Genomic DNA, 72,089 nt, shown 5'->3' with positions numbered 1-72,089 from the left:
TGAAGCCAGACTACTATGGACTGAAACATCTACAAACTATGAGACAGAATAAACGTTCCTTCCTTTAAAGTTGTGGGTGTCTCCTCACCCCAGAAAGAGTGGCTGCTATCAAGAAATCAACCAATAACAAATGCTGGCGGGGGTGCGGGGAGAAAGGAACCCTTCTCCATTGCTGGTGGGAAGGCAGACTGGTGCAACCACTGTGGAAATCAGTATGGAGAAACCTCAAAGAACTAGGGCTAGAGGTCCCATTGGACCCAGCTATTTCCCTGCTGGGTATCTCCCCCAAAGAATTAAAAGAATCATACCACAGCCATATATGTGCACCCATATTTATAGCGGCACAGTTTGTAATAGCTAAAACTTGGAAACAGCCCAAGTGCCCATCAACTGGAAACTGGATAAAGAAGACATGTTTTTTTAATAAAATGGAGTACTACTCAGCCATAAAGAACAAGAAACTAGAGTCATTTATACTTAAATGGATGCATATTGAGGCCATATTCTTAAGTGAAATAAATAGGACACACATGTGTAAATACCAAATAGTTTCTCTAGGATAGTGTAAACAAAGGTTAAAATGATTAAAATGAATAAATGAAAATTTGAAATAGGAAAAATGTCCAAAGATGAAGGGGTGAAATGAGGGGAAGGGGAAAGGAAAGAAGGGAAAGGAAAAGCTATGAGAAAAGAAAAAAAAAAAAGGAAATGAAGTCTATGTAAATAGCGAAGGGTGGAGGAGGTGAAGGGTGCACAAGGAATGGGGATAAAATAAGAGCCAAGATACATCATGTACAGGTACAAACACCCAATGATAAATGTAAATGTATTGTATACCTAAAATGTACCAATAAAAGAATTAAAAAAAAAATTAAAAAAAGTTGTGGGTGTCTGGCATTGTGTCTCAGCAACAAAGAAAATAACTAAGACATATGTACTTATGAAAATGTTATGAGAATTATGATAAAAATGAAAAAGAGAGATTGAGAGTTGTATCCATTTATAATATTACTTGAAACAAATCTCTTAAACTGTTTCTTAGAAATATCTCAGTATCATTTCTAAGGCAATTGTAATTCTATTCACAGATAAGAGTTATCTATAAATATCCTCTAGTATTCCTTTACATAGCTATTGCTTAGGTAAAAGCACACTTTTTAAAAAAAATCTCTGTACAGCTATGTAGAAAGAACATTTTGTGGTGAAAGTTAATGGCATTATATAGATATTCCTCTGACCAGAACTAAAATTCAACTGGATATTTTGAGAACAGTTACTGCCTTGCTTTTATCAGTGAAAACAAAATTGGTTTCCTCTTTGCTCTCTATTAGATGGTATCACCTGCCTCTTCTCTTCTTTAACTTTTGTCACTAAGTTCTGCAGTTATTCACCCAGTTCTCTGAAGCAGAAGAGTGCTACACTGATAGTTTTCCAATGAACATAAAACCTGGACTCTTACCAGCTGGGACTCCTTAGCAAATTAATCTCTGCTTATTTTCTTTTTCTTTAAATTTTTTTCTCTGCTTATTTTCCACAGAATCAAATTCCTATAGAGTTCATGGCATAGTTTATAAATTTTTTCATATCCATCTATTGTAATAATAACAGATGCCTAACTATATCTATATTTTAAGCATTGGGCAATAAATACCTACATTTTAAGCTAAAATTGTCATTTTTTTTTAACTTTGTCCACTCACTTTAAAAATGTATTTTTGGGTGCCAGGGATTTAGCCCAGTGGTTCCGCTGCCTGCCTCACAAGTGCAAGGTCCTGAGTTGGATCCCCAGTACCAAAAAAAATGTATTTTTCAAAATGTATACCTTTAATGTTTTGGAGTTGCTATTTTTTATTTTCATTTTCTTTTCCTTTTTTTAAAATTAAGCTTTGGTAGGTAAATGATAAACTTAATAGGTCATATTTGAAATAACAAAGTCAGTCTCATTTTCAAAATCCCAATGAAAACTCTCTTTAAAATAATTCTACAGTTTCCATTTACATCAAATAATTTTTATTGTCACCTAAGATATTAAAAGGAGAAATTATATTATACAAATTGATAGATTCATAGTTGAAAGATGTAGCACAATTCATAGGCAGCATTAGTCAAAGGAAACCTCTGAATAGCTGATCAAACACTCATCTTCTCCTTAAAGACAATGACATCATTAAAATAGGTTGGATTTACAGCACAGATTTATCCCTTAGTATCTGAGTTCTCACTAAAATAACTTTAAAATTATAAGAAGTGTCTGAATTTAGGATTAGAAAGGAGTAGACTGTTGCAGGTTTATGAAAATCATAAATATTAAACATATTCAGATATTATTCAATTTCACAGAAGAAATAAGGAAGTTTTACTTTATCCTAAAACATATAGTTTTTTACTCTACTTTTGTCCTTCCTATTTTGATAAAACTATATATATGTATGTATGTATGCCATTCTAAACTCCATAATAAGAAAGGTGGTCGAATGTCTGTTAGGTCTGTGGCAAAGAGTTATAGTTATCTATGCCCAAAGTTCATCATTGAAAAAACAATTAAAGAGATCTCTAAATAGTAATAAAATCTTTAGACTATAAGCATCCACAAACCTCAGCACAAAGCAAAACAAAAAAATAAAAACATGAGAGGAAAAGGCAACAAAATGCCTCCCCAGACCCCCAACTCCAATGAAGCCAATCTAGGGGGTATCAAAGGGTAGAATAGTATAAGCCAGACCTGAATTACTTGAAAACACAACAGAGGAGGTTAGAAAACAGCTCAAAGAGATGCTTAATGGGATTAGAGAAGATATAACTAAACAGATAATGGAAATAATAACCAAAAAGATGCAGGAGCTCTCAGAATACACTAGTAGAAAACAAGATGAGCTAAATGAAATTATATAAAACAAGAATGACCAATGTACCAAAGAATTACAATCCATAAAAAGGTTTCAACCACAAATCCAGGAGATTAAAAATTATATTAAAATTATAGGCAGAAGGATGGTCCAATGCAGGAATAGACTCTCAGAACTAGAAGACAATGATACCTTCAAAGACAAACTACTCAAGACATCTTAAAAATAACAAGAGAAAAATTTAAAAATTATCCAACAACTACTAGGTGATACAAAGAAGACTAATTTAAGAATAATTGGAAAAAGTGAAAAATTAGAACACAAGTGGCATAAAAAACCCGTTCCCAGAAATAATGGCAAAAAACTTCCCAAATATAGGAAAAAAACTAAACATACAAATAAGTAAGGCATATAGAATACCAAATAGCCATAACCAAAAAGAGTACCTCTCCACACCACATTATACTCAAAATTCCAAAAGTCCACCACAAGGACAAAATCTTAAAAGCTATTAGAGAAAGCAATAAATCACATACAAAGTTAAACGCACTAGAATTGCAGCAAGCTTCTCTACACAAACCTTAAAGGCCAGGATGACTTGGAGTAAAGTGGTTTAAGCCTAAATGATAACAACTTCTAATTTATATATCCTGCAAGACTTTCCTTTAAAGTTGAAATAAGGTATTTTCACAACAAGAAATTCATGACCACCAAACCAGCATTATAGAAATTCTCAAAAAATCCTAGAGAAAAACAATGAAGCCAACCATGTAAAGAAGTCAAAAAGAATGAATACACCTTGGGAAAAAAAAAAGAGGAAATCAGCAACAGGAAATTGATGCTATGACAAAAATAAGTCAATACCTCTTGGAAATAGCTCTCAATGTGAATGATCTCAAGTCTCCAATCAAAAGACACAGATTTGCAGAGTGGATCAAGAAACAAAACCCCAAATATGCAGCATAAAAAAAACACATTTAATTGAAAAAAGATACTCGCAGATTAAAAACAAAAGAATAAAAAACAGTATTCCATGCAACAGGAATCCAGAAAAAAGCAGAAGTTGCTATTGTAATTTGAGACAAAGTGGATTTCAAGGTAAGACTGATCAGATGTGACAAAGAAGGTCACTACATATTAGTCAAGGGAACAGTTCAAAAGGAAGAGCTAACAATTATAAACATATCCACAGCAAACATTGGGGAACCAAACTTCATAAAACAAACACTAATGGACATGAAAAATCAGATAAACAGCAATGCAATTCTAATGGGGGACCACAATACCCCACTATCACAAATAGATAAACTAGACAAAAAAATAACAAAGAAACCTTCAAACAAATGGACTTAAAAGATATCTACAGTGTTCCATTCAGCAACAACAGAGTACACATTCTTCTCAGCAGCACATGGGACTTTGTCCAAAATAGACCACATACTAGCCAATGAAGCATGCTTAAGTAAATGCAAAAAAATCAAAATTATCTCATGAATATTATCAGATCATAGTGCAATGAAACTAGAAGTCAATGGCAAAAGAAACCACATAAACCATGCAAGCACATGGAAATTAAACAATAACCTCTTGAATAATCAATGAGTTACAGATGAAGTTAGTTTCTACAATCAAACAACAAATACCAGTATAACACACTGAAATCTATAGGACCCAATAAGAGCAGTCCTAAGCAGGAAGTTCATAGTAGTAAATTCCAAAATAAGAAATACAGAACAAGCTCAAATAAATAACCTTATGTAGCACCTCAAGGTTCTAGAAAAACAAGAACCATCCAAGCCCAAAGCTAATAAAAGGAAAAAAATTGTAAAGACTGAGGAAGAAATTACTGAAATTGAGACTAAAAAAAGCAATACAAAGAAATAACGAATTGAAGTGTGAGTTTTTTGAAAGATTAAACAAAATGGACATATCCTTAGCTAATCTTACCAAAATGAAGACAAAAAGACCCAAATCCATGCAAATAGAAATAAAAAAGGTGAAATAACAACAGATTCTGCTGAAATTCAGATTACTGGTAACTACTTTGAGAACCTGTGCTCTAATGAATTGAAAAATTTAGAGAAAATGGATGAATTCCTAGATACACATAACCTATCAAAGGTGAATCAAGAAGATACAAAGATCCTGAATAAACCAGTATTAGTGAAACTGAAGAAGTCATTTGAAAACTATCAACTAAGAAAAGCCTAGGTTCCAAAGCATTCACTGCCAAATTCTGCAAGAACTTTAGAGGAGTTCTAATGCCAGTACTACTCAAACTCTTTAATGAAAATTAAAGGGAAGCAGTACTCTCAAAGTCATTCCTGGAAGCAAGCATTATCCTGATTTCAAAACTGTAGACAGACTCAAACATAAAAGAGAAGTACAGACCAATCTCTTTAATGAACACAGATGTAATTCTCAATAATTCTCAATATTAGCAAACAGAATGCAGCAAATCATCAAAAAGATCATACATCATGACCAAGAAGGATTTAGTCCAGGGATTCAGAGGTGGTTCAACATATGCAAATCAATAAATTTAATATACCACACAAGCAGAAGCAAGGACAAAAATTGCACTATCATCTCAATAGACACAGAAAAAGCATTTGACAAAGCTACTGTGATAAAAACAGCATGGTATTGACAAAAATCAGACTCAAATATCAGTGTAACAGAATAGGGAAGATACAGAAACAACTCCAGGCACATTCGGCTATGTTATTTTTGACAAAGGGGCTAAATCTGTTGGCTGGAGGAAAGATAACCCCTTTAAAAAATGTCACTATGGAACAGGGATTTAGCTGAGTGGTTTTGCTGCCTGCTGTGGAAGTGCAAGGACCCGAGTTCGATCCCTGGCACCAAAAAAAAAAAAAAAAAGTCACTATGAAAACTAGCAATCAACATGCCAAAGGTTGAACTTAGACTCATATCTCTCACCATGCACTAAACTAAACTAAAATCATGCACTAAACTAAAATCAAAATACATTAAAAATCTAAGCATTATAACAGAAACAGTTAATGTGCTAAAAGACAAAATAGATAAAACTCTTGAAGACACAGGTGTAGGGAAAGACTTTCTGAACAAAACCTTGGTTGCACAAGAAATAATTCCCCAACAATTAACAAACGGCATCACATCAAATTAAAAAGCTTCTGCATAGCAAAAGAAACCACTAACAGAGATAAGAGACAACCTACAAAATGAGAAAAAGGTTTGCCAGCTACCCTCAGACAAAGGATTAATATCTAAAATATATAAAGAACTCAAAATATTAGAGACCCAAATTTAAAGACCCAATTAAAATGGGTACCTGAAATGAATAGACATTTCTCAGATGAAGAAATATAAATGGCCAATAAATACATGAAAAATATACATCATTGGCCATTCAAGAAATGCAAATTAAAACAACACTCATATTCGATCTCACTCCAGAAAGAAATGGCTACCATCAAGAAATCAACCAATAAGAAATGCTGGCAAGGCTGCGGCGAGAAAGGAACCCTTCCCTATTGTTGGTGGGAGTATAAATGATACAACCACTATGGAAATAAGTATGGAGATTCCTCAAAAAACTAAAACTAGAAATTCCATTTGACCCAAGTATTCCCCTATCTTCTCAAAAGAGTTAAGACATCATACCACACTGATATATGCATACCCATGTTTATAACAGTGCAATTCATAAAAACTAAATCTTGGAAATAGCCCATATATCCACCAACAGATGAATGGATAAAAAATGTGGTATTTATACACAATGGAGTACTACTTTGCCATAAAAATGATAAACTTGAGTCATTTGTAGAAAAATGAATGCACTTTGAGACCATAATGCTAAGTGAATTAATTCAGAAACACAAGTTTAGTGTTGTGTGGTTTCTCTTATATGAAAACCTCAATACATATATAAAGTATGAAATAAAAGATAGATAATAGAAAAAAGAAAAAGAACAAAAGGTATCAAATCCAGCACAAATAATGTGTCTAAAAGTACATCTTAACAACTTTCTTACATATTTTATATGTTCCTTGGCCTATTGTCTATACATATGATACTTAACTTTATAAGGTCTTTTTGTATTGGTGCACTTTAGATATACGTAATGCTGACATTCATCATGGGAAGTTTGTACCCATACATAGTATAACTTGCTTCTTCCTTTTTTCCCATTTCCCTCCCCTTCCTTCTACCCTTCTTCCCCTCCTTATTTACAAAAGCTTTATTTTCATTTTTTTCCTTCTATGTTCACTTTTTTCTTGTCCCTTTCTTCCTCTCTCCCCCCTAGTTTCCCTTTCGATTTGATCATTTTCTTCCCATTTTACAATATCTATTATACAATTTACTCCTATTTACTCCTGGAAAAACAAAAGGGTGTGGAGGAAAGGGGAAAAGGAAGAGAATTGAGAGAATTGAAATGTGTTATGAATATGTACCAATCCCCTACCATGAATGTGATCACTGTGTACCACAAACATGTACTAATAGAAGTTAAAAAGAATCAAAGATGGATAATATTAAAACAGAAAGTTATATATTTTCTAATAAAATTTCTAGAAAGAATGCATAGAGGAATGTGAGAGGAAACATTTTTTCAAGAAATAATAGAAAATAATTTTCAAAGCTGAAATGAGTCTTTAATTAAAAGCTTCACAAAATGCTGAGCAATATAAATTTTCAAAAAGAGTAGATCATTAGCCAAAACACATCATTTAGATATTTCAGAGCACAAGAATAAAGAGAAATATCCTAAAAGTTCCTCAGTAATGAAAAATCTACCCAATATAAGAATAAAAATAAGACAGCAAATTTATCAGCAAAGCAGAATGCTCAAATGCAGCTGCTTTATGCTTTAAAGTCTTGAGGAAAAATTATGTTGAACTTCAATTTCTATGCCTCCTTTGCCTTCTGTATTCTCTTCCCAAACAGCACAAAGAGTGAGTCTTAGAAATTGAAAGTCAGATAATGTCATTTTCTGTCCAAATCCTCCCATACCTCTCCAGCTCACACAAAACTTTATCATGGCCAGGGAATACAATCATGTGGCCAGCAGCTACTTTTCTACTCCAGCCACACTGACCTGGCTGCTCCTCATTCAAGTCAAGCATGTTGTGGATTCAGAACCATCACCGCAGGAGATACTTCTGTTTCAAAAGCCTTCCAAATGTCAAATACTCATATTATTCCCCCCAAAAAGTCACACGGCCATGCATAATTTCCAGTAAGGAAAACTGAATACTACCATGTAAACAGTAGAGAAACTTAAATATTAAAATGATCCTAATTTTCCAATACAGATATAAACAACAACAGTCCAAAATTAAGTGTAAGGTAGTGGTCTTCAGGAAGAATGTCTGCAAAAAAGAAAGGCATAATACACTTCCAGAAATAAATTTGTAAGAAACTGAATTATATGAGGGATATATAGAAAAAAGCAAGTCTTTTATCTCATTAAGAAAAATAAAAGCAAATAAAACTCTAGGAATGCATTAAATACTTAAAAAGTCCATATGCATACACATATATGAATCAAATTTGATTTTAAATAATATAAACAATTTTTTAAATTATAGGAATATAAACAATTTAAACAATCAATAGAATATAACAAAAACATTCCATTTGAACATAATTGTAAAAATATTCTCCCTTGAGGAATACCAAAATTGACAAATGAAAAATCCTAAGAAGGAAATACAAATTGTATTTTGCCAACACAATTAACTAAATTTACATTGTCTAATATACATATGTGTGTGTGTGTGTATACACATATACACTATATATGGATATGAATACACACATATATATAAAGGCTCAGCTAGTTTATTGATTTTCAACTTTAAAGTGACTCTATAGGTAAAATATATAGGATTAGATTTAGATTGCAAAAACTGAACACAAATATTATCAATCTAATAGTATAAAATTTAATGTAGCTTGAGTGGAAGATAGAAAAGAGAAGGAAGGAAAGAATAATCCCAGAAAAAATAAGGGTAATAATATATTTGTTTTACAAATTAAGGACTTAGTCTTATATGATAGACCAGAAAATAAGTTTGTATAATTGTTAAAATTTAGAGAAGTAATAATAACACTAAAATGACTACTAAATAGGAAAAAGTTAGAGAAGATAGAAGATTGGATATGCAATGTGAGTCAACTTTAAAAGAGAAAATCAGTAAAAATTTTAAAGTATCATATAGTTGTAGGAATATAACCATAAAAACCACTAATGTGTATAAAATAGCTGTCCCTGAGGAGCTGTACAGCACTAAGACTAATACATAGGAAAGGCAAAGTACTGGTTTCTATTGTAAGATCTTCTGTAACATTCTAATGTAACACTTGCTTATATTGCTCTCTTAAGAAAAACTTTAAAAATAAAATTCATAAATTAACTGGGTATCACAACACCTTGTTTCTTTTTGGATTTATTTATTTCTTTATTCATTCATTTATCCACTGACAGGGTCTTTCTCTATAGCTCAGGTTGGCTTTGAACTCATTATACAGCCCATGCTGGCCTCGAACTACAAAGAAATAAAACAGAAACTTGTAAATATGATTCAATGATTATTTTGCTTTTTTTCAATGTAATCTCATTCATCTTTACTGATGCCTTTAAATTTAGCCTAATACTTTGAAATAAAACTTTCTTAAATGCTGGGACACAATTTTTATGCACAGAATATGACAAATTTAAGTAGTGTGTTAATTAATGCTTAATTCTAGAATTTTTTAGTTGTTTAACCTCACATTGTTGCTTGAATAGAAATGATTAACCTGAAACTTAAAAAATTATTTGTCAAATAAAGTCATAAAGACTACAATGGTTTTATAATTTTTGAGATTCTCTTTAAATGACTACTCCACTTGGTTACTGTTTTGCACTCACACAGAATTCACCAGCAGCGAGTCCACCATTTTAATACCGACAGCTGTGTATAGCCACTTGGAAATAGTAATGGTGTGAGTCTGAGAATTCTTCTCTGGGGATTTTCAAGTTAAAATATGACTTATGAATTACCTGTTTGACTTAAAATGTGCTTTTTTCTGGAGACAGTGCTTGGATAATCTCTTAGGGTCTTATAAATCTATGTCTTATTTCTGAGACATTTATGAGCTTTGTAGTGCATACAGAAGACTAAGAATTCCCCACTGGTAAGGAATTCTCAGAATAGCCAGTTTCCATGAGCAATTGACTGCCCAAAGATGCCTCTGGTGTATAATAACCTTTACTACCTCTTGTTAATACTCAATTGCTTTTTTTAAGCCACATTTTCATTTGGCAAAGTCATTGTATACAGCAGAGTTAATTGAATGCCTCTTTCGGTGCAAGGCAATAATCAGTGTGTCCAGAACAACAGAAGACAACCATGTCTACAACCTGAAAGAGACTGTAACTGAGAGGCCCATAGAGAAAATGTGATCAATATCTTAAAAGGATGCTTTAAAAACCTCTAGCAGGAATGGAACTTCCCATCTTGACATAGGCTGCCTATAAAAAATACTGAATTAGTTTTTATTTCTTTGGGAATTTTTGCCCCCAGACAAATGCTTTCCAAACTGGATTGTTCATCAAAATCACCTGTGGAGGATTTTGAAGCTTGAGTTGAAAGATTCCCAAGTCTTACCTCCAAAGATTTTTATTTGGTAAATCACCATGCAATTCTGATAAGTAGCCAAGCCTCGGAGTAAGTGCTGGAGATAATATGAATATTTACAGAAACAAACTTGTTTGACCTGAAGTAAAAAGTAACACTGAAAAGTTTTGAAAATTGTATAAAACAAAGTTGAGAACACCTCATCTTCTTAATTCCGTCAAAATAGATAAAATTTCTGGATCCCTTAACTTGAAATTAAGTAGTTCTTATTTTTAAAAATCTAATTTTTCTACCTTCATTACATTGTTGCTTCCCATGTTCTTTTTATAATGTTATTGTGGATATTTACAAATATTCCTCCCCAAGGACTTTTAAAACACTGACACTGAACTCACACGGGAAAATAGTGCTCTGTAAGCTCTTCCATAACCTGCTCATTTAATATGTGCTTATATTGTTCATATGGGACTAAAATGAGGTTTTAAGTAAGTTGGAAAACATTAAAATATATAGAGAAGTAAAGGTTGGTTTTAGGCAAGTTGGAAAATATTAAAATATATGTTCCTCTATATTTATAGACCTACAAAAGTGAAACTATGTAATATTACAGCAGTTTTGGGAAGTAGCAATCTATTCCAAGTCTATTTATAGTTAATAAAATTTTAAGTCCATTATTCCCTAACTTCAAACAGTCCAGCACTGATATTGAGAAGGAATTAAGGGACAGACAACAAACAATGTGCAAAAAGGAAAAAGAAAAAAGTCGAAGGAGTGAAGAAAGTGATATTACTAAAAGATCATTATATGTTGCTTAAAAAAGGAGTAAAATCAACTTAAACCTAGAAAATAGTGGTATCCATTATGCACCTATGTTAATATCTCCAATTTTAAATGCCATGATATGAAGTTTTCCCACCCCACAAAAATATAAAGTGTGTTTCTATGGTATGAATATGCAGTAAGTTGGAGGGTTTCCAAATAGGTAGTTGTTGGCATACTGACCACTTTCTCAGACCCTCTGCCCTTATATTCCCTTTATTTTTTTTTTACCCTCAACACTTTTATGCTTCTCAGGAAATAGCTTTAGGAAGAACACTGATATGGTTAAGCTTAATTTTCTACTTGACTGACATGTAAGCCACTCAGGGGATTACCAAGCACAATTCTGGGTGTGTTTGGGAGGCCACAAAAGTGTCATTTTGGGGTTTATATTTGGTTCCTTGCCGTGTCTTTTTTTACTGGCTGTTCTGTGCTCTGCTTCCACCACCACAAAGTGAACAGAATTTCTCCACCAAGCCCTTCCACAATGATGTTCCTGCTTTGGAACCAACCAACCATGGAAGAAACCCTCTGAAACCATGAACAAAAACAAACTTCTCCTCCCTTAAATTGTGTATGTGTCTGGTATTTGGTCCCAGTTATAAAAAGCTGACCAATACACAGATATAGTGCTCTTTAAAACCTCTTCCAAGGTAATCACCACACGATAAATTTCAGCTTGGTTTTCCTCTTTAAATATTGACCTTTGAATTCAGCATGTGTACATGCAAAAATAATTGAAATGCACAACCAGAATAAAGTCTTAGTAGGTTAGCATTATGCAAGGAACTTTGATAAAGTTTTTATGCAATGTCCTTTATGAATTGATAATTTTATAATTGATAATTTTGTAAAGTATCATACAAATGAGCTTCTAAAAATGTAAATTATAATAAAACACAAGCCCAAATTAACATTTGATTCAGCAGATGTAAAAGTACTCATTCAGATTACTATGAAATTTCTAATCAGTTATTCTCTATTTCTGTACTCACCCTGTGAAGAACCAGCAGGTCTGCAAACCATACACTGAGAAGAGTGGATTTACCCAGCACATGTATCAGATTGCCGAATGTGGCCATCAATGAGAGTTTTTACATTCAAATATCTTATTAAACAATGATGAAGGAGTTACACTGCATTTAACTTAGAATTTTATTATCGCACAAAACCATCATGAATATTTTACCTCCCAATGGACATAAATGTTTACCCCCAAATCATTTATTGGGATCCAAGTCAGATTCTTTTTTTCTTCAAATTCTGTTCTTTTTGCCCCATCCGTATCGATTTCTCACATTCCCTATTTGAGTATTTGTCTGTTTAAAATGTCTTTTATTCTTTGAAGATTGTTTTAGTATAATTCTTAAAACAGCTTTAAATTAAATTTATATCTGTTGATTTCTGTGGAAGCAAAATAGTGACTGGCAGTTATAGTCCTATACATCTATACTTAATATTATCAGACAAATTTGATACAAAGTAACAACATCAGGAAGGCAACTTTATAAAATAACAGACAAACAGTATTTGCTAGGAGGCAAGCCAACCCCAGGGTATCTTCTTCTGTAACCTAAGAATTCTATGTCTTTGCTTTCTGTACTTCTATTTCCTGATATTAAAAAATCTTCCTCTTGGGAGGAGTTAATTCATGGTTGAGATTCAAACTGAAAAATGCCTTTCCTGCTCCCATGTCCCTGTTGTTTAATATAAATTCAATGTTAGTTTTTGTCAAACACTGCTAAGCATGCTACAGGGCACACAGTTGGTACTTCAGGAAGTGAGTGTGTGGTTTAATGATGTTATGCCCAGTATGAGACAGCTGAAACTCAATTAAATGGAGGGAAATAATTGTAGAGAATGAAGAGGAAACTCTAAGAATACATATACTATGGATATCTTAAAGATGACTACAAGAAAATACCTTGAATTTGAGAAATTTTTCATATATTTATAAGGTTTAAAAAAACCAAGTCATTTCCTCCCTGTATTACTTTATATATGCCCTGCCTAGTGAGATTTTTCAAAATGCTTATTTTTAAAGCATTTCATTTCAGCTATAGCTCATTAAAATCCCATCATTATTTAGCACAGGGCGCATTTCAGGAAAAACATTTGTCTTTCTTCCATCTGTTAACCCAGACCGCCCTTTCAGGCACGCCCTTGTTGGAGCATGCGTGACGCAGACCCAGCTCCCAGAACAACTGCTGAGCTGGGTTCTCCACGGAATCGTCCATCTTTTGTGACACCGACTCACAGTAGTTGCTTTTCTAGTCTCAGCCAGGCCTCTGCAGAAGGAGGGTGTGATTACAGTAGGAAGTGTCACACGGGAGTAATTCAATCAGAGCTTGGCATGTCCCTCGTTTCTTTCTGGCAATCAGTTCATGGACGGTTTCAGCATTCTGGATCCCTTACTCCACTCGGGCCAACGGCGTTTATAGTCACTTTTGAGATATACTTGGCAGCTGCAGAACCGAGCACCAAGCTGTGAAATGTGCGCGGCCAGCAGCAACTGTGGCTGTCTGGCACTGAGAGCCAACATTTTCCTCTCATGATTTTCCCTTGCTGCTTGAAAGCTTTTATTTTATTTTGTATGTTGGAAAAAGGAGATAGACTAGAGAGAAGGGATGTCTGGGTGTTCTTCATTTGGTGCCAAGTCTTGTGCCCAGAGGTAGCATTGTATGAAAATGTGTTACTTTCTTCATTAACTATGTTGAGTCATAGCATGTTTGATGAAATCATTGTGTTGCTTTATATTCACATTCCTGACCTCCCTCTGTTCTTTCCTTCATGTGCCTTGATGTTATAAAGGTTGTTTTCTAGTTGTTTATTTTTCCCTCAGTACCTGGAAAGCTTTACATTTGGCCTTTGCTTCTAGATATAAGTCCACAAGAAAAAATATCTTGCTAATTTTTAAAATCATGTCTACAACTTACACAAATAACACAGCCTAGTCATGGTCTATCCTTTCTACCCACATTTCTATAAATCTTCCTCTTGGCATCAGCAACAGCAACCAGAAAAAAAGGGTTTAAGAAGTAAGCAAAGAAAGCCACTCCCCTCTTCTACCTTGATTCAGCCAAACACTTATCAACATTCATTCCAACTCTAGCTGCCTAATACTTCATTCTATTTTCCGATACACTCATTCTCTCATCCAAATTGCTGATGATGTATTTTAACTTTGATCTCTCTGAGACCACTTCTTAAGTACTGAAAGCCACGTCACTTCTAGTATCTTTGTCCTCTATCACGTGTATCCAAAAGAGCCTTTTCATGTTCAGTGCCAGCTAATGAACAGATAGCACTGTGGAAGTAAGTCTTCCTTGAGTCCCCTGCATCATATATTCCTAACACTTAATAAGTATTATATATTACCTAATCATACAAAAGCATTTTTAACATGGACCAAAATGAAGATTTGTAATAGAAAGAAATGAGCTCTAGAATCTGTGATTCTATTACTAATAAGGCATTGATCTTCTTAGTCTCTTATGTGCTCTCAAACTCCTAAAGCTCAGCTATACAAGATAGTTATTATTCATAGAAAGATGTGAGACAAACACAAGAATGATGGTTTTGAGTTCTACCAAATTCCATAGAGTATTTATTACTCATGATTATTCTGATCCTGCTCATATATGCTGGATTGCTTTGCAAAACTATCAGCAACCTAGCAACGGAAGAGAGGGGCCTAAGAAGTAAGCAAAGAAAACCACTCACCTCTTCTACCTCGATTTCTCCAACCACTCATCAATGTCTTCCAATTCTAGCTGCCTAAGTTTCCCTTCTTTTTTCTGATATTCTCATTCTCTCTTTCAAATTGCTAATAATGTATTTTAACTTTGATCTCTGTAACTCACAACTGTCCAGTGTAGAAAGGCACATCATTTCTATTACCTTTACATTTTCAGTTACTTCAACTTGCATTTAGGTCTGCATATCTATCCTTCTTGTCCTTTTTCATGGTACTATTTGTCTCATGACAGTATCTTGTCTTGCTACTTTATCTTCCTCCTACCAAGTTCTTGTGTTACATACAGGAAAGGAGCTATAAGAAGCCCAGTTATGCTCAGCATCCTGCTGTGTAAGCATAAATTAGGACCACTTCAACAGACTTACAATGCCAAGATAATAATAATCTTCTGAGAGAGAGAGAGAGAGAGAGAGAGAGAGAGAGAGAGATTCTCCTTAAAAGCAACTTAGGTTGTATGGCAAAGCAGTCCTGATTAAAATAGGTCCAAATGAATCGAGCTAGACATCACCTTTAGATCTGGCCTTTTGAAATAAAGCATTTGCATGTGGTATGGGAAAGTGACATTTTATGCTATCAAAGAAAGCATAAAATTCTCCTCTTATTCAGCGTAAAAAGATAAGACATATATTGTATCTAGGATGTAATAAAGTCATTCTTGAAATATTTCAGCTATAAAAGTCTGGATACTTGGATTTATGCAATTTATTCAATCAGCATGCTGAATGCATAATAAAATTCTTTGAAGAAATTTTAGCCTTACAATTAATATTTATTAACCGTTTTCTACATGTTAGCTTTAAATCATTTGCATGTGTTAAATAATTATGATTCTCAATCGAGGATGCTGACCAAAGAAATGTTAATTAATTTACCTAAAGTGCTATAATTAACAATGGGCAATATTTTTATTTTTACTTGTATCTATGTAAAATACACAAGACAATTTGCTACACTTGATTTTTAATCCAAGGACCCAGCTCCAGAGTACACCCTCTTTGAGGCCACATTTATGTGAAATCCTAAAGATGGAAATGGCAATGTTATCCTGAAACTTACAAATCATATCCTCTTAAACCATCTATTTAATTCTTTGCACATCAGTTTATTCATATTTGAAAAGGAAATAAGAACAGTACCTATCTCAAGATACTGCATTGTAAATTAAAAGGGACAATAGGAAAGCTTTCTAGATTTGGTTTCCTGATTACAGCAACTTACTAAATTATGCACTTTGCCTGTTCTTATTCATAAAATTCTCTGGACAAGAGGAAATAGCAACAACAACAAAAACATAGCAGAAAAGTTCCCTAAAATTACTTCTCCCAAAACATCTTTAGTTCCAAAACATCCACAGAAGTAATTTGCGTCACGATCAACCATAAAGACAGAGTCCACTAAGCAAATTATTCCCATGTCCAGCTTCTTGAATCACTGTCTATTGTAAGCCATGCCCCCTCTGTGACCCAGCATTGCATGTTCTGGTTTAAATAAAACTATCTGTGTGGCATTGATACTCCTCATGATCTTGACTTCTTCTATCAACCATCAGTCACATTTTATATACACAAAGAAAAAAAGTGACAATATGTATTAAGGCAAAGCAAATTTACCTACACAAAATGTGCAAAGAAAAAAACTGGGAGCAGTTTAATGATAGCATATTGGACATATTTACATTTATTTATTCTAAAATGAAATCATTCTTGATAGTTACTGTAGCAAGAGGTAATGGTAATGCCATTGACTTTGACAGTTTGGCAGACCTAATCTCTTCTTTGTTAAGGAATTTTATCATCAAAGCATTAAAGGCTTTGTCTGCTTTCTATACAAGATCTCTTCATATATCATCCTTCTCCTTCACTTTCCTCAAAAAACAATCTTTCCATTCCTGCACATGTCCTCAAATTCTATAATAAAATGATTTAACCAGAAACAGGCCTGGAGATGTAGCTCAGAAATAACTTTGTCTGTTAGGAAATTATACGACCATATTATAATTTATGTCAATTAGCTATACTCTATGAAATTAGACAGCTATGAATAGACAGCTCATAAGGAAAACGTGTTAAATAGAACAAGAGTAAATAGAATTTAAAGTTACTTTCTAATATAGTGACCCATACAACTAACTAATGAACAGATTGAAAAATATTATTTTGTAGTAATTATGAAAGTAAAATATGAAAAACAATTATACTTAATCATCTTATTGATCTCTTTTTCTAAAGTGATTTCTACTGATTCATAAAATAGAAATAAATACACCCTAAAGCAATGATATCTGAACAGAGTTAGGAGGATAAAGAACATCAAAACTCCTTAGTTATTTTATCTAACAATTTGAGATAAAAGCAGTAAAAAATTACCATTAGCCTGGCATGGTGGCACATATTTGTCATCCCAGCACTAGGGAGGCTGAGACAGGAGGATAACTGTGAGTTCTAGGCCAGCCTGAATTACATAGCAAGACCTTGTCTTGAAAAAAAAAAAAAATTACAAGCAAAATAATCCTGGTAACAAATTTTAAAATTTAAGCTAAAATTAAAATTAAAATTTTTAAATTAAGCTAAAACAGCTCCTAAAGGACTCAAAAAGGAAAATAGGAAGGTTATTCCAATCTGGGCTACTCAAGTATTTTTTATAATGCATATCATACTTGAGAATCATCTCTAGATGTTATTTCTTCTAACACTTTTGTAATTTTTTTTGTTTTATAGTACAAATATGTACTGGTTCGTTTTCCCCACTTTGTGAGAAAGCTCCCTGGATGCAGGAGGGTGCGGTGCGGGTCCATGTGTGCCTGTGTGGCCTAAGGAGGGACAGAACACCTTGCAGACCAGTCAGTGCCTGGCAGACTTCCCTGGCCTCACAGGGGAGGAAACATGTGAACTGAGAATATTCTTGGTTTTAAAAATACATAAAACAATTTTAGGGTGTGCAATAGTAATAAAATATTCATCTGGTATAATAATCACCTCTGTTTATCAGAAATCATCATGTAGCTTAAAAGAGTAGACATAATATATGCTTGTTTCAGGTAGCAGCGGTGATAGAATAGGTTGCACACAGAAAGAACACTTCAAAATCTATATAAGGCATTTTTAAATGACCAATTAAGGGGTACAATTTTACTCTGTAGTAAAAATCACAGATTTGATATCTAGCCATTGCCCTTATGAGGACCCAAGGACCAGCCTTTTATTTCATTAGGTAGTACTTCGGATTAGATATGGCTTTCCAAATGAAACTCAACCCTTCACAAAACATTCTTGGTTTCAGATATCACTAGGAACCACCACACTGTAGGAAGGGTCACTGAGAGGTTTCCTGGGGTTCAGAGACCTTTAAGCAAACTCAAGATGAATTTTTTTCCAAGGACATATGCCAAGTTTTTAGCTAGCCCTTGTTAAGTTTTTCGTGAACTTTACTGGCATGCCAAACCTAGACCGATTAATAATTCTGAAGAAACACTGGGCAAAGCTTAGGGCTTTCAACTGGAGTGCTACTATTCTCCATAGCTCAAATTATAAATATCATGCAGATGGCTTAAAGTTTACTACAGTCACCAGAAAAACTGAAAGACCAAATTTGCATTTTTCATTGTGTAATTGGCAATATTTTTGTCAACGCTTTCAAGATATCACTAAAAATTCACTCGTAAAATTTCTATTGGCATATAAGCTGATTAAATATAATACTTTTTCATTTACTCTTCCAAAACTTGTCTTTGCCTTATAGTTTTCATAGATCCCACAGACTGAAGGCTTGGTCCTAGGTAGGTTCATGAAGCCTCCACGATCAGGTTCTGGGATCCAGTTGCTCAGTCAGGCAGGGAGAAGGCCACAAGTGCCTACATATCTTTGCCTCAAAATTGCAACTTTCTCCAGAAGAAATTCATCAGCAGTTCTTGCTGGTCAGTTGAAATTCTTAGGAATGAAAATACAGACTGACATGCTTAAAAGCCCAAGAATATGTGGTGACTGTTTTAATTTTTTAAAGTACTGATTATAGCAAAAAACACATTGTAATTAATACCCCCCAAAATACTTCCCCTCATTTTGAAAATACTTACCTATGGCTCTTGTTACTTTCTGGAAATTCTCTTCCATGATTGTCTTTATGAACTATGATCAAAAATTGGGTGAATGATGCTGCCAAGTGCCATCCAATGGAAAGGCAGGCTTGTAAAAACATTACACTGTCTCCTCATCCACCTTATCCACTGCATCTGGCATCCTGCTACTTCTGACTTCCTCAATAGGACCACAGTAGCACAAGGAGAAATAGGAAGAATCAGTAAGTGGGAATACATAAAATTTAAAAGTTTCTGCATAACAAAGGAAATAACCAATACAGTGAAGAGACAACAAGAATGGGAGAAGTCTTTTCCAGCTACTTTTAAATATATCACCATGAAAACAAATAGCCCAGTATATAAATGGACAAATGAACTAAACACAAACTTCTCAAAAGAAGAAGTATAAATGATCAATAAGTACAGGTATATGACCAATTTTTCAAAATCTTTAGCTATGAGGGAAATAACTCGATTGAGATTTAATCTCATCTCACTCAGAATAGCTATCATCAAGAATACAGAAAATATTAAATGCTGGTAAAGAATGTAGAGGAAAAAGGAACCCTATTACACTGCTTGTGGAAACGTAAATTAGACAAGCACTTTGGGAATCAGTGTGGAGGTTCCTCAGAAAACTAAAATGAGTAGTACCATTTGATTCAACTATTGCACTCCTTGGTGTATACCTGAAGGAATTAAAATCACCATACTACACACCCATGTTTATTGAGGTACAATTCGCAATAGTGAAGATATGGAACCAACCTACATGCCCATCAATATATCAATGGTTACAGAAAATGTAGTACATATATACATGGAATATCACTCAGCCATAAAGAAGAATAAAATTATGTCATTTTCAGGAAAATAGAGATCAACTAAAAAAAAAAGCCCATAACTAAAAATAAAATTTCAGGTAGTTTTCCAAATGTTACCATGTATTTGTTTGTATATATGCATTTCCCTAAAAATAAATAACTTTATTTAGTGTTTTATTTATTGCTTATTTATTGTTTTCAATAATAAAAAACACACACCTATTATAAAATATTTATCTTTTTTATTGAAATAAAATAAGACAGGAAGTTATAAAAAACCATTAAAACTTTTCAACAATTCCATCACTCAACAGTAATCACAGACATAGAAAACACAATTTTTTAACAAGTCAATAAATGATTTTTAAAAGTGATGATTCTTAAGAATAACAATAAAATTTTTCAACACATCCCATAACCATGATTTATCTTTTTACTTAAAACAAAGTCACATTTTTCAAATATTCTTCCTTCTTTCCTCAAATATAAAATTTTTCATATCAATATTTTTCATTGAACCTGTAGTAAATTATTTCAGAGTCAAACTTCTCAGACCATCTTTTACATTGTTTTGGTTGATAAGAAACCTACTCTTAAGGTTTCTAATATTCAGTGCAATCTTTCTTTTCTGTTAAGAGAACATCACTCATTTTACTGCAGTTCATTACCACTTATCCTTAATTCTCAGACAAAGGCCTCAAATACTTACAGTTCCCATCCACTTATAATTTTCACAGATAATGTAACACAATAACCAAGTTCCTATTGAAGTCTCTTATTAGGACTCACTCTATCAATAAATTCTTATAATATGATGTCTATAAATTGTTGGTTGCATAGAGTTGCATACATCTGTATTTTAGTAAAAAACCAATCTGCCGGGCTGGGGATTTAGCTCAGTGATTCCAGCGCCTGCCTCACAAGTGCAAGGTCCTGAGTTCGATCCCTGGTACCAAAAAAAAAAAAAAAACCCAACCTGCCTTCCAAAATTCTCTATTTTTGTAAGTTATTCCAGATGCATATTTAGAGTTTTGAGGTAGTGAAGATACTAGCATGCATTTGATCTTGCTGCTCCATTTCCCTTTTTGTGATGACACCAGTAACAACAATAACAAATATCATGAACTACTGGGGTTCTTTATAAAACATGAATCAAATTTTCCTATATAAAAACATGATTAAATCCTGAAAGAATCAGAGAAAAGCTCCTCTAGAGACAGTAGAGACACTGAGATAAGAGTGTCTTAGTTTTATAGTTTGCATTAGAGTTTTCTAAAAAATATATCACCTTAGATATATTTTAGATATATATCAAGTCACCTAGAAATTGAAATATATGTCCATGGGACTATGTAGTAAGACAAGGCAATATAGATTCAGTTGCAATTTTCTAAATAGATTTGAAGTATGACTAAAAGCCAAGTTGACTAAAGGGAATGTCTATACTTACTGTATCACTCTCTTTGAAAGCCTCCTCTATATCAAATCCCTCTTGGAATCTCTCTCTTCTTGTTTTAAGTTTAGTTTTGTTCCTGCTATTTCTATATCAACCATTTGGCTCCAGACATGTTTAACATTCCAGCAAATTTTTACCACTCATGTACATATGTGTGTGATTAAAATAAATATTTAAATCTTTTTGGGGGTCAGCTACTTGTAGTGTTGTTTAATTTCATTTATTTCTAAAAAACAGGTTTTTTACTGAAACACACTTAACTCCCCAGAAAAGACGGCTCTAACTTTTTCTGACGTTTTCATCACCAACATAACAAAAGAGCTTCCAGTGCTGTAATTTCCAAGCCAAACTCCAGGAGGTGATTCCTGAAAAAGTGTTTATGAAATCTATGCTGTGAACTTCAAAATAATCAAATTGTGAAGAGTACAGGGGTTTAAAGTCCAACATGACTTAGCTCAACTCCCTACTCCTCACCTTACTCATTCTATGGCTTCAAAGTCTCAGTTTCATTATGGTAAAACGTGGTAACAACTTTTCTACAGGATGTTGGTAAAATCAAATGAGTTACTATGCATAAAGCAATATAGTGACAACAAAATAATATTTACTATACTTGTTCCTCTTACTTTCAAATGGTTATTTTCTGAAAATAGGCTCTTCCAAGAATATTTGAAAAAAAAATACTTGATTTAACTTTGGCAATTAACAGTTCCATTCCCATTTGATGCCTCAGCTGTTGGCACCCTCACAGAGTAAAAGCTGCCCTGAAAAAGATAAGTCTGAATGTTAGTGTATTAGTTTCCTTGGGTAGCCATAACAAAATGCCACAAAATGGGTTGTTTTGAATGACAAGAAATTTAATTTTTTACAGATCTGGAGCCTGGGAATCTAAAATCAAGGTACCCAGGATTTGTTTCCTCTGAAGCCTCCCCCTTGGCTTGCAAATGGCCATGCCCTGCTGTCCCTTCCCTTCCCTTCCCATGGCCTGCGTTGTGCACAAGTACCTCATTGTCTTGCCCTTTTATGAGCACATGAGTCAATCGCATAGGATTAGAGTCTCGCCCAAACTTTTTAACTCAATCACCTCTTTATAGACCCTTTCCTCCAATGTGGTTTCATTCAGAGGTACAGGGAATTGGGACTTAAATTGTATATTTGGGGTGCTGAAGAATTCAGCCTGTAATGATTAATTTAATTAATTTTCCAATTTAAATTTTATTGGGGCCATTTCACTTTACTTAAGGAAAAATATTTGACACACCCTGATCACTGGTATTAATAACATTGCAACAGGCTTGCTTTATCCTGAGCTCATGCTCTGTGATTTGCATGTGCCCTTTCCATGATGTCTCACTAATCATTTGTTTCACAGTGGTGTGGGCCTTCGGCAAGGTTCAGCAACAGAAAGGCCTAGAGTCACATACAACACTGTCATTGCTTATCTGTTTAACCTGCAATGAAATATTTAACTTCTAGTCTTATTTTTATGTACCTTTAGTATTAAACTGATGCTTAGAGAAGTTAAATATTCCACGTAAGGTTATACAGAAAATAAATGGCAGATTTGCAAGTGAATCTGGTTCTCTGTTCCCTAACCCTTACTGGGTGCTGCACCATTGTGACACTCAACTCTGTAAAAAACAATTTGTGATCACTTGTGTTTTCTTTTTATCTGTACCTTGCTTCACATCAATCCACTGATTGGCAAAATTGCCTAATTTATATTTAAATCTTGTCTTTTAACAGCAAAAGTTGAAATGTCAGATGAAACTTCTCAGAATTAACTTTGAGGATTTAAATCCATTTGAAGTAAAATTTAATTAAACATTTCTTTAATGTAACAAATATTTAACACTTAATAACGTAAAATAGATTTGTTCACATGATTTCATATAATCCTCAGAAAATTCCCGCAAATATCTCTTATATTTCTGTATTTGAGACAAGAAAAGTCACAGAACTATTGACTTTTACAGTGCTCCATATCTCTTAAGAGCCAGAACCCAGCATACCCTGTATAGAGAATACTTATAATGATATATTCTTTTTCATGCATTGGAATACATCAATCCTTGATGAAAAGTATGCTCAACAAATGAAAAGATTGCAACAGGGTTGGAGCAAACCCCACTTGAAGCAAAAGAAATTTTTTGATATGGCAAACAGTGAGGAACACAGATGATAGATGATAGATGATAGATTATGTTCAGAGGTATGTAGAAGAGTTTGACTTTGAAGATATTAATCCTCAGCAAAGAAATCCACATACCAGGCCTTCTTGTAAGTGGGTAGTGATAGCCCAAGTTCTGGCTAAGTTTTTCCTGGCCCTCTTGTTAGTCCCCATTTACTTGACTGATTTTCTTATAATCACATGGGCTCAGACCAAAAACAAGCAAACGAGCCATGTGCTGGATGCTAACTGAAAGAAGGACAATACTTCCTGTGCAGGTGTTGGTGCCTGAGGGGTCAGTGACAGGTATGTGGTGATCAGTGATACCAAAGGAAATGCTATTTTTAAAATATTTTTTTCAAACCATTCTTTCTTAGAGATTTCATTTTCAACACCAGGATACAACATAAACTAGCCATAGAAAATAATTGATTTTCCTTATAAATGCAACCTCACTACGATACTTGTCATAACTCCTTATATCATCAAAGTATTAGTAAAATATTACATATTATAGGCCTTACAAAGCTGATATATAAAAATGTTATATAAGCATATCAAATGATTTGCATTTTAATGTGATTTTACAAAGCTGATAAAGATGGATAACCGATAATAGCTTTTATAAGGAGAACACAGGACTCTTCCTGGTGATGGTGAAGTAGTTTATTATTATGTTAAACAGTCATGAGCTCTGGATAAAATATTTTAAATATGTGTTTGGAGGAAGCCCAGAAGGGCAAACAAAATAGATAGAAGCAGGAGAAAATTCATATTTTGAAACAAAAATGCATTGATACAATTCACATTTATATCCATTTTCCCCATGGACACAGCATTGTCCCCAAGTATCACAAGGGATGGAATTCAAACTAAAAGCAGCAGTCGCACGGGGCTAATGCCAAAGGTCAGTGTTTAGGACAGTGAGTCTGTCTGGAAATTGAGTGGAGAAACCTAGGCGTCTCAAATCTACATAAAATGCCCCCGAGATCATTGGCTGACACTTGACTATACATGTTTGTGACAAGAAACTAAATGTACTGAGAGGAAAAAAGCAGGACAAAGTTTGAAAAAAATTCAAATAGACCCTAAAAGCTCCCCACTGCTGGAGAAATAGTATTGGAAACATCAAGCACCAAGTGAGAGAATGGTAAGGAAACAGGATTTGAATTATAACCTGACAAGAGCCAAGCCCTAGGAATAAGCATCGCATTCTAGGATGGGGAGAAACTGAAATAAATATATGTATATCATGTACATCTATATGTACATTGTAAATGGGAGTGAATAATAAGAATGATACTGGCTGTTATCTCATTAGAAACAATGAGGAGAGAATAAAATAAAGTACTGTGAGGGACTCTATTAGTCAAAATATTTCTTAAACTTGAAAATGAAATCAAGATGTTTTTTGGATAAAGAAAAGCTGATACTTCTTGATCCATAAATAAATTCATCCTACAAAATATTTTGAAGGAATTTAAGAAATTAAATGGTAGCACAAGCAGGTGGAAATTCAGATCTACAAGAGAAAATAAAGAGCACTAAAAATGCCAATGATGTTGGTAAAGAAGAAATATTATTTTTCTTGTTTTCTGAACATTTAAAAGTCACTTTAAAAAAGAAAACAAAAAGATCAGTTAATTCTTCAAGTAAAAAGAACAAAATGTTCAAAACCCAGGCTTGGTGATACGTGCTGTAATCCCAGCATTCAGGAGGTGAGGCAAGAGAATCATAAATTAGAGGCTACAAAATGAGACCCTGTCTCAAAAATATATCATATTTATAGAAATCAAATGTAGAGAAGGAGACGTTTCACAATGTTAAAACCATCAATTCATCAAGTACATACAGTAATTCTAAATGTGTATGCAGAGATAGAAATACATGAAGAAAAGCTTGATAGAATTAAAGTCAAAAGGTAAACAGTAAATAAATCCACAGTTCTAATTGGAGATTCTGTCACCTCTTTCTCAATAATTAATAAAAAATTAGGCAAACATGAGAACAATACTATTAACAACGCAAAACACTACATTCAATAACTGCAAAATGTACATTAATTTTAAAATGCTTCACCATGTTCTCTAAGAGGTAGACCATATGTTGAGCTATAAGAACAGTTACTGATGTGCTTTTTAGTTGTAATCATTAGCAGAAATGCCAGACGCTTTTCTTCATAATTCTCTGATTAAATATACACTGGTTGCTAAACTTTTCTTTTGGTTTTCTGGACTTCTCAATAAATACTTATATAAAAATTACAATACTCAAATAGAAAGTAAATACTTCTATTATTTCTACCAAAGAACATGAAATCTATATTCTTTGATTTTTTTTCTACCCATTGAGAAGAGTGATAACATATGATATTCTTGAGAATTTGTGTTTGGCAGAGGAGGATATTTACTTTTGGCAAGCATGGTACCATGTAATAAAAGAGAAAAAGACTATCAACAATTTCTAGGAATCAGAGAATGTTAAATGCAGATATAAAACTAAAAAAAGTAATTATACATTAATGAGAAATAGGCGAGTTCCATGAAAATAACATAGTAGTGATATATATCCACTTTTACCATTGGTGCTGCCTAGGGAAATCCATTTTAAAAGATTTCTGCTCCAATATTTCATTTGAAAAACATATCCTTCAAGAAATATATAAAGAACACATAGCCAAGGATCAAATTTTAAGAATATTTATTAAAAACTTCTACTGAAAATTAGGCCATTCCAGTCATTTCTTGACTTTATTCATTTTTGCAACAACAGTTTCTTTTTTGAAAAAATCCACTCACCATATGTTGAAGACACTTAAGGTTGTCAGTTAGTAAGAAAATAAAACAAAATCACCTACCTAATGATCCAGTTTTTCTTTATGAAATCTCTAAGGGTCCTGTGGAACATGCTAAATCAGCCCACTGCTGACAGGCAGGTCTGCACATGCCCTACCAAGGTCATGAGTTGCATGGAACACACAGAATCAGCCCACTCCCTGGCAACAATCCACTGGACACACACCTCACCACACCCCCACTCCTCTGTACAACCACCTGGTTCCACGCTACAAAGACGCAGAGGACACCAGACCACCAGACCATGGTACTGAGTCCCGCTGCTCCCAGCCCAGAGGTAAGGGCTTCTGAGCTGCTGTCCCACTGCTCCTGGTCCAGAGAAAGGGGCTTCTGGGACACCATCCCTCCCACCACTCTCGGCCCAGAGGTAGGGGCTTCTGAGCTGCCATCCCACTCCTCCTGATCCATAGGAAGGGGCTTCCCAGCCACCATCCCTCCCACTGCTCCCAGCCCACAGGAAAGGGCTTTTGGGCCACCATCCTTACCACTGCTCCCAGCCCACAGGAAAGGGCTTTTGGGCCACCATCCCTACCACTGCTCCCAGCCCACAGGAAAGGGTTTTTGGGCCACCATCCCTACCACTGCTCCCAGCCCCTGTCCCACCTCACCCAGCTCAAAGGAGGTAATCCATGCAGGCACCAACAGCCCCCCACCAGTCAAAATGAGAAAACACATAAGTAAGTCTCAAAACAGACTTCCAGATCACCTAGAGCAACCCCAAAGGGAAATGAGATGGAACACTCTGATACTCAACCACCTGGACTCACTGAACTAGCAACAAAAGGGGATATGGAAAAAATGAAAGCAGAAATAATTTCTCAGATAACAGGAAAAATTGTGCTCCTAGTGCGAGACATGATTAATAAATCTAGAGAGGAGCTCAGGAACATGATGGAATCCCAATACAGGAAACAAATGGAATCCATAAAACAGATCCAAATAGATTTCCAAAAGATGAAAAACTCCATTGAAAGCCTACACAGAAAAATGAGCCAATGTGATGACAGAATTTCAGATATAGAAGATAAGATTGCAATTAGTGACCAGGAAAAGAAAAATTGCTTCAAAATTATAAGGGAATATGAGAAATCAATCCAGCAGCTGCTAGACAATGCAAAGAAGAATAACATAAGACTGATTGGAGTCAATGAAGAAACAGGAGAGAGTGCAGATGACATAAAAAATCTCTTCACAGAAGTAAAGGCAGAAAACTTACCAAGCAGGGGAAAAGACCTTGACATACAGATAAGTGAGGCATATTGCACTCCAAATAGCCTTGATCAAAACAAATCTACACATTGGTATATAATTGTTAAGATTCCAGAAACTCAACAGAAGAACAAAGTTCTACAAGCAGTTAGAGAAAAGAAACAAATCATATACAAAGGAAAGCCCATCAGAATCACAGCAGACTTCTCAACACAAACCATCAAGGCAAGAAGAGCTTGGAGTGACATATTCCAAGCCCTAAAAGAAAACAGTCTCCAACCCAGGTTGATGTACCCTGCAAAACTATCTTTCAAAATGGATGGAGAAATAAGATACTTTCATGACAAAGAGCACCTTAGGAACTTCGTGAATACCAAACCAGCACTCCAAAGAATTTTACACAATAGCCTAGGAACAGACATTGAGGATCACAACCCCAGGAAGCAAAGCAGAATGAACCCATCTGGCATGACAAGAAATTAAATGTAAAGGAGGAGAGCCCAACAAAAAGAAAAACTCATGGCAATGACAAGTCAATACGTTTCAGTTATAACCATCAATGTTAATGGTCTCAATTCACCAATCAAAAGAAATAGACTGGCAGAATGGGTCAAGAAGCAAAATCCAACAATATGCTGCATACAAGAAACACACTTAATTCTAAAGGAAACTCATAGACTGAAAGTTAAAGGGTGGAAAACAATACTCTATGTGACAGGAAACTGAATAAAAGCAGGAGTAGCTATCCTCTTTGCAGATCAAGTAGATTTCAAACCAACACTGATTAAAAGAGACAAAGAAGGACACTACATCCTTGCAAAGGGAAGAATCCAAGAGGAAGAGATGACAATCACAAATATCTATGCACCAAACACTTGTGCACCCAACTATATAAAACAAATACTAACGGACATGAAAAGCCATATATGCACTAATACAATTGTAGTGGGAGACCTCAACACCCCACTGTCACAAATAGATAGATCAACTAGACTAAAAATAAGTAATGAAATACTAGAACTCAATCGAACTCTTGAACAAATGAACTTAAGAGATGTTCACAGAGTCTTCCACCCCACAAAATCAGAATACACATTCTTCTCAGCTGCACATGGGTCATTCTCCAAAATAGACCACATACTCACACATAGAACATGTTTCAGTAAGTGAAAAGGAATTGAAGTTATCCCCTGTATATTATCAGACCATAGTGTGATGAAATTGGAGATTCATAGCAAAAGATACTTAAAAAATTTCATAAACACATGGAAATTGACCAACACACTTCTGAATAACCAGTGGGGTACAGAGGAAATTAAAGAAGAAATCAGACAGTTCCTTCAATTAAATGACAATCACAATACAACATATTGGAATCCATGGGACACAATGAAAGCAGTCTTACGAGGGAAATTCATAGCAGTGAATATGCATATTAGGAAAACAGAATGAGCCCAATTAAACAACCTGATGCTGATCCTCAAGCTTCTAGAAAAAGAAGAGCAGGACAACCCCAGAGCTCATACAAGGGAGGAGATTATAAAGATCAGAGGAGAAATCAATGCAATGGAGACTAAGAGAATGATACAAAAAATCAATGAACCCAAGATTTGGTTCTTCAAAAGAATCAACAAAATTGACAAACCCTTAGCCAACCTTATCAGAAAAAGGAAATAAAAGGCTCAAATCCATGCAATTAGGAATGAAAAGGGTGAAATTACAATAGACCCAGCAGAAATCCAGAGGATCATCAATACCTACTTCCAGAACCTATATGCCAATAAGATGGACAACACAGAAGAAATGGACAGATTCCTAGATACATATGAATTACCAAAGTTGAAAGAAGAAGACCTAAAAATTCTGAACAACCCAATATCAACCAATGAAATTGAAAATGGAATTAAAAACTTATCAACTAAGAAAAGCCTGGGCCCTAATGGCTTCACTGCTGAATTCTACAAGACATTTAAAGAGGAACTGCTGCCACTATTGTTTAAACTTTTCAATGAAATTGAAAGGAAGCAATACTTACAAATTCATTCCTGGAAGCAAGCATCACCTTGATCCCCAAAGCAGAGAAAGACCCAACTGAAAAAGAGAACTATAGGCCAATCTCACTAATGAACATAGATGCAAAATTCCTTAATAAGATACTGGCAAACAGAATGCAGAAGATCATCAAGAAGATCATACACCTGATCAAGTGAGATTCATCCCAGGGATGCAGGGATGATTCAACATATGCAAATCAATCAATGTAATACACTATATCGATAGAGCCAAGGACAAAAACCATATGATTATCTCCATAGATGCAGAAAAACCATTTCACAAAATCCAACATGCATTTATGATAAAAACCCTACAAAAAATTTGAATAGATGGTCTCTACCTCAAACTGATAGAAGCCATCTATGAAAAACCAACAGCCAATATCATACTAAATAGTCAAAAACTAAAATCCTTCACACTAAAATCAGGAACAGCACAAAGATGTCCACTATCACCACTCTTGTTCAATATAGTTCTGGAAACATTAGCCACGGCAATTAGACAAGAGAAAGAAATAAAAGGAATAAAGATAGGAAATGAAGAAGTCAAATTGTCATTATTTGCAGATGACCTGATACTCTATATAGAAGACCCCAAGAACTCCACCAAAAGTCTTCTAGATTTAATAACCAAGTTCAGTCAAGTAGCTATTTACAAGGTCAAGACACAAAAATCAATAACTTTCTTCTACACAAATGACAGACTCACTGAGAGATTAATAGGGGAAATAATTCCTTTCACAATAGCATCCAAAAAACTGAAATACCTAGGAATCATCCTAACAAAAGAAATCAAAGACCTCTTCTCTGAAAACTATGGCACTCTGAAAAGAGAGATTGAAGATGATATCAAAAAATGGACAGAAATTTCCTGCTCCTGGGTAGGGAGGATTAATATAGTGAAATGGTTAATATAATATAGTGAATGGTTAATTAATATAGTGAAAATGGCCATACTTCCAAAACTGCTATATAGATATATGCAATTGCTATATATATATATGCAATTCCAATTGAGATCCCAGCAGCATACTTCATGGACTTTGAGAAAACAATCCAAAAATTCATTTGGAAAAGGATGAGACCCAGAATAGAAAAAGCAATTCTAGGTGACAGAGACATGGTAGCGGGTATCACAATCCCCAACCTGCAACTCTACTACAAAGCTACTGTGATAAAAACAGCATGGTACTGGCAAAGAAACAGATGTGAGGACTAGTGGAACAGATTAGAAGATGGAGAAACAACGCCAGACACACTCAGCCATCTCACCTTCGATAAAGCAGCCAAACACCCTCACTGGAGGAAAGATAGCCTCTTTAATAAATGGTGCTGGAAAAATTGGGCTTCAACTTGCCAAAGATTAAAACTAGACCTATATCTCTCACCATGCACTAAACTAAAATCAAAATGGATTAAAGATCTAAATATTAAAATAGAAACTCTGAACCAATTGGAACAGAGGTTAGGTAGAACCCTTGAAGACATTGGTTTAGCAAAAGATTTTATGAACAAAACCTCAATTGCCCATGAACTAGCATAAACAATCAACAAGTGGGATCTCTTCTTATTGAAAGGCTTCTGCACAGCAAGAGAAACCACCAGCAGTGTGAAGAGACAACCCACAATGTGGGAAAAAAACTTCACCTGCTCTTCCTCAGACAAAGGTCTACTATCTCGAATCTATAAAGAAGTTAAAAAGATCAGTCCTCCCAAATTTAAAGACCCAATTCAAAATTGGGCATCTGAAATGAACAGACATTTCTCAGGGAAAGAATTAGAAATAGCAAATGAATACATGAAAAAATGTTCAACATCACTGGTCATTTGAGAGATGCAAATGAAAACAAAGTTGAGATTCCATTTCACTCCAGAAAGAATAGCTGCTATTATGAAATCAACCAATAACAAATGCTGGTGGGGCTGTGGGGAAAGAGGAACCTTCCTCCACTGCTGGTGGGAGTGTAGACTGGTGCAAGCACTGTGGAAATCAGTATGGAGATACCTCAAAGAACTAGGACTGGAAGGCCCATTTGACCCCACTATTCCACTGCTGGGGATCTTCCTCAAAGAATTAAAAGAATCATACCACAGTGATATATGTTCACCCATGTTCATAGCCGCACAGTTTGTAATAGCTAAAACTTGGAAACAGCCCAAATGCCCATCAACTGGAGACTGGTTAAAGAAAATATGTTTTTTTATAAAATGGAGTGCTACTCAGCCATAGAAAATGAGAAATTAGAGACATTTATAGCTAAGTGGATGCACACTGAGGCAATACTCTTAAGTGAAATAAATAGGACACACATGTGTAAATACCAAATAGTTGCTCTGGTGTGAGAAACTGAAAGTGTAAATAAGGACTAAATGTATAATAGGTAATGTGAAATAGGAAGAAAAGGGGCAAAGTGGAAGGAAGTGGGAGGGCTAGGGGAAAGGACAGAAGGGAATGGGATTAATATGAGAAAATGGAAAAATAGGAACAAAATCTTTGTAAATAGGGAGGAATGGAGGGCTTGAAGGGAGGGCTGGGCAAGGGTGAAAAATAAGAACCAAGAGAGACTATGAAAAGGTGCAAATTTCCAATGATGAATGTCATTATATTGAATACCTAAAATGTACCAATGATTAGAATGAATAATCGGTAATGTAAAATAGGAAGAAAAGGTCTAAAGGGGTAGGGGTAGTGGAAGGGGCAGGGGAAAGGAAAGAAGGGAAAGGAAAAATGCTGAGAAATGGAAAAAATGGAAATAAAGTCTCTGTAAATAGGGAAGGGTGGAGGGTTTGAAGGGAGGGCTAGGAATGAGGAAAAAAATAAGAACCAAAATGCATTATGTAAAGGTACAATTCCCAATGAGAAATATAGTTGTGTTGTATACCTACAATGTACCAATAACAGAATTTAATTTTTAAAAAAACAGAAATCTCTAAGATTTTATCTATATTGTAAAATAAAAGCATTAAGTGCAGGAAATTATGCCACGTAAATCATGTGGAAAAATTAACTGAGGGACAGAGAAATTGGCAGGTTAGTAAATTTAAAGTATGACAAATAATACAGTATGTTTCGTGACACTAATGGTTCAGCTATTCAATCAGAATTTTCAAAAAAGTGAAAAAAGCCATTAAGAAAAATTTATAAACATTACAAACACAAGAAATGAAAGTTTTATTTATAACCACTTAATAGGAAGTGATATCAGCAAGGTGGCCGATTATGGGGTTCCTGTTTGTATCGCCCCACAGAAATAAAAAGTTGAGAACAATTCACAGGGGGAAAACTTGACTTTGTAGGAGCTCTCCAGCCAGATATATGGTTGAGAAACTTTGGTAGTACTAAAAACATCAGAGAGCTGTTTGGGGAGGGCAAGCCCACCTAGATGACAGACTCACTGACTCCACTACTGACTCCAAACCCAGAAGTAGCTTGCTACCTCTGTGGACTCAGCTCCTATTCTATTTGACGTAGGTCCTGCCACTAGCATGATCCTCCAAGGGACTCAGATGTAGTCATCCACCATATCTTGGGTGATAGCCCACAAATCTCGGTCCTGCCTATGAATTTAGAAGCAGCCCTTCAGCTCAGGTCCAGCCCTTCAACTCTGGTCCAGCCCTTCTCAGATGTGGGCTGCAAGCGGTCTTATTGGCCCAAGGTTGTTCAGTGTCAGTCCCGCTCAGCTGGATTCTCAGAGCGGTCTTGCCTGTCTTACCATTAGAAGACAGATACCAACTGTATCCAAAGACAAGTTCACCAACTATTAACCACTGTAGATCTTGAAGTGGCCCAGCAATCCAGCTCCATCCTCTCCCAGACCCAGTATAGGGTAGCATTATCCAATCAATACCCAAGCAGGCTGTGCCCCAAGAAGCAAGCCTACAGACCTCAGTCTTCGCTCTGGACCCAGGAACAGCTCTAAGACTTAGTTGAAGTCAACTCAGCTGCAGTCCAGGTCTTCTATGCCTGCCTAGGGACCAAAGACTGACAGAGTAGAAACCAGGAGGAACTGGAGAACCTAGAGGAAATCACTGCCATATATGCACCTGGTAACAGACCTGGCATCCACCCCTCAACTGGGGACCAGAGTGCAGCCCCATAACAGAGCACTATCCACACTTGACTGGAGGCAATCCTATCAGTATGGGAAATCAAGAGCAGAAAAGCTTTACCTGCTGCAAATAGTAAGTAAAGACTGGAAGAGTTTGCTTTTTCAAATATACAGAGAACAATTTAAGGATACCAAAAAATAAATAAATAATCAGGCAAAAATGGCACCACTAAATGATGTCAGCAACTAAGGAAATGAAGATTATGTTAGTCAGCTTTTCTTCACCATATTACATACATAAGATAATCAATCTATTAAGACAAAAGGGTTATTTGGCTCACAGCTTTAGAGGTTTCAGTTCATGTTCACTTGGCCACATTGCTTCGGACCTGTGGTGGCACATCATGGCAGAAGTACGTGATAGAGCAAAACCACTTACTTAATGGCCAGGAAGCAGAAAAAATAAAAGGAAGAGGAAGAAGCTATAGTTCTACTAGGCACATCCCCAAAAACCTAAAGACCTTCCACTAGGACTCACCTCTTCTAGGTTCCATCATCTCCCAGTAGTGCAATGCTGGGGGTCAAGTCTTTACCACATGAACATTTACAGTTCACTAAAGATTCAAACTGAGGGAGAGATCTATTAATTGACTAATATAATTTCAAAAGAATAATTTTAAAGAAACTCTATAAATGTAAGAGAAGACAGATAAAAAACTAAAATAAATAATGTATGGAGCAAAAAGGGAAGTATAATAAGAAAAGAGAAAACAAAAAGTATCAAACAGAAATCCTGAGGCTGAACAATTCAATGACAGAACTGAAAAATATGATAGCTGAAACTGTAATTACATAGATGAAAGAGCCATCAAACTCAAAGATAATTCTCTTGAAGATATCCAACTAGAGAAACACAAAGAATGAGAAAGCATAAAGGGCCTATTAGTACCATGAATGGAGGGGGGTACAGATAGAGACAGAGAGAGTTATTTGAAGAAATAATTAATAAAGCTTCATAAAATTTGAGAGGAATATGAAGATCAGATTCATGAAACTATAAAAATCTCAAGGAAAGATCAGCTGAAAGAAGAAAAGTCGTAGACACATTATAATCAAGTTGTAAACTGCCAAAGACAAAATATCATAAAAGTAACAAGAAAAAAAGGAGACTTGTCATATATAAGGCATTTCCATGCTAATGGTAACCAAAAGTGAGCTTGAGCTTGGATAGTTATACTTACATAAAATAAACTTTCAGTGAAAATCTGTCACAAGAGACAAAAATATTGCATAATGATAAAGGGGTCAATTCTATACAACTGTAAAATAATCATAAAAGTATATGCATAAAAATGTATGGGAGTACTCAAATATATAAAGAAAATATTAATAATGCTGAAGGGAGAGACAGACTGAAATATAATAATAAGGCAGTACAATACTACTTTTAAATGTACAAATCAAAGGGCAGAAAATCAATAAGGAAATAATAGACTTGAATTACGCTTTAGAGCAAATGGACTTAACAGACAAATGCAGAATGTTCCATCCAACAGTGATGGAATACAGATTTTTCTCAAGTGCACATAGGATATTTTCCAGAGTAAGTCACAAGTTAGATCACAAAATAAGTCTTACCAACTTTAACAAGATTGAACTCATATCAAGTAGCTTTTCCAACCACAAAAGTATGTAATCTCAAAATCAATAATGGGAGGAATTTCTGAAAATTCAGATATGTCCAAATTAAATATTATACACCTTAGCAACTAATGAGGTAAAGGACAAATATTAAAGACCCTGGAACAAACACAAATAGAGTTACAGCATGCCAAATTTATAGCATGGAGCAAGGAAGCTTTGTATTTCCCTAAGGGAGAAGTTTATAATGATAAATATCTACATTAAGAAAACAGAAAGATTTCAAATAAACAAATTTATAACTCAAGGAACTATAAAAGAAGGAACTAAGTCCAAAGTTACTACGAGAAAAGAAATAACAAGGGTCAGAACACAAGTAAACAAAATCAAGACTAGAAAAACACAAAAGAATTAATAAAGAATTAGTTATTGAAAAGATAAACAGAACTGACAAACTGTTAGCTATACTAACCAAGAAAAAATAGAGAGGACTGAAATAAAACTATAAAGGAAAGAGGAAGTATCACAACCGATACTAAGGAATACAAAGGATCATCAGACACTATAAACCAACAAATTGAATGACCTGGTACACATAGATAAATTTCTGGAAATACGCAACTTAACCAAGGCTGAATAATGAAGAAATAAAGTCTAATAGTGAGTAAGGAAGTTGAATCATTAATCAAAATCCTCTGAACAAAGAAAAGCCCAGGAACAGATGGCTTCATAGGTTTATGTACAAAGCATTTTTTAAAAAATTAATGTTAATTTTTCCTGATCTTTCAAAGAATTATAGAACAGGGAATACTCCCACATTCATTTTATGAGGCCAACATTGACCTGATACCAAAGCCAGACAAACATACTACAAGATAAGAAAATGACAGGCCAACATTCCTAATGAATATAAATGCAAATTCCTCAACAAATTATTTGGAAACTGAATTAAACAGCATTCTAAAAAAAAAGATCCTACATCAAAATAAAATAGAATTTATTCTTGGGATGCAAGGATTATTTTATACATGCAAATCAGTAAATATGTTATACCACTTTGATACAATGAAGAAGAAAAGCCTATGATAATATCAATTGATGTAGAAAAACCATTAGATAAATTTTTGTAATAAACTTCTCAATAAATTAGTTATAGAACAAATGTTCCTCAATATAACAAAGACCATATATGACAAGCCTATAGCTACATAATAATTGATGAAAACCTGGAAGCTTTTTTTCCAACATAATACTGGAAGTCTTAGGTAGAACAATTAGGCAAGAAAAAGAAATAAATGGCATCCAAATTGGAAAGGAAGAAATTAAATTATTTCCATGTGCAGATGGCATAATCTAATATACAAAAAACTTTAAAAATGTACCACAAAGCTTTTAGAAATAATTTAAAAATTCAGTTAATATGCTGTGTTTTTCTACATTAGCAATGAATTCTCAGAGAAAGACATTTACAAAATGATCTCATTCATAATAGTTTTTTAAAAACCTGTTTAACAACAGGAGTGAAAATTCTTTACAATGAAATGTATAAACATTCATGATATATATCAAAGAAAATAAAAATAAATGGAAATATATCTTGTATTCATAGATTGGAATAATAAATTTCATTAAATTCTCCACTATATTCAAAGCATCTACAGATTCAATGCAATCTGTATCAAAATTCCAGTGACATTTTTCACAGAAATAGAAGAACAATCCTAAAACCATATGAAATCATAATGGATTCAGAAAGATCAAAGCAATCGTGAAAAAGAGAACACAGCTAGAAGCACCAAAATTTCTGATTTCAAAATATATTACAAAGCTACAGAAATGTAAACAATAAGGTATTGTCACAGAGGCAGATGGAACAGAATAGAAAGCCTAGAAATAAAGCCATATAAATTATGTTCAATTAGTGTTTGATTACATGTGCCAATGGTGCACAATTTAGAAAGGATAGTTTACTCCACAAATAGCGATAGGAAATCTAGATACCAACATATAAGGGAATGAAAAAGATATAAGTGAAATAAGCCAGACTTAAAAGGACAAATATTGTATAATCTCAACACTATGGTATTAAAAAACTAAAATTCATACAACAAACAACAGAGTGTTAGTTGCCAAGGACTGGAAGTGGTGAGGATATGAGGAGATATTGACAAGTTCTACAGAATTTTAGTTATAAGATGAATACATTCTGAGAACTCAAATGTGCAAGATGGTGACTATGGTTAATAATACTCTATTATTTACTTAAAATATGCTAAGAGAACAAACATTAAGTATTCTTACCATTCATACTAACAATCATACAAATGGTAACTATATGTAGTAAAAAATGCATTAATCAATTTGACTATGATAATCATTGAAATCATTACATTGTACACTTTGCATATATATAATATATGTCATATTATTCATATATATACTTATCAATTATACCTCATAGATCTAAGAGGAGAAAAGCAATGTCTATTCCCCAATTCTTGTCTTCATCTCCAAGTTTTAGGGTTTTTTCACACTCCTTTACTTTAGAAAAGCACAGGAAGGAGGAAGCTATGTTTGATTTCATGTGTATGTAAGATGTTGGGTTGGGGGGAGAAGCAATATATGCGTTGCCTCTGCTAAATATTACTGTATTTGAAATATCTTCTTGCTGAGGTGCCAATTTCTAATTTTAATTGAACTTACTTGCTAGTGTTCAAATTGCGAGTCTCTACACATCCAGAGTCAATAAATCCACTCTTTCTAATACTTTCTTTCCATGAGTAGTTTCTTTTTTCTTTCTTTGTACCGGGGATTGAACTCAGGACCTTGCACTTTTGTGCCACTAAGCTAAATCCCCAGCCCATGAGTATTTTCTTAGTGTCTCTGAGAATTTCTTCTCTAGTTTGTAAATTCCGGCAAGCGGTTAGCTCCCTCACCACCATTGCATGGTAGGACATAAGCTCCAGAAGAGCAAGAGGATTTTCTGTCTTGGTTTCTGCTCTATTCTCAGCAGCTCAGATGGCAATTGTCCCAAAGAAAGCACAAAATAAATGCATAAATAAATAAAAGAATGGAGAAGTCAAACTTTGCTGCTCTTGATTACATGTCACCTAACACATCTTTGTGACCTGTAGGAGGTTATTTAACCTCTCCTTTACTTTTGTTTCCTTAGGTATAAATTAGAGAGAAAATAAAACCCACCTGTTGGATAAAACTGGAAGCAGTGGTTAAATTCAGTGTCTCATTCATGTTTGTTCCCAGTATGAACAATTTAAAATAGCCCTTAAACCTCAAAGCAAATATGAGGACAGACTGTAAGCTTTACTTTTAGTCCAAGAACACTGAGGTTTGGAGTGTAATATATAGTATATGTGTCAGGTAAATGATTATCAGCAGTTACTCCTGTAACCCTCAGAAACCAAATTTAAGCTCAAGATCACTACCTAGCACTTGAAGTCTGCCTACCAACAAGCATGCCCAGAATAAATATAGGGTGCAACAACTCTAGTCTTCCCTTGAAATACCGCATGGTTTCCCTAATATAAGAAACCCAAAGTATGACTAAAATGAAGAGCAAAATAAAAGATAGATAATAAGAAACAGACATATAGATCTTTCCAAAAGGGAATGGGACCAAAGGATGGAGGGAGAGGAAGGGAAGGACACATAAAAAGAATTTATATGTGTTATATATATGTAACAACTTCTCATGATGAATGCAATCATTATGCATTACAAACATTTACTAAGAAAAAATAAATAAAAATTTTAAAAACAAAAAGAATATTTCTTGTGCCTTCATTTCTTTTAGGGAAGACTCTGATTTCACTAGGAGGTTTGGAGTCTATAACCCACTACAGGACATACAAAGAATTATTTCTCAAAATTTGGTTGATTAAATCTTATCACCAAGTGTGTGATCTCTCCAAGTATTGCAAAGTCACTTAATTAGGGAGAGAAATTAACTGAGAGAAGATTGAAATATATGATGAGAATATTAACTTGCAACTAGTACAATTACCCACATGATGAATGGTCCTGACAGTTATTCAATAGGGGGAAAACAAGTAACAATTCAGTTGACTATCTGCCAATTTAGATACTGAACACTTAAAATTTTAGTGTAGAAACATGTTCAGCAAAATGTGGAATATATTTTAAGTTTTCTGAATCCCAGAGCAATAAATGACTCTAGTGACTACTTGCTTTACTTTTATGAAGTTAGCAGACTCATCCAGTAATTTTCTCAAAACAAAGGTTTATACTACAAAAGTAAACAAAATCTCCACCTCCAGGAAAGGGAACCAATACCAGCTCTCAAAGGAAGCTCTCTCACAGAAATAATAATAAAAATGATGATAATGAATTAGTTTCCTCCCACACTAGGCACCCAGAATGTTTATAGCATCACGGGCTTCCCCATGTTCCTGTTCATATGTAAAAGGGGACCTCAGTGTATGTAGACTCCCGGAACCACTCAAAGCATGTCTTCATCCAGCCTGGGTGGCCACTGAGATAAAATTAACTTTGTGTTTTCCAATTCAGTCTAATGAGGAAATTGGGACATAAGTGGGGAAACTTGCTAGTTCAAAGTAAGCTGATTAAATCCTCTGTGGAGAAAGGGGAGATTTTTCCATATTTGGGAGAGGTGGGAAATTACATCAGAGGTAAGGTTTCAGCTAAGCTATGCCAAAGAAGGTGCTTTTTTACTTTTATGGTTCGAGCAGAAAAGCTCTAAGCTCAAAGGGAGGAGCAACAAGCACTCAAGACTCTCTCTCTCTCTCTCTCTCTCACAGTTTCTCACTAAGTTTCTAAATTCCCCAGGAGGAGCTTACACTTGAGATTCTGCCTTAATTTTCCAATGTGCTGGGATTATAGGCCTATCCATTGCTTTTATAAACTGCTTACTTTGAAATGAAATAGCCTCAAACTAGAAATACCTTCTACAGATTGAGCACCCCTCATTCAAAACACTTCAAATCAGAAGTGTTTCAAACTTTGCTTTTGGGATTTTTTGGGAAATATTTGCTTATACATAATAAGTTATCTCAGAACCCAAGTCTAAACACAAAATTATTTAGGTTACATATGCACCTGATACACATACCCTGAAAGTAGTATCATACAGTATTTTTGAGTACACCTGCATTTTTACTTCAACCTGTCACTGAGGTCAAATGTGAAATTTTCCACTTGTTGTATCATGCCACACTCAAAAATTTTTCCAAATATGTAGCATTTCTGATTTTGAATTTCAGAATACAAATGCTCAACCTGCACAAAATGTATTGTTAGAGCTATTGGCAAAGGATAGTGCACACCACACAGCAAAGATTCTGCGTGATATATGTACCACAAGAATGCTCAGCCACACTGACAAACTTTAATCCATCTCTCGTGTGCTAACAAACTTAGAACAATAGTAAAAGTAATGCTTTCTAACACCGTTTAACTACATGGTCCAGATGATATGATACAGAAGAGAATTGGTATAACTTGCTGTGTGAACAGGGCTACATTGAAGCTAGCACCAATGAAAAGTCACATTTCACTGACACACTCTATACTCAGCTTCCTGACACACAGGAGAATGTAATCAGGGAAGTGGGCAGTTCTGTTCAAACTCCAGGCCATGCCAGGAGGGCCTGCATGTTTCCAAACACTGTGGAAAGCATTTTTGTTGGAAAGCATTTTTTATTTTATCTTCATTTTTCTAAGGCAATTTTAAAACCAGTATGAAAATTTATTTTCTTCAAATAAAATAGCAAAAACATGCCTTTGAAAATGGATCTCAGTAACACTATGCTAAAGAAAAGGAAGCAGTTCATGAGGACCTCCAACTTCCTGTTGGTGATTCATTGGGCACTCTTCTAAACAATCGCACTTATAGCACTTAGCAATACTCCTCCTGGGCTCCAGTGATGTGGCTGTCCGTTTAAAAGATGTGTAATAGGTTTTGAATTCTGTCTGTTTTCATAAAGCTTCTCACTGACGCATTATTTCTGCCATCTGCTCACACATCAAGAAGATGGTGGCAGGCTAGGGAGCTACAGGAGTGGAAAGATTTTCAGAGTGCCTGAGGGGCAGCCAAAGTCAGGGGAATTTGACACCTTGTAAAGCAACCTGGGACACTGTGCTTGGGACAGAAGGGTTTCTTAAGACATATTTCTAATAATAAATCAAAAGCTTTTATCTTGTGGTAAAGGAATGTCCTCAGTCGGTGAACAGGTGGGGAAAGCAGATTGTGGAATGAGCCAAAGAAGGAGGAGGAGACTGGAGATCACAGCACTCAGCAGCTGTGTGCTCAACCTAAATAGAAACCCAGCCCTTATTGGACACCATAAACCTACTCAGGACTTATTAGGCATGAGCTAATTTTGAATGTTAGGAAAAGCACTCTAGAAAAGTAACTTAAAATGATGACATGTGTTTTAATAGGAACCAAGAGCAGTGATACCACCAATAGAATGCTTAGAACTCCAAGTCAAAAATTAAGTGCAGTTCACACATGCCTATTAAACATATGGGCCAGGATTCTGGGCTAAAGGCTCTTGGAAACTGGGAAATAGAGTTAATGCTTCTTAGGTTTGGCTCCTAAACTCGGAAAGATTTAACTGAAGAATTGGTTTTTCTTTTCTATGGTACTGCTGATCTGTTCATTCACTTGATATACAGAATCAAAAAGGAAATAAAAGAGGAGAACACTTATATTTACTCTTTTTTTGTTTTATGGTAAATGAGAAGTGGTTTGAAAACATCCAATCTGTCATGTCTACTAAACCTGATTGCTTATTTAGCCTTGTTATGATATCATTTTAATGAATCAATAGGTTTAGTTGTCTTTGCATTTCTAGAAATCATAGGAATAAATTTTTAAGTGTTGACAACCATGAAAGGATCATTATAAACTATCACATAATTGTATCATTATAAATGATAGAAAAAGTGATAAGATGGTTTTTGTCTTGTTAATATTACAAAATTAATATATTGGTGTGCACAAGAAAAAATCCAAAATCACACCTTTTATCATACTACAATCGAGTAAGTCAATTCAACCTAGAAATGGTTTACCATGTCTTTGAACATCGTACAATGTTAGCTTATTGAATTGCAAAAGCTATTTCTCCATTTTTTTTGCAGTGTATTCATTTTCTCATGGAAAAGCCGGAGTGAATTCCATTAAATTCTCTTTGAAAATTCAATAGCAAATAGTTTCTCTTTCAATCCTAAATTCGCTTATTAACTAAAACTGGTGGCTGCTGATTTTTTTTTTCTCCATTCTGATACTGCTGGCTTCCATTATTGTTTAGTCTATGCTATAGTCTCTTTCTCTGCAAAATAAACAATTTTAACATAAGCACTGGATTTTCAGGGTGGTCACTATCTCGGCCAGAGCAGTCAATGCTGCAGGCCTTGAGACCATTAAATATTAAGCAGGCATTGCTCTAAGCAGCAAGGAAAATACATATTGATCACTTCATTTCATCTTGGAAAGGAGGAGTTTCTTTCATCAGCCTTCCAAACAAGTACACTGTGCTCCTTTGAATATGGAGAAGCAGATGGAAAATAAGGTGCCTGATAACAGCGCACCATCCTGAGAAACAATTCTCTGATATTGATTCCTGTACTGGGAATTTGTTCCTAGCAGCAGCTCACAGCAATGTTGCAAACATTTCACAAACCATGTCTGGCAGCTGTGTTGATAACAAGTGTTCAAGACAGGCAAACACAAACTCTGACATCCACTGAGAAGTAGTAACTAGTACACCATTAACGCTCTAACATCTGTGTGGTAAATAAGAGCATTCTTTACAATTCACCTTAAAATGTTCCAGTGGGAAGCTAAAGACCAAGTGTGTTTACAGACAGAGAGATTGGGCTTGGGAACTATTTATTATTCTGCGGGGTAACTGAGCAGCTGTTGTGATTAGTTCTTGACCTTTGGAAGAAGTCTTAACCTGAGGCATTTGAGACAAATGCTCCGAGTTAACAAACCTGCTTCTCTCCACAATATGTTGTCCTCCTGAGAAATAGAAATAATGTTTTTATATAGAAAAGGAATGAAAAGTTCAGCTGCCTCGAAACCAGCAAAATATCACAGCTTTATTCCAGGCAAGGGTATTATAACTATAACATTGGCAGCTTGACCAATAGGCCTCGGTACTTTCTTATTTTCAAAGTCTTACTTGGGAAAAGACAGGTGACTATTCAAAAATATTTTTAATCCATAGGCTTCTTTAATTGCATTCCCCAAGAGAAAATAAAATCCTATTTATAGCTCAACTCAGCATTTTCTATATCTCTTTCAAAATTTGTAAGCTTATAAATTGACTGCAAAAAATTATTGGGAATATACTGTTTCAAGAGAATTCCAAATGTATCTGGAGAACATAGTTAAATATCACCTCTTTCATATCAGGCTTTCTCTTTTAATACTTTACTTTAGGATAGACTATGGTTGGTAGACTAGTCAATGGTTCAGAAGAGCACATCCTGTGACCAGTAGACATCAGAACTCAAAACTTATGCTGGGGATGTAGCCAGTGGTGGAGCATTTATCTAGCATCCACGAGGCCCTGGGTTTGATCCTTAGCACTAGCACATGGCACAGCACTCAATACTTGTAGTTGTGTTCTGTTCTTCTCCCATTCTGAATTAAATTGCTAGCACTATGCACTTTTTGAAAAAAGGTATCAATGTCTGATTCATTACAATTGTTTAAGCAGACAAGAAAAACTGGACTTTTAAATCGCAACTAAAGTTTCTTTTAACACAGTAATTAACAATATTCAAATGAAACTGCAAAATATCTTTAAACTCATATACCTAAATTCAGCTAAATGATAAATAATGGCATTGCTGTTAAATGATGCATCAAAAATGATAAAAGATGGTCTTCAGGTTTTCTAATATTTCATAAGCTTTGAGAAAGACCCACAAAGATTAAGACAAAGTAAAAAATTGAAGAAAAGCAACTATATATTCTGCAGTTTTGAGTGTTTTGTTTAAATACTGATGTATAAATGAATGCATTCCTTCAGTATGCTATCTTTCTTCCTCTTTAGTATAAAATATCTATTTAATAATGATTTAAGATTTATTTGTCTTCTGTTTTTCTGCATGAATAAATACTGGTAAGAGTCAAGAAGTGTGTTTTCAAATTAATTCTGCATCATACACATTGCACTTGAAAGAAGAAAGCATCAGGCAGTTAATAATGTGAATCTAACAGCAATGGAGTAAAAAGATCAAAAAGTTCACACATGCCAGTGATTAGGTAGAACAACAAAACAGTCAGTTCCACTAGTTAGATTAAATATGATCATATTAAATATTACCTTTAAATTAGTTTTCTCTTTAATAATGTGTCATTTATATTTTTAGTATCATTCTATTAATAAAATATTTTGGACACCAAAAAATCATTATTATTAAAAAATCATTATTTATAAATAATATTCTGTTTTTACTGTTATCTTCAGAAACATTAGTGTTTTGTTTGTGCCTTTCCTGGCTTAAAACATTCCCTAAATATTGTGAGAAGTAGTGGACTAAAAATTACCTTTCATGTTTATTTTGCAATGTTTTCTTATGTTATTTTGTATTATTTTGTTTCAATTCCCTATTAACTTTTAAAACAAAATAGATATAACCATTTTATTGCTCAAAGTTCATAAAATACATGTTTAAAAACCTACAACCTGGTTTTATCTATACATAAATTTGCTGATTGTATTATGAAGTAAAAGAACCCTAAAGCCTATCTTATAAATATGCCTCATTTTTATAGTTTTGGTTACATTCTAAACTCATTTCTTCATTTAAAAAGATAACAGAAACAAGTCAATCGCCAAACCTATCCTCATTCCCACTGACTCCATTCTGGTGTGGTATGTAACACTTCCTCCCTAAGGTAAACTGGATTGGGAAATCCTGCTTGTTTTGTTTTGTGCCAGATATTAAAATGTCATGAACCACACATCTTGCTGATCTGTGTGCTCCTGAAGCTGGACCACGTCTTCTAGTCCAGGCCTTTCTGTCCGTACCTGTTAGGAACCAGGACCCTTTGCCATAGGCATAGCCTTGGGCGCTTGCTGGTTTACTCTTTCAAACCATTCTTTGCCATACCAACTCCCAGCAGCTCTAGCTTTTCCTCTATTTTCAGTAGATTCCAAAAGATAAATCTCAGCTGAATACTAGGGCACCACTACATTTCTGATCATTAATTTTTACCCTGTAATTTCCTATTTGGATATATTATTATATTGACATCACCACACTCTTGGAACTCAAGTATAATCTTCTCTGACAGGGGGTACAAAGAAAGATCCAGATTCTGCTGGATTCACATTTTATTAAATTACTGGTGTTTTTCTCTACATTGATATATCATAATTTGTGGCCACCTCTACCTATAACCTGCTTATGATTAGAACCCAGACCTGGAAAACAAACTTGTACAAATTACCAGGTAATTATAAATGTAAGTGATAATTATAAATTGCACATGAATATGCTCCACATTAATAATGTTAATGTTAGATACAAATTATATAACTAGTTAATCTGCAACCATATTGTATTCACCATTGAATTAATTTAACTAAGCTTCTTATTTTGAGATAAGTATAGATTCATATATAGTTGTGAGAAATATTACAGAAAGCTCCCCATTCCATTTACCCAGAGTTCTCTAGTGGCAACATCCTACAAAACTATAATACAATATTGTAACCTCTAGAATATTGACAATGTAGTCCAGATACAGAATATTTCTATCACCACAAAGATCTTAGTTGCTATACTTTTATTTCCACCTGAAGTCCCCCCTACCACCTTTACCCATTCATTTAGTCCTTAAACCCTAGGAAGCACTGTTCATTTAAATTTATTTCAAGGATATTGTACAGTGGAATTGTACTGTTGGGACCCCTTAGGAATTGACTTTTTTCACTCACCATAAATCTCTGGAGATTTATCCAGAGTGTCCAGCATAACAATACTTTCTTCCTTTCTTTGCTGAGTGTATTCTGTGGTGTGGAGGTACTACAGTATTCATAATAAATACTCACCGAAGAGGTTCCCCCCATTTTTGGCTACCCCAAATAAATGCTGTGACTATTCATTTACAGGTTTGCATGTAAACATAGTTTTCTTTTTTCTGAAATAAATGTACAGATACCTGGATATTATGTTTGCTTGTTGCTTTTAAGAAAATGCCAGGTATTTTTTGGCATGGTTGTAGCACTTTATGTTATAACCATTAAGATATAAATGATTCTGTTTTTCTGTATCCTCATCAGTGTTTTTGTCTTGTCATTTTTATTACTTTAGCCACTAGGTAGTGTGTGTAGCGCTATTCCATTATGCTCTTAATTTTCATTTCCCTAATGCCTAATGATGTTGAGCGTGTTTTCACGTTATGCCTATACTCTTATGTCTCATAAATCTAACATCTCTGGCATTTTGTATTAGTATCTACTCATTATTCATTTATATATTCAAGTTGAGATTTTCCAAGTTCTTGAGATACTGGGAGAGTTTTACTGAAACTTAGACTTTGTGTATTATGAGTCTCTGGGTCTTATCTAATCCTCTGCTTTACGTGGCTCCCTCTGACACTCCTCTAGAAGAGGAGAACAGTTGGCTGCCAGGAGAAGTAACAGTGGTACCCTCTTTCTGCCCAGGTTCTCTATCTGATCTGCATTGACACAAGATGGGGGTGGGGGCTTCTCATTATGACTTCCCCAGGAGGTGTCCACACATACCACCACAGTTCAGAGGCAAGCATGCTTCTTTATGGCCCCCTATTTTGCCTGCACTGACAAAGTTGTTTGGGGAGGTTATTACCGTTAGGCTGTGTTAAGGATCCCCACTATCCCAGTATGGTGGGGAGGGGCTTCTTTACATATGAATGGCAGTGAAAGTCCAGGCTTTCCAAGTGTTTCCCAAGGACACTGTGCAGATATATAGGGGGCCTTAGTGTCTGTCTCCCACTCAGCCTTCTCTGACACTAGCATGTGGGAAGACAGTGGAAAGGTTGAGACTTCCAGCATGTTGAAGTTCTCCTCTAAACATGCACTGGAGTGCCTAGAATAAGACTTCTACCTTTTCTCTGGTGTTGGCTGGAAGAGAAAGGTCACTTTCTAAAAGCTTTTCTTGCTACACTGCCCATTCTGATCCTTGGCCTAGAAAAAGCAGATTTTGTGACTTTGTGACTAAATCCACTGAAAAAGAAACTCAAGGAACTCACCACAGTATTGTGATTAGAGCCCTAAGCTTCCTACCCAGTGCAGTCTGCTACCTTCTCCTCACCATTTGAGTCTTTTCATGTTTACATACATGTGTGCATGTGCATTTGTAAGTGTATGTAAATGTGCATATAATCCAGAAATTTTATTTGTATTTAGTAAGAGGAATGGGGAAAATTGCATCTATACCATCTCTCCAAAAATGAAGACTTGCTGTCACATTCTGAAATATTTTTCCTCTGGAATTTTATTCGTCATGACAAAGGGCTTATATAATATATATTGATGTTCAAAATGATATTCAAAATGAAACATAGATAAAATATTTCAAGGGAGGGTAAATTAATCACATACTTATATTTTCTATTAGTCTATTATTGGATTATACAAATAGATTTAACAATAAAAAAAATTTAAAACTCTTAATGGAAAGAACTAGGGCTATAGTGCAGTAAAATCTCCAGAAGGGTTTCAGAGTTCATCTTGGTGTGGACTTGTTTGGTCCAAGGGTAACTTACCATCACCATCTTCTTCATTGCTCCTGTCCAACGGTCAATGTAGATACATAGACTCCAGTGTCTTCAGGGGTCAAACTAGAACTTTGTCAAGCAATGAGACAGTAAACAGTGGTAGAAACCAAGATGAAATACAGTGCATACCACAGAGAGCCCAGAGACACTTAGCAGGAAATAAAACCAACACTACATTATGACGGACAAGGATTGCTACTTTATGTTCACTGCTCATTTTACACTTCATAAAGAAGTAACATTACTTTTGGACTGAATGTTTTGAATTTGAAATGATTTCACTATTCTCTTTTGTATGTCTCTCAGGACAAAGAATTATATTCAAAGTGAAAAAAAATGAATTCCAAAGCAAAAATCAGGCCTGCTACTAAATAATGCAAAGGAAAAAAATCTTATGCCTAAGAACTACCTTTATGCAAGAACTTTACTAAAATGTGTATATTATTTTAGTTTGGACTCGGAAATAAGTTGAAAAGCAGAAAACACTAATTTTTGTGATTCTTTGGAGAAAAAATAGGACTTGTGAGAAATATATTGATTTATTATTAGTTGATAAGTTCAGTTATAAAAATAGAACTAGTTTATTATAATAGATCTCAAATTATTTTTCAAATAGTAGACAACAGTCGTAATTAGAAAATGCTCTTTTTAACAACATAGTGTATATAACTTTACTCAGTTGTTAATGATAACAACAACAAAGTGCTACTAAAGAAACAAGTTACACAACTATTTTTCATTTTAAGTTTATTTTCCCTTGGACTTTCTTGGACACAGAATAGTAACTGAACTCATAAATAATAGGGTCCATTGTATCTGAGAAGGATTCACCACATAGTGGCTCAATCACTGTCAAGCCAAAGATCTTGCAGGTTTGACTCTATGCTGGTTCTAGCCTTTCTGTCCTACCTGGGTGAGCAAGCTCAGTGTCCTGTGGGAAATTATCCAGGAGCAGCGATACCCTTCCAAGTACACTAGCAGGTAAGCTCTCCCAGAAGCAAAAATGCCAGAGATCCAGTTAAAATGCTCAAATCACACTGGTAATTAAACTGATTTACATATACAGCAAAAAGCACAAAGGGAGACATGAGGTGAAGCAGTGGACTTAAGATAGCACGCAAATGGGCTGGGGATTTAGCTCAGTGGTTCTGTCGCTTGCCTTGCAAGCTCAAGGACCCAAGTTCGATCCCTGGTACCAAAAAAAAAAAAAAGATAGCACACAAATGTGAAAAGGCCACACTGCCTTGGTGCAGCAGGATTACAATGGGTTCCTATCTTCTGTTTCTAGGCTCCATGAATCTTCTTCTTGAGTAAGGGCCAAGAAATTTCCCCAAATCAGTGAAACACACTTGCCTGCTCAGAAACACAGGACGAGTGTACAAAGCTATTGAAGTAGCTTGTCAATAAACAGCTGTGGGTTTTATTGATACTTCCTGCATAGAGATCTGAAATCAATAGGTGTCACCAATGATAGCTGGTTTAGGGCAAGATGTTCTTAGCCTAAAAATTACAGAAGTAGCACTTGTTTTTTCTATACCTACTCAGCTCTTCTCCTTTTGTCTTATCCTATTTTTCTCTTAATTCTGCTTATTTTTGCTGTGGATCACATATTACTAACTTTTTATCCTTTGCACATCAGTTCTGCTCCAATTATATAAGATACTCTCTTTTTATCAAGTATGCTTATTATTTTTTACACAGTTTAAATATAACTTATAGCCTATTAACATATACTACCTATATTGACTGTTTCTTGTCTCTCACACCTTTTTTTTTTTTTTCATGTTTTGCTTTTGTTTTACATTTTGTTTGTTTCTTTAGGACAGCATCTCTCTACACTGCCTGGGTTGGCCTTGACTCAATCTATGATCCTCCACCTTCAGCCTCCCAAGTAGCTAGGGTTACTGGCATGTCCACTGTGTTAGGCTCCTATTTTTCTCATTTTTGCAGAAGAATTAAACAACCTCAAAAAATACAGCAACCTCAGATCACAGTGGCATTTCTCCACTCACATCAGGCAACACTGCAGACACCTATCCAAAGTCTCTCATTTAAGCACTTCCAGTGGCAGTCCAAGAATGAGAATTCAGAGACATCAACATACATCTCATGCAGTGTGGCAGATTTAAACCTATTTCTTTTTGTGCCTTGGTTTTTTGATGAAATATTAACACAATGGAATCTTTAGATATTTTATAAAAGTCCTATCTAAGACAAGGACAAAGAGATTTATATTAAATCTAATCCCAAAGGAATAATACATAATTCTTTTGAACAGTCATATATCAAATTATGCCAAGCTTCATACAAAGAGCAAGTAATCTAGTTTAGAAAGGAGATATATTCAATTGAAAGAATAAACCTAAAAGTAAAGTCTGCACTTGATATGAGATGTCAAGGATAAAAATTCATACTTTGATGGTATTTGACCTCAAATCTCTTAACACAATTTGTAAATAACCCTTTTCCTTATATCTTTACTATTAAATTTGAGTTCATGAGCTGAGCTAAGAACTGACAGCCTTGTTGACCATATTTCAACTTTGGCTAGTTGGATTATATATGTATATTTCAAATATTTAGCTGAACAATCTTGAGTTTTTTAAAAAAATGAACTTAAATTGTTCTTCTCAACCATTACTATGATTTATCCAATTAAGAGGAACTTTGTGCAGAAAATGTTGACACGGGATTTTTTTTTCTATTTAGACTATCTTATTTCCATGAAAAATATGGGGCTAGGAAGTATATTAACTGCATGTGACAACTGAAATTGACATTCAAATTGTAGCTTATGTAAGTTAGGATTTCAAAATTAGAAAGTGTCTACTGAGAACAGAGTATCAAGAAATTTAAATAGGAATATAATGGGAAGAAAATTTTAGCAGCAAAAGAACTTCCAATATTAAGCTTTGGAAGGGTTTTTGAAGATAGATTGTTTTTCTATTCTAGCAGATTCTTATGAAAACTTGACAGGGGTAGTCATACTTCACAGTGGTAAGTTAGACTATACTATTCTCCAGTAAAGACTTCTGAGAATTTCAAAACACTTCAGGAAGCCAGGCACGGTGTCACTGTCCCATAATGCAAGCATTCTGGGAGGCTGAGGCAGAAGGATTGACAGTTCAAGTCCAGCCTAAATTACATAGTGCAGCCCTTTCTAAATAAATAAATAATTAATCAATACATAAAGTTAATCACAGCAGTGAGCTAATGAGCATCTGCTTGAGAAGCACTGGCCAAAGGAGCACCTTCTGGAGTGACAGGACACTTGGAAAGCAATGTGCTCTGAAGTCACTCCCTTTCAGGTCCTGGTCTTACCTCCCTCCTATAGGAGGTGGCATTTGGAGGACTCATACTTTCTTAGTCTTGGTTTTCTCATCTTAAAACCATACATTTTAATGTCTACCTCAAAACTTTGTAGAGATCCAATTTACAAAATATGCAAAAGATTGCATTTTTATCCCAATGAATATTTAGAATATGCCTTCCATTAGCTAAATTGAATTTTTTATATAAAGGAGTAAAAGTTAAAGAGGAAAATGAAGTCTTTAGCTTTCCTTCCCAATGAGGTCCTTAGATTAGAAAAATGATAGAACTTTTAACTGGTATCAGAAGTGCCATTTCTTATATAATTAGTGTGGGACTGGGGTAAGACATAACTTCAGTCTCCAACTGTCACTCTCTATAAACCATGCTCTTTTTTTTGGTACCGGGGATCGAACTCAGAACCTTGTGCTTGCAAGGCAGGCATCGGAACCACGGAGCTAAATCCCAGGCCCTAAACCACGCTTTTTATATTTTCCAGAGTGGTTGAAATACTTTAAAACGAATTAAAAGTAAAAAGGATTACATTTCCAAAATTAAAAATGTGCCATTGCATTTTACTTCTTATGTAGTATGGATTTTCTACTTTGGTGTGCCATCCTATATTTTCTAAGGATTTCTGAAATGTAAGAATGAAATTGCTTTAAAGTATAAGCTAAACTTCAGAGTAAAGAGTAGATTTCACCAGGAAATGAAACTTCCCTCAAGGGATACAATGAATAAGGGAAATGTGCTTTAAATTATTTGTCTGTTTAGAATCAAAGATATTAACGAGAGAATGCCCTTGACCTCAGTTATACTCATTTCAAAAGCCATTCGCTGTTCTAGTGGCCACTTTGCTCTCTCACTCTTCCCTCTCTCTTACTAGGCCAAGACATTTCCCTAAACCAAAGAAACCTATATCTAAAATAAGCTTATGTTGACGTAAAATGAAACTTACTTTAGTAGAAATAATGAGTAACTATTGGCTATTGTCTATTTGATTGTATTTAATGTCTCATTACATAATTCTTAAGCAAATTCATTGTATTATCTACTTGAAAAAAATATCCTGGCATGGTTCAAAGAAATTAATGATTCAGTTTTAGAAAAAAATAAAAACACCACTCTCAGGAAATTCAGGTGCATAAAACACCATTTACTTTGAACTATATTCCAGCCAACTTGGATGCCGAATGATGCCTATAAGAATAACTTGAGTAATTTTTTCAAAATACAAAAAGTTGTCCTCATTCATCATCTTTCTAATTCATTACAACATGTGTGTTTTGGAGAAAAACATTTCCCAGTTAATTCTGATGAACACTGCTGATTAAGAACTACTGCTAGGGAAAACCTAATTTTCACTGAATAACATAGGTGAAAATTAAAGGCCTAATAAATGACATTTGGTAAATATGTTACCTTTTTATAGTGCATCTTAATATGCTAAGTGTTATATATATATATATAATTACCTTTGTTCTTTTAAAAAACTTATAAAGTAGGTACCATCATTATCTCTGTTGTACAGATAAGGATAATAAAGAGTAGAGGGTACATTTGTCCTATACAAAAACGCCCTAGCAAGTGCTGGAGCTGAGATTCAATCTCGGCTATCTATATTTTATGGGGCCTGGGGACTTTACTTATAACCATTATGAGATACTACCTCTCACTTTCACATTAGTATGCTTTAATTTACCATTTAAATCACATTCAACATTCCAAGAAATTAAAGTAGCTGAAAGTATGCAAATATAGACATCTGACTAAATGTTACTTCTGTGTGTGTGTGTGTGTGTGTGTGTGTGTCTGTGTGTGTCTGTGTCTGCAGGTATTTCCAGAACAGATGCATATTTGAAGAGGTAGATTGAGTAAAGCAGAGTGCACTCCTGCCTGGCAGGTGGGCCTGGGGGAAGACCTTAATAATATGGATAGTACAATGAAGGGGGCAGTTTTCTCTCTTCACCTGCAATGAGGCAATGCCCCAGAGCCAAGCCATCCTGACCTTTGTCCTAATGTCCACTAACTAGCAGCAGAGATAAGAATAACAAAGAGCCCTGAAAATTTTCAAAATTTCAAGCCAGCACACATGTGCTGGCCATGCTGTCATGACCTACAATGACTTTTCTTCACTTAGAGCTCGGTTAAAAGTTTATACATATGGGCTGCATCTCATGCATCCAATTATAATACAGTGAATTATGGGAAAGGACATGCACAGTAGATACAACTGATATGACTCAGAACCCTGTCAACCATATTATCAGAAATGCCTGAAAGACTCAATGGGAGGCACCCTAGGCCCAGGGCAACATTTCAAAATTCTTAAACACAGCATATTCAGTCCCTGTGCCATTTCCTTCCCACTGCCATGAGCCCACTCACTCTGAGCTTACCTTCATGCTTTAAACTTCATTGAACTTAGCTGCTTTTTCCTTACCATTGTGTGTGATATCCAGTTCCTTGTTCATAGCACACAAAAACCTGAAAACCTGTTTTGGGAACCCATCACCCACAGTAGCATTAATAGAGCAAGAATTATTCTAATAGAGGAAGAATTCTATCTCTGCTTGACTACTGAACTGGGATATTGGTCTTCTCTTGACCTCAGACATGAACTTACATCACTGCTGCTTCTGATTCTCAGCCCTTTAGACTGGGGCTAAAACTGCATGCCTGGGCGGTCCTGGGTCTCCAGCTTGTAGATGGTCAACCATGGGATTTCTCAACAACCTCCATAATCATGTAAGCCAATTCCTTATAATAAATCTCTTATTCATAATAACAAATATATATAATATATAATTAATATATACAATAAATCTCTTTATTCATATATATATATATATATATATCCTTTTAATTTTGTTTCTCTGGAGAACCCTAATGTACAGCAGCACAATATTTTAGCATAAGCTAAACTTGGCACAAGATTTCTTTTCTGTAAGAGAGATCCATGTCTCAGGGGGTAACAATATATGACCTACAAGTGTTCTATTTTTTGGTGTTATCTTCACTGCCAAAAAATATCTCTCTAGAGTGGAAAGGGGAATACAAAGACTCATTTTTAGAGAAGAAAAAAAATAACACTTCCAGGATACTCAGGTATATAATGCCAAAATGAAACAAATCCTTTATCCTAAACTCTTTTCCCGCTAGTTTGGGTGTAAAGATTTGCTGTGCTGCTACTTATGTTCCCACTAAAATTTTTAGCCTTCTCTACAGAGAGATTTCTAGTTTTAAAGTCATATTTCATATAAAAAGCTCTGTAAAATTTGATTATCATTTTTAAAAAGGTTTACACAAAAGTAAAAAAAAAATCACAATTCTATTACAATCAGAATGTCACGTATGTACACATAAACCCCATTATTCAATATTAAGTTTAGGCAATTCTCAAGGTTTAAAGTACTTCAAGTCATACAGTATGTGAATTAAGTATATAACACATCTAACTGCCATTAACAATGAAATTTAGACAGCCTTTCACGTTTTCAGAAAGGCTGTGAGAGGCAAGCCTCTTAACGGGACTATGGATACATCATCAAATACACACTAAAATGCACATATAATCACTAAGTACCAGGGGCACACAAACTCTTCCTTGGATATTGATTCTGTTTTAAAGAATTCCAACTGGAATTTCAAGATTCTTTTACTTATCAACCAATTGATATCCTTTTAAATTCAACATAGTGGTTGAAAATTTACGCTATAAGACTATACATATATGGTTTTTGGGGGCAGTAACTAGGGATTGAACTAGGGCCTTCACACTGAGTTGTACCAGCCACTTTAAATTTTTTTTTTTTTTATTTGGAGACTGGGTCTCCCTAAATTGTTAAGTTTCCCCGGCTGGTTTTGAATTTGTGATTCTCTTACCTCAGCCTCGCAGAGTGGTGAGACTGTTATCAGAATCTCCTGGCTACATGAAAATGTTATCAGGTAGCTCCTTCTAAAAGTGGCTCACCAATTAAACCTTACTGGTTTCTGGGTTGTTGGTCCCTCTCCCTCAGGAGTTAGATCCCAGGTTCTTTTTGTCTTAGACAAAGAACTGGACAAAACAAGCAAAAAGCAGTGACAGAATCTATTTGAAAAAGTAAAAGTTAAGAGTAAGAGAGAAACTGGCTCTGCAAAGAGAGCTTGGGCTGAGTAAAAAGGGGGGGGGGTAGTAACAAAGGTCACTCTGGAGAAAGGGCAGGCTACTATGAGGAAAGTCATGATATAAGTTCTTTTGGCTCTGTTCCTTTTAGACTGTGCAAATCTCAAGGAAATCTATGAGAACTTCTATATACAGGTCAAGAGGCAGTGCTGGGATCGCGAGGCTCAGGCGGATGTCAAGTCTAGGGCATTCTATTGCAAACCTGGTAGCTTTCTCGCTAGAAGTCCACATACAGGGCTTTGGGAACTGTTCTGTGCATGTGTGCTGGGATCATATAATTAATACTTTGGGTCTACTTCCTCAGTGAGCTTTGCCATGCTCAACTCTCCTATCTCAAGAGTACATACATATGCCACTGAAGTGAGCTATTTTAGATCATATGTTTTTGGGTTAGTCAATGAATTCAAGAATTCTTCCTCTACTATTGCCAAGGTCCTATGAGGGATCCACTAACAAGGTTCTCTTTTCTTTATTTCAATGCAAACTTAGTATACTACCTCATTTCAGATGGTTTATAGGTTTTAACCAATGTATGTTAGAAGCCTGACTCTTTGAAATTCTAAGGAAGGGATAGAGGAGGGAGAAAAACCAGAAAAACAGAAGCAAAAAAGATGCTTACCAAAAAAAGAAGACAGTTTAAGAAAGCTGTGGAAACCAGTAATGCCTTGGAGTGTTGAATATTGGCGGAAAGAAATTTATGTATCTCCCCCTGCTTTGCTGCAGGGGACTTGTAGTTATTGAAAAAGTCGAAGTCATACTGAATTAGTAGCCAGTCTGAGGATAGGGTAGAAGAAATAAAGATAGGCAGACAGGACCCAAGGAAAATCATAATTTAAAAACTGTTCTTTTAAGAAAAACTCCACCTTTAGGATACAAATTTACTTAATGTCACAATGCCTTTTTTCTCTTCCAAGTGACCCCAAAATAAAAAGTCCCTAAGGACCCTAAAGATATGATAAATCTGTAAGTTGAGTCTGTGCTTTTTCTCCCACAGACTTCCACCCTCAAAGAGACAGCAGTATTAAGCAAATCTAAAGGTACCGAAATAGTTTGCATTCTAACCTAGGCCACCAAATGGGTAATATGATCAACCCTAGGAATACAAATCCTAGATATCTATCTTGAGGGCACCTCTCTCTCTCCCTCCCATCCTCCCTCCCTCACTCTCTCTCTCCCTCTGTCTCCTGAACTCTATTTTCTCTGAGTATATGCCTCTTTAACTCACCTAATAACCCTTTCTATGCCTCTCATTGCTGCATCCTGCAATTCTTTTCTGTCACATAAGCCAGCAAACCTAGAACCTATGCCATGGGTGGGAGTGAGCTGGCATCTTCATCCCCTCTTTGAGGGTTCTCTGTTTCAGTCTTTGAAAAACCAACTTTCCCCAACTCTTTGTGGTTCAGGTAATAAATTTTACAATTCAAGGATTAACATGTCCACAAATTGGCAATGTAAATGCATTCTGCTATTCAGGATGATTATCCCCTGTGTATTCTAAGAGAAATGACTTAAACAGTTACATAACTCGTGTTTATAAATACTTAAAGTATGAGATTTTAAAGCTTCTATAACTCTATTTTTCATATTTAACATATATTCTCCATCAAATCTCTGAACACATATAAATTGTTAAGTTATAGTAATTAAGTTCCTATAAATAAGTGACTCTACCAGCAATATTAAATTAATACTAGTTTCTTTATAATCTCATTAATTTGAAAACACTAAAAAGATTTCCTACTGTAATTCATTGGGTCAATAAGGCCTCTTTGTGGAGGTTCCTTGTTTTTCTATTTGTTTATAGGAGATGTATGACTCTAGCATTTTATAAAAATATGAAATAGTTCAAGCTTTATCAAAGTGAATCTTATAATTAAAAATAGCTAATTTTTAAAGAAGAATAAAGTTTCTTCTTAAATACCCATTTTCTATGTGCAATTGAATACACAAATATCAGACTAGCAGCATAAAAATTATCTCTATCCAGCCTGACCTTTCTATGCTTCATTCTCTTTGACAATGAAAGTAGAAGGAAAAATATGAGAAAGGGAAAAAAATGGAAACGAAGTCTTTGTAAATAGGGAGGGGTGGAGGGGTTGAAGGAAGGGCAGGGGAATGGGGAAAAAATAAGAATCAAGATACATCATGTACAGGTACAAATTCCCAAAGATGAGGGTCATCATATTGTATACATAAAATGTACCAATAAATTTAATGAGTTAAAAAAAAGGAAAGTAGCTGCTTTCTTAACCCTTCATGAATGGGAGGCAACTGCAAAACAAACAGCAGGATCCATTTGCCATAACAGCAAAGACAGCAAAGGTGAGATCTATTCCAGTTTTCCCCTAAGGCTCTCTTCTCCTTATACTCATTTATATTTTGATTGATTTTCTCTTTCTGACAAGATAAAGAATTACTAGTACTGATGACCCTTCAGAAGAGCATAAATAATCTTCATCTATTTGTGAAATAGGGAATAACCTTCAGAGCCTGAGCAGAAGCAGCTTTCAACTTACCTGGAGGTCCTTCACCTCCAAATCTCAGATTCTTGGCTCAAAAAGTTCACTTTCCCTTGGGAACTTCCTACTAACATTTTCTAGTCACTACACATAAGCCTCAGGGAAGAATAACATTTAATTATTTGCAGATAATCTGAAATGAGAGGTAGATTTCACTAAAATTTAGAGCATAACTTCTGAGTAAACATGATGTGCAAACTGACAGACTGTCATTCAAGATTTGACCTTCCCTAGATTTGGCCAGGTTTGATGAGACTTTCCTCTATCTCTGTAGCTGAGGTTCCATCTGTCTTTGTTGATGATGCCATTTAAAGAGTACTGGTTCCTTCTAATAGGATCTGCTTCCAGGACAGACGGAGTATCCAGTGAGAATCTACTACAGCGTTTACTACCTATACCAAAAAGGAGAACTTCTGACACATTGTGTTCTATTATTGTCATCAAGATTTTTATATCTTTGTCATTTATATTTTTAATAAGAAACTAAAGATTTAGATTTGAATTCTCCCTAACCATTTTAGGTCACCAAGAAAAACACAGAATAATATATTATAAAATATTACTCATCCTTACAGACACTGTTGCAAATAGGAGGTAGTAAAATAGATGCCAAACTTTCCTCCATCTCTTCATTCTCATGAATGTTCAATTCACATGAGCAAAGGGTTCACAGATACAAAATAAGCTGGCATTAAGGGAATATGATATATTTTGCTGTAAATAAAACAGCGGAAAATAAAATAAGGCAAAGACAATGTAGCAGACCTTTACCCTCAGACCTATGCAAGGCTATAAACTACTTTAGTCAGGTACACCCTTAATACAGTTCATCATTCAGCTTTGGGGACAATGCATAAAAGTGAACAATAGTACCTCTAGAAATAAAACAATAGCCGTATGCTTGCGAAAGAGTTTTATGCATTCCTGAGGGATGTCCACATAACTGGAAGAGGCTAATTTGAACACATTTGTGTGAAAATAGAGAATAAAGGGAAGAATTCTAAATCAAATAGTCCTACAGTCCTCATTTCCTCCACACTCAGACACAATTCTTCCAAGTAGAAGATGGGAAATTTTTTTATTTCTGGCTCCACTGAGTTCAATATGTTAGTTGTGCGATAAGTATGCTGCTAATCTTACTAATACAGGCATCTCTCAAGCAAATCAAGCTGACAGTCCAACTTAACAATCACAGAAATAAACATGTAGGAAACTTTAATGATATTTAATCACTTTCCTTGAGTTGTATTATGTTATATACATGGAGGCTTTTGTTACTTTTATATGCTGTTATTTAGTAATAGTATGTTAATATATTTCACGATTTTAAAATTAGTTTAACACTCTGCCATAGCAAATTTTATTCTATTGTCATGCAGTGCATCTTAATAAGCCCTTTGAAAATATTTAGTGGCTTAGATAGGGAGATAAAGATTTTTATAAAGAATCTGAGAATTTTTAATAAGCTGAAAATTTTTTCTTAAATGTAAAATATTAAATAAAATAGTAAAATTTCCTTTATGTTAGACTAGGACCACTTCTTATATAAATATGTATATGTTGGATCTTAATTTATAGAAGATTAATAAGTTGCAAATGAATGTTGACAAGTAGATACAGATATTTTCTCTACAGTAGGAAAAACAAATACACAAAGTTATGAGTTTGCTGATCTGAAGAGCATTAAGATTTTTTGTGTCAGTTATTTTTTTCTTTTATTGACTGTTATGTATAGATTTTGGTCTCTTGTTTTCTTTTTTGAACTTGCCTTATCATACTGTTGTTTCCTTCATTAACTGGTAAAATAAATATTTGACATAGATTAATAATGTATTCATGTACCTTTTTTCAAATTGTAACTTGATACTTACAAGTTTCAAAAGCTGCAAACAAAAGAAAATTGCCAAGAATATTCCATCATGTAAAATATAAATATGTGTAAATACAATGAAATTTATGTGACAGAATGTCTCAGTATGCTTTAGTGACTGTCAACATTTTAAGAAATCCCACAGTGAGCTAGAAAGTTCCAATTCAATAAGCATTGTGTACAGTCTGCTTGACATAACTTACAGCCAGGTCAGGGAGAAACTAGTGCAAGACAACACCACCCCAGAAAAAAAGATTTAAATACAAGGTAGAAAGCAAAATTTTAAAAAAATGATATTATGTTCCTTTTTGTCATTTTAGTTGCTATTTTCTTTTCTCAAGGCATAAAGAAAATCAGCCAGCTACGTTCCAATTGGAACCAAAGTGTTCTGAAGAAATGAGACAAAAGAAATGTATACAAGAAATTGAAGATGTAATACTTTCAAAAGCATTGCTCTAAGATTTTTTGGAATGGAAATATTTTAAAAGATAATTTATACATTTTCTGAGTCAGTATTTTGTAAGTTTTTTTCCCTAAATGATTTGTGCTTATATGTTGAAGAACAGTATTAGATAAATATTATATTTTTTCTCTTAAAATTGCTTCAAAACTTGAAGTAGTAATATAACACAAAACTGTAGACTGTAATACATATCTTGCTGCTCAAATGATGGCTTGTATCCTATTTATTTCATTGCTCATTTATTCACTCTATAAACAAACATCTTAAATACCTCATGTTCTGTGTATGAAGGAATAGAAGGCTAATACAAAGATCAGTACAGCTTTGCCTAGAAAGACCTTAGGTCTATGACACACTATTTAAAAATCAGTCACAGTATTTAATCCAGTAGAAGAAAAAAGAAATGAGCTGTTGTAGAAAATAATAAAAATTAAAAAGAAAAAATAGTAAAATATAAGAATGCAAACACTCTAGATAAATAATCACTTTCCTCTATGAATAATGAAGGTGAAAAATTATCATAAACATAATACAAAAGTGTGTTTTTACATTTTATTAATAATAATGTTCAAGAGTTGGAGAGAGTTTGATTAGATAAGCATAATCCTAACCTACTGGGGGTTACAGCAGTGAATACACCATTTCTGAAAACAATTATTTTTTTGTAGAATTGGGGAATTAACCCAGGGCTTTTGAACTGAACTGCATTTCCGGGCCTTTTAATTTATTTTGAGACGGGGACTTGCTAAGTTACCCCGCTGTCCTCAAACTTGCAATAAATTTTGTAATATTTGACAAGTTTCTTATATTTTTGATCATGTTTTATTAATAAATCAATAAATATTCATAAATACATGTATCTATAAGTCATGTGACATGCTCATGTTGAAATGTTAATGTTTCATATTCCCTTTAAATCACAAGCCTATTTCTAAATTTGTATCGAAAGTTCCTCAATTAGTACCATTAAGTGTTAAAAAAAGTATTTGTTTTTATTTTCTTTACATATTTCTGTGCTTCCCAAAAATTTCCACAAGGGACAGTTACTAGTTTGTAATTTGGGAAATATTTTAAACATTAAAAAAGTTTTTTAAAAACAGCAACTATCCTAGAAGAGATCACACTGATAAATTCAAGTTTTCTTAAAAGATTGTTGAATATATGAAAAGCTGCAGGAACAAAGGCATCCTAGAATGAATGTGCAGCTGAATATGTACAATATTAGTTGTGGTAACATTTTCTAGTACAGAAACTGATGCTTCTACCTGAGTAGAGCTAAAGCTGCTCTTTATTCCACATATAAAAAAGATACAAATAAGCTTTAAAAGAATACTAGAGATGGCTATAGAGGATAGCTGCACTCAATCCAAGGAAATAAATTTGTTCAAAGACTTTTGTGTTGGAAAGCAAATGAATGTTTCAGTTCAAAGGTTTCTCCTCAAAGACAGACGAAAGGAGGTACCAGCCAAGAAAAACGCCAACACCGAAGTGAAGGTAGAACTCACATTCAACTGCTATGCATAGATAAAGCTAAGATGTTTGCTAAAATATTTAATTAGTTTCAGTCTGGTTGCCTTAGGCCCCCAAATTCCCCTGCCTATTTCCAAAGCTACTCTTTCGCTGGGGCTTTCCAGACATCTTCCTGAATAACTCAAGGATTAAGGCCCGGAATGTGGAACTCTGCCCCTGTTCTGGTCAGCAACATCTATCCTGATTAGTTGGTGCCATGCATTACCAATTGTTAAACGATTTTAATTCACCCTTGAGATTATACTGTGAAAATAATTACTTTTGTTCTTAATTCAACCTTAATTCTTCCTTCTAATTGGTCAAACGTAAGGTTCATTAACACTATTATCAGAAGGTAAATCTTTTAATGGAAAAATCACGCACATGAATTTCCTGACAGCTTTCAGTTTAATATATCTCACTTCAATATACAGAGAAGTTTTTATATCTGCTGTAATGCATATACTTTCCTGTATATTTTAATGTTTATTCTAAGAATTTTCAAATATAAAAATTCATTCCCTAAAAAGCAGTATCTATCGTTTCCACTTCACCTAACACTTCTCCTTCTGTGCAACTCCTGTTTCACATCAGCTGCTTTTCAGTTCACCTTACCTCAGCCCTGACGATGGCCCCTGAACTTCAGTGCTCAACAAAAGATGCATCCTAGAATCACACAATATGTGCTCTAACTCTGATCCATCCAATCTTTGTAATTTGCTCAGTACTCAATCATAATTGGAAACCCTCCTTTAGAAAAGTGATATCCTTTGTGGTCAATTTACAACTTTTTGTTAACTCAGTACAGGAACTTGGTTTGTTGCTGTAGTCCACAGTGTGTTATGGGCTGCTCTACAGAAAAGTCATGGAGCATTTCCAGTAGCTTCCCAAAAACTTCAGTTTCCCTAGCTTTCTTCCAATTTTTATAATCTAACTTTATGATTGAAATAATCTTGAGCTGACTGAGAATTGTAGTAATTCTATGTGTGTCAAAAGGTTAAGCAAGCGTTGTTTACAGAATGTCAATGTAATCTATTGGTGCTTAGGGGTACTTATTTCATAAGGTTTAGGCAGGAATAGTGGGTCATTGAATGTAAAGGTTTGAAGCAGTTTTCCTTTTTATTAATCATTACAAAAATAAATTACACAATTTAATCTCACAGCTAAATGCATATTCTTGTAGGAGTTTTGTGACTCACATATGATACTTTCAGAAAATTTAGAATAGTATAGTAAAATTTAGGTACATTTAAAAGACTGGTGGGGAAACTCTCAAAAGATAATATGGTAGAAATAATGCTAAACAAATACCAGAAACAGAGGAATTCGGATTGTATGCTTTTACTTGTATAAAACTCAAATGTGGGCAACATAATTTCATGATGACAGGGATCAGAAGAGTAGCAATCTCCTGGGGATGTTGACTGAGAAGATGCTAAATGTAGCTTTCTGGAGTTCTAAAGGTATTCTATTTGTTGATCTGCATGGTGATTAGAGTTGTAATGAAACAGCTATTATCATAGTAAAAACCAAGTCCAATGTCTCAAGACAACCGTAAGAATGAAATTCCAAGCAGAAAGCAGACTATAGGGAAAGTAGTATTGAAAATATGAGAAGGAAAAAAAGCTCCTGGTGACCGAGAGGGATCCCAGGAAGTGGCATGCCACGTAGCCTCTGGGTCCAGAACTTTTTATGGATACCCACAGCATGGGAATTTGCTCAGTTCTTTCATGGCCATCTATCACAGGTGGCTCTGTGGGTTTAAAATGACCAATTCAAACTCAGACCCTCTAAACCAGTTACACAGCCTGTTGAATTTAGAGGAAAATAATTTTAAAATTTTAAAAGTGGTTATTCTGCATTTTTAAGTTCCGGTAGATTTGCCCCTGATTGTAGACAAGGTTTTCGTGAAGATTTCCTTTTCTGGAAAAAGTCCTAGTTGTTCTGCCTATTTTTATTTTTAATTTGTATCCACATGGTTGGCCTCCCAATTCTATCTCAGGCCCTTTCTCTAGTTAGCTGCCTATCCATAACCTAACTAACTAAACTGTCTTTCCCTGTACATTTAAGATAGCTTCTCTTTGGTGAGTTTACCTTAATTGGCAGGCTTTTAAAAAAATCATTTATTTTCCTAATATAACCCTTTATAGGCAAACTGAAATATATGCTAAGGATGGAGGGAAGGAAAAAAAGCTAAAGCAACTTAAATTCTTGAGAAAAAGGAAATCAACATGGTTCAGCCAGATAAGAGCCTCTCTGTAGACAAAACTAGACTCCATAGAGAGCAAGCCAATACTTAAATCAATACAAAATCTTTCTATCTCTAGCAACATATTCATGTTTGTCCTGGCTTTTCATTTAGAATAGAGAATGTTATATTCTCTTATATTATTTTCAATAAATGTTAAGGCTTTTAGAATATAAAACACAATAATGTATTTCCAGTACAGTATACTAAACTAAGATACAATGGGACATTTCTCTTTAAAAAAAAAAAAAAAGCTTTTGTTATAAAGCAAGATAGGGGTTGGAGAGGAATACTTCTCTGAAATCTAAATGTGTGGAATAATACTTACAAAAATGTATTTGTAGGGCTGGGGATGTAGCTTAGTGGCAGCATGCCTGCCTGGCAAGTGCACGGTCCTGAGTTTGATTCCTGGTACCAAAAGAAAAATAAACAAATATATATATATATATATATTTAGATTCTTTACATTAATTTTAATTTTTCCTACATTAATTTTAGCGCACATTTCAGTTCTCAAAAATTTACCTTTGTTTACTGAGCATTTGAATTGTTTCCTTTGCTTATTTCTCTCTTATCCACATTTTAGCATTTCCATTGTCAGTTGTCTCCTAAATACATCACCTTTTAAAAATATCATTACTTTATGACAGTCACAGAAATAATCTGATGCTTTGGAAGTAAAATAATTCCTTCATCAGACCAAAGACAGAAGGTGAGAAATTTCAAAGGAGCAATACTACCCTCCCTCCAAATTCCCAGTACTCTCTAGGGCTTAATTAAACTTCCAAATCCTGAAGAATCTGATTTTCATTTGAAAGTGTTTTCTATGTCTTTGTAAAAATGTAAACACAATAATATTGAAGGTAAGAGAAGGATTATTGAATGAGATTTGACCCCTGAAATTATCCATTAATTGTGAGACCTTGAACAAGAGTGAAAATTATATATGGTCAAAAAAAAAACAAACCACTCAAGACTTCAGTGGCTACCATAAGTGCTTTACGAGGTTTCTAGGGATCAACTAGCAAATGAACTTTCTCTCCTTGTCACATACAAGCTGCCTGCACATTATTCATCTACCTAGACCCGAAGAGGAGGCAAGTTTCCTAGTGGGAATGACTGACTACTCTTTGTTTCCTTGTTACACTACAAATCCAAACAGATAAAACCATCATCGGTGGCATTAATCTATGCCTTTTAAGCTGGTATGTTTTAAAGACACCTATGCTTTTCTTTTCAAAATATGTTTTCCAGGATAGGGGGCAGGGACACTGCTGGAATTCAGCAATGGCAACTTTTCTGGAATGCCTTACTGAGGTCACATGCTTGGCAGCCACAAGATTGGGAAGCATATCTTTCAGGCACTGTTTTTATTGTAAGCAGCTAAATCAGGTAGAAATTAATAGGCTGTCACAGCCTTGCACAAAAACAGTCTGATCTACATAGTAAGACTCTGTCCCAGAAATTAATGGGCAGTCAGTTAGGGACAAACCCTCAAGGAAGTCAGTACAAAAGATGAGAATACATCCAAGCTGTGTCTGGAGACACATTTGAAAAAAGCAATGTCTAAAGATTAAAGTCACAATGGCCAGACTTGCATACTTTCCTAAGGGATTAATGGAAATACTGTAATTGGTACCACTCAGTCCACTAAGTTCAGACATGCATCAGATACCTGGATGGTTGACCAGAGCACCTGGACCCACCCCTTTCCAAAACGTTCCTGTTTTAGAAGTCATAGATAAGCCAAGCTTAATGACGTCAGCCATGTATCCTTGCTACATGCCCCCTCTTCCCTATTGGATCCATACTAACTAAGAGGATATATTTTTAATCTTATGGTTGACTATAGTTTGACCCATGTTGTACTCTACTTTGTAACTTTGTTGTATAAATTACCCCTGACAGAGGACCTTAGTGGCAACCCACCTGGGACCCTTAACTTCCTTTATCCTTTGGAATTCATACTTCGATTTCAGGGGACAAAACTTGGCACATCTGACATCTAGCAGATTGAGAGTTATATTTCTTCTATATCACTCTGACTTCACCTGTGAACACACGGCTTAACGAAGGACTCACTTCCCTGGGTAAAGAGATAGAACATTGATTATGGGTGGATTTTTTTCAGTTTCTGGAAACAAAAGGACCTTAAGCACTTTTAGGTTTAATATTATGATTACTCTTTTCTATTGCAGCTACATGTCAATATGTTATTAGAATGAGAAGTAAGCCAGTGATCATATTTTACTCTCATTCATTCAAATATAACATCAGTTCACATATCCAAGCATATTTGTAGTTAATAATAGGTAATAATTTGATATAACTGTACCCGATTCATGCATTCATATTAGATCAGTTTGGATCTAGAGAATATTTCTGAGACAGACCTGTACATGGAAAAACAATGAAATTATTTCTTTGGTTGATAAATAGGATGAACACCCAAAGCATCCATTCTGGGGATTGTTCTGTTTAACCTCCTTCCAAAGTGTTCAGGCCCGTAAGTTCTAAAGCTCCCAGTGGTCCCAAGTATATGTATGTAGAAGACATGAAAATCAATACTGAACTCTGCTCTTACAAGTAAAGAGAAGCCCAAGCCTGCTTCAAACAACCTAGCAAGTAAAGAGCTTCGTTGAACTGTTCAGAAGTCATCATGACATAACATGGAAACAGATGCTATGCATTTCTCTGATTGGAGATAAGAACTCCCTTTTAAATAGGCAGGAATTTCCTGAAACTGATGAATGCAGAGAAGACTTCTTATACACAAGATACATCTATTATTAACATGAACCTATAGTTAAAAAAGGGAAAGGGTTATTTCACATTTTAAGTTCTCATTTCTTGAAGTGACTGATAATATGTTCCATCAATTCTTAGAGTAATGGTGATTTAAAGGACCACAACATGAATACCCAGGGGCAGTTTTGAGTCTTTGGAAAACTTACTTTTAATACACTATCTTTGTAAGGAGTAAATGATTTTTTCTTCAAGATAATAGTACACAAATCTCTGTTCTTCATACAGAACTTTTGAACTCAGGACCTTGTGCTTGAGAGGCAGTGATAACACCACTGAGCTAAATCCCCAGCCCAGAACTTTTGCAGCATTATACCTTTAAAAATTGTGTTAAGCAGTGAACAGTTTTTGTTTTTGACAAACCATTTTCTTTAGTACATAATATTTGATTAATTACTCTGCACAAAATGTACATTGGGCTCGAGAGATTATTTCATAATACTAAAAAAAAATAACTTTCTTAACTGTAACTTTTCTAATCACTAAATAAGTTTAAATGAGATCATCTATTGACTTATGTGTAGTTTTCATTTGAAAGAAGGTTAATCAACAAATATTTTACTACACCAATCAAAGTGAAAAATAATCTCAAAACTGAAAGGTTTTTTTCTGGAATTTTTAAGGCAGAATTCCAATTGTTTCAGCAGTGGCGGTATAGAAAATGTCCTTTGAATGCAGAAATACATGTAGAAAGAACTAAGTCTCAAGAAAGCAATTTTTTTTTTGTATAAAAGTTACTAATGACTGGGTTTTTATTCTGAGGACCAGTCTCTTAACCTCCTTGGGTCCTCCTACCTAATTCAATATCTGAACACTAAACAACTTTTCTCTGAGTGTGACCCAAATTCTTCTTCCTATGATTGGCTGATTCCTGACCTTTCCAAGTCTTCTGGTGCTGAAGCTGCAGTCTCAAGCTAACTCCCTTTGTCCTTGGCTGCAGACTGGGTTCATGCAGCAGGAGAGTAAGTATTGGTGTGCAGTAGCTGCTATAACAAAGTACAGCAGCCTGGGTGGTTTAAACAACAGAAGTTTATGTTCTTACAATATGATGTCTAGAAGTCTGAGATCAAATTCTTGAAGGAATGTTTTCTTCAGAAACTTGTCTCCTTGGCCTGTAATTGGCCACCTTCCCTCTGCAATTTCATGTGGTCTTTCTCTATGCGTGCCTATATATTAATCTCTTTTTTTTTACTTTTGAGTATGTCATCATCAAAGCTGCCTGTCCTTAAATATGCACATCTACACGTATAGTCTTATGGTGCTCAGTCTTCACAGCCCAGAACATTGGTGTTAATGGTCAGCATTCTCAAAGAGATTTCTATGGATATTTGAACTTTGGAAATACTATTATGCCCAAACAATTGGGATTTGCCAAACATGGTTATCATTGTTTTAAATGTGACAGTTTTAGCACTGAGCCAGAAGGGGAGTGGCTATACTTATAAGCAGCATAATGAATGCCCTCCTTCAATGTCTATATCTACATTTTCTTTTTTGTTTTAAGAATTTGCATTTCCTTCCTTAGCCTTCCTTTGTTTACTCAGCAAATATTCATTGACCATTCATTATATGCAATTACAGAAATGTATAAGGTTTAAACCATTGGTAACAACCACAACAAAAGCAAATGCCTATTGTTTTGAACATGTACTTTTTTGCTTAGTGCTATGGCTCTAACATTGTAGAGGAAGCATGACATAAGGAAAAGAATTGTACTTTGAATCAATTCTGGATTCAGATTTGCTTGTGACTTTTGTTAATTCTGTTCTTTTGATAAAATATTTAGATTTTGTGGGCTCTTGTTCCCTCATTTGTAAAATTGAAATGAGGGTGAGATAATATGCTACATACCTTGTCTAGCAAAGAATGGTAAATATTATTACTTGTCCTTTTCTTACAGGAACACTAGTCACACTGGATTAAGGCTCACCAGGAGGACTTTGTCCTAATTTAATTACCTCTGTAAAGCCTCCATCTCCAAAGACAATTATGTCCTGAGTTACTGGGGGTTAGGATTTCAATGTACAAATGTTAGAGGGCACAAGTCATCTCACTGAAGGAGGCTCACCTAAAAGATCAGAGAGATATGCTGGACACTGTCAGCCTGGCTATCTTCTCTTGGTTTGGCACCAGCCATTATCTACTACTAAGGCCACCTCTCCCACTGCATAGTCACTCTGCCACAACTACTTTCTCAGCGAGTTCTGGTAATGGTTACTGTCACTTATCTAGCTAGTACTAGCACTACAGTGCTTAACCCTTGGGTTTACCTGGTCTTAACTGCCTTTTAAACAGTGCTTTTATAAACCAGTTTCCAATATCCCTTCTAATTATGCTATTCAAATACTTCCAGGTCCTTGAACGATGCATTGAAAAAAATTACACACAATGAAGAAAAGGAAGACACTGTAGAAGGAAAAAAAAATGTGTATCACAAATTTCAGATGATGTGCAGAGGGATTCTTTTTATTTTCTCCTAAATTGAAATTAATCAGTCTCTGTCTCTGTCTCTCTCTTCCTCTTTCCATATCACTCCCTTTCTCCCTCATTCACTCCTTCACTCCCTCTTCTTCTTCTTTTCTCCCTGTTTCCCTTTCTACCTCATTCTGGTGCTGTAAGATGACGGCTTTTTGAGTAAGATTCATTTTTTTAAGTTTTAAAAATTTTCCAGTGTGTATTAATAACAGTTTTATTAATGCTATTCTTAAGAGTGGGTGGGGAGTGGCTTCTTCTATTTTTTCTGCAAAATGACTCTAACAGAGTGTTTATAACCACAGTAATCTCCATTCTTTTTCTATTTGTGTGGTCCTCAACTTCACCATCTTTCTCTAATTTTAAGACATGAATTTCTTTAGAAACTGCTTCTATGTTATCCCTAAATGGCATAAAAACAACCCATGCATAAGGAAATAAAATACCTTCCGAATTGAGAAACAAGCAAACAGCTTTATTTTCTGCAGCCCCACACACGTGCCCCCACCACCACCACCTCTCCCACGCCTCTTCCACTGCTGAGCAATACTGATGACACAGCCTCACTTCCTGTAGAATTATGATTCCAATTTCCACACTATATATTTCTGGATCACACTCATCCCATCAGCAGATACTTTTTTAGACTGCAGTCTACATTAAATATCTTGAAATAAATATGCTCCAGATCTCACAGGAAGCAAATTTCTGAAGATCATACATATATGTCATACCCCTTCCTTGGTTCAATCCCAAAGGGAATGAAAGGATTTCTTCCTGTTATAGCCACACTTTGGAGAAGTTCCACTACAGGAGCAAGAACAGGGACTTTTTTTCAAACTATTATTAATCTTCTATATTGAACAATATCATACAGATGGTCCTCAATTTTGAGGCTGCAATATAACTTGAAAGTGATTTAAGAAAACTCACCTACCAAACATGTTTGAACCTAGCTCCCCTTAAACATGCTTGGAACACTTACATTACCCTACATTTGGCCAAAATAATCTAACATAATGTCTGTTTTATTAAAAATCTTTGAACATTTTATATATTTTATTGCCCATTTTGCTGATTTCCTCACCAATGTAAAGTGCAAAAGCTATAAACTGAGCCATTGTAAGTAGGGATCATCTGTATATACTCTTTGGCATAACTAACTTATTGGAGCTATAACTGCAAAATTGTCTAGAGGTCATCTACCTGATTCATGAGGCAATTTCTATGAGATAACATTTTTCTTTTGGTTCCTCTTAATTTCCATTTGTATAAATAATTGCTCAATCCAAAGACATTTACTGGATCAGTTCAACTTATGGCTTCATAAATACCATGAAGCACAGAATATTTCAGGGTATTGGAAATCATTTTGCCTTCTACTTAGTATCCAAGAGCCACATGGATTCAGACTACAGTCCTAGAATGAAAACCTTCAGTGTAATATATTCTTGAGAATGAAGCTTCTGTCACAAAATTTTCCCATAAGAATTAATTAGAAAATATCGTACTGAGTTATCCCTATAAGTGAGTATCAGATACTCTGTACATATATATAATGTGTAGTACCTTATCAGGTAATTCAGCATTAACATTTTCTCCTAAACCATAAAAAGCTACATGTTAATATAGTTCTGTCAAGATTAGTTACCAAAGTAATATTTTTAAATTTTTTTCTTGGATAATTCTATAATTTTAAGATTTAGTATTTATTTTTAAAGTGACTTCTCTTTATATATTTGGATACTCCAGAATTATGAATTGTCAGGATGTTTGGTCATATTCTCAGTTATCTTTGTTAATCAATGAAAATTGGCGATGCCATTGTCTTTTTTCATATTGATCAATAATGAACATTCTTGTCAAATTACTTAGTAGCAATTTTTCCCTTATGTTTTCCAAATCCAGGAGGAAAAATATTAGCCCTAAAAGGTGATAACTGCAATAGGAACACTAGAAATTGTCCTTGAATATCCACAACAGCTTTCTTCTGAGAGGTAGTGTGCACAGTGGTTGTTATGGTTTATATCTAGATGTCCCCAGTAGTCCTATGTGCTCGTAAGTGGGGCTTTTTGGAAGGTGATTAGATCATGGGGGCCTATAGTTGACTTGCCAGTAGGAGGTGGGGTCATGTCAGAAGAGGCAGATCACTGAGGGCATGTGCTGGAAGGGTTTATCTCTCTTCCCAGCTCTTCCCTTGATTCTGCTTCCTGGTTGCCATGCTACAACCCACTTTTCCTCTGCCATACTGTGCCATACTATCCTATCTGGGAGCCAGCCAACTACGGACTGAAATGTGAGCCAAAATAAGCTCTCCTCCTTCAAGTTGTGGTTGTCAAATATTTTGTCCCACCAGAAGGGAAACAACACAGTGGTTTAAAATATAGACCCCAGAGCTGGTCTACCAAGTTTAGATATAGATAGTTCCCAACTTACCATGCTTCAACTCATAATTCATTGACTTTTCATGGGTGCAAATCAAGAAGAATTCAGTAGAAAATGTACTGTGACTTTTTCCAAGCTAGTGGTATGTGGTACTGCACTCTCCTAGAACTAGGCAGTAGCAGTGAGCC

Source organism: Heterocephalus glaber, unplaced genomic scaffold (genome assembly GCF_053883595.1).
Source record: "Heterocephalus glaber isolate CG9 unplaced genomic scaffold, H.glaber_assembly_v1.0 deba00001586, whole genome shotgun sequence".
Classification (NCBI taxonomy): domain Eukaryota; kingdom Metazoa; phylum Chordata; class Mammalia; order Rodentia; family Bathyergidae; genus Heterocephalus; species Heterocephalus glaber.
This window is presented reverse-complemented; position numbering follows the sequence as displayed.